This window comes from Myxine glutinosa, chromosome 5 (genome assembly GCF_964187855.1).
Source record: "Myxine glutinosa chromosome 5, kmMyxGlut1.1, whole genome shotgun sequence".
Lineage (NCBI taxonomy): Eukaryota > Metazoa > Chordata > Myxini > Myxiniformes > Myxinidae > Myxine > Myxine glutinosa.
The window spans coordinates 98432329-98502119 of record NC_136265.1 but is presented as its reverse complement, the minus strand read 5'-3'; the positions used below and the strand labels follow the sequence as shown (position 1 = coordinate 98502119).

General features: G+C 44.7%; 3 protein-coding genes across 7 annotated transcripts; all 3 read right to left on the bottom strand.

The window, feature by feature from the left end:
- Positions 1-31873: 31873 nt before the first annotated feature.
- Positions 31874-50926, bottom strand: LOC137427319 (uncharacterized). Of its 3 annotated transcripts, none has more exons than XM_068116732.2 (4): positions 50455-50926; positions 47845-48060; positions 36520-36630; positions 31874-34050 (listed from the first exon to the last, which is right to left on the bottom strand). In XM_068116732.2, the coding sequence occupies exons 2-4, from the start codon at positions 48047-48049 to the stop codon at positions 32183-32185; spliced, it is 2184 nt and encodes a 727-aa protein (XP_067972833.1). In that variant the 5' UTR covers positions 48050-48060; positions 50455-50926; the 3' UTR covers positions 31874-32182. The 3 variants fall into 3 exon arrangements, with proteins under 3 accessions (XP_067972833.1, XP_067972834.1, XP_067972835.1); XM_068116733.2 differs by having other exon boundaries at positions 31874-34073; positions 50455-50572; XM_068116734.2 differs by having other exon boundaries at positions 47845-48004; positions 50455-50558.
- A 1370-nt stretch (positions 50927-52296) lies between these two features.
- Positions 52297-69402, bottom strand: LOC137427322 (uncharacterized). 3 transcript variants are annotated; one of them, XM_078778392.1, is made up of 6 exons: positions 69251-69402; positions 68179-68370; positions 64774-64884; positions 62255-62428; positions 54806-54962; positions 52297-54693 (listed from the first exon to the last, which is right to left on the bottom strand). In XM_078778392.1, exons 2-6 carry the CDS (start codon positions 68357-68359, stop codon positions 54414-54416), a joined length of 903 nt encoding a protein of 300 aa, XP_078634518.1. In that variant the 5' UTR covers positions 68360-68370; positions 69251-69402; the 3' UTR covers positions 52297-54413. The 3 variants fall into 3 exon arrangements, with proteins under 3 accessions (XP_078634518.1, XP_078634517.1, XP_078634519.1); XM_078778391.1 differs by having other exon boundaries at positions 68179-68441; positions 69183-69363; XM_078778393.1 differs by lacking the exon at positions 69251-69402 and adding an exon at positions 69183-69242.
- Positions 60934-62248, bottom strand: LOC137427321 (uncharacterized). The gene has a single exon (XM_068116739.2). It carries the CDS (start codon positions 62121-62123, stop codon positions 61065-61067), a length of 1059 nt encoding a protein of 352 aa, XP_067972840.2. The 5' UTR covers positions 62124-62248; the 3' UTR covers positions 60934-61064.
- Positions 69403-69791: the final 389 nt, after the last annotated feature.

The window sequence follows — 69791 nt, the reverse complement described above, 5'->3', positions numbered from 1 at the left end:
TACCAATTATTCAGATTAATATTGTTTTGTCCCTCCCCCCCCAAAAGTTTTCCATTGATACAGCAAATTGTCCATTTCATGAAGATTAAAATTTACAATCTTGATCAAAGCTCGGGTCAACAGGATGAAAAGTGACGATTTTTCAGATGAAAAATGATGATTTTAGAAGTTTGACCTTGAGTTGACCTTTGACCTTTTGACCTCATAAGTAGGTGGTTTCCCAATTCAGTGAGGCAATGTACAAATGCTGTTCAATTTTCAAGTCAATCGGCTGAAAATTGATGGTTTTTCAGATGAAAAGTGATGATTTTGGAAGTTTGACCTTGCGTTGACCTTTGACCTCAAAAATTGTATGTTCCCCAATTTAGTGACTCGATATGCAAATGCTGTTCAATTTTCAAGTCAATCGGTTGAGAATTGATGGCTTTTTGGATGAAAATTGATCTTTTAAAATTTGACCTCGAGTTGACCTTTGACCTTTTGACCTCAAAAATAGTTCATTCCCCAATTTATTGACTCAATATACAAATGTTATTCAATTTTCCAGTCAATCGGATTTAAAATGGCGATTTTAGAAATTTGACCTCAGGATGACCTTTGACCTCAAAATCAATAGGCTTCTCAATTGGGACGACTGAGACAACTTGGTGGTGTCGTCACGATCGGTTTAGAATTGTGACCTGTAGGCCGGTGACAAACAGACAAACAAACAGACAGACAGAGAACCACAAACGCAACCGACCAATATACTTGAAAAATCTTCGATTTTGTAAGTAACAAACACACAAACAGGAGCGATCAACATACTAGTCCTAAAAAATTTTTTTTGCCAAGTAACAAACTGACTCAAATGCAATACCTCTCCTCTGGCGAGGGTAATAACGCACAAGGAAAGGATCACCATAAAATAAATCACAGTCAAAATTACCACAAAAAGCTTATCCCTGTTAACTCTTAACCCCTTCTGCAATCTTACTTCGCACTAACATACATGACATGGGTCCAGCAAAATCACACCGAGGAAATTAGATGGAAAGAAGATAAGAAGGGGCAGAATTGAGTTCAGGGTTTAGGTTCGGCCCTTGGCTTACTTGGGCACCGTCCCTGATACAGGTAGGAGGGGTGGGGGGGCATTGAAGGGGGAATGGTCAGTATGGTGGTGCAGTGCAGGCGTTTGCGGTGTTGTGCGGAGAGGAAAGACGTGTGCTGCTTGTCTATATGTCCGGCCTTGCCAAGGGGGACGCAAGTTGTTGATTACTCTGTTTCACTCTGGATGTTGATCACTCTTTAGCTCTGTGGTCACCAGGCTCTTTGTGCGTCAAGAGAGACAAATTAAAAGTGTTAATTATGAAGGGGTTAGCAAGCCTCGTCCTTCACCAGAGGTCTCCACTTGTCTGCCTGCCTCGCATCTCGGACCCACTGAACAGCGCTTGAAGCTTAGCACAGCCTGGACCTCCTCATACCGTGCACCTCGGTTCGGCGAGCGCAACGGGTCTCGGTCCAGCGCAACGGGTCTCGGTCCAGCGCAACGGGTCTCGGTCCAGCGCAACGGGTCTCGGTCCAGCGCAACGGGTCTCGGTCCAGCGCAACGGGTCTCGGTCCAGAACAAGGGGTCTCGGTCCAGAACAAGGGGTCTCGGTGCAGAGCAAGGGGTCTCGGTCCAGAGCAAGGGGTCTCGGTACAGCCAACGTGAATCTTTCCGGTGGCAGGCAGGTTCTCCTCCCCTCTTGGCAACAGATCTCCAGTTTAGTCGGAAGGTGCCCGACGGCGCCCACGTTCCGCCCTTTATCCCGCTTGAGCGGGGCTGAGTCTGGTGGGATTCGAGTTCAGATCGTCATCTCTGATCCCACACAGGGCGTTTGGTTTGGGGCGCTTTCTGGAGCACCACCTTCTTCCCCTTTCCCTTATTCCTGGAAATGCCCTGCATACTTCCCATGACTCCCTTTCGTGATTGCCACCATTCCCACCTGCCAGCATTCCCGCCAAAGTATATTCAAATGCTACAACGTTCTTCCCTTGTGGTGAGTGGTTCATGTGAGGTGCAGGCATTTCATAAATGTGTCTGTGTGTGGTGTAAAATATGGGCAACCAAGGAAACTGTGAATGGTGAATTTATAGGGAGTAGGAGAACGGCACTCGGTAGAGAGCATACCTCCGCCAAGTTGAACAGTTTATGTATTGTATCCCACTGATGGGCCAGATCTGGATTCAGACCTGAACCAAAATCGAATCGGCTTGTTCTTGTCACCAAAGCAACTCGTCCACCAAGTTTACTCATAAGTCGTCCATAACTTTTTTAAACATCATGTTATATATCGATTTTCATCCGATCTCTCAGCGGTGAAGAATCACTTAAAAATTAAATAACTCTCGTATCTGGATCCATAATCAGATCTTCACCAAAATTGAATCAAATAGTCCTCGTCACACAACCAACCGGTCTACCAAGTTTCGTCCAAATCCATCCACAACTTTTTGAGATATCCTGCTATGTATCGTTTTTGGCCCGATCTCCCAATGGTGAAGAATCACTTAAAAAATAAATAATTCTCATATCCGAATCCCTATCCAGATCTTCACCAAAATTGAATCGAATAGTCCTTGTCAGACACCCAACCGATCCGACAGGTTTCGTCCAAATCCATCCACAACTTTTTGAGATATCCTGCTATGTATCGTTTTTGGCCCGATCTCCCAATGGTGAAGAATCACTTAAAAAATAAATAGTTCTCATATCCGAATCCATATTCAGATCTTCACCAAAATTGAATCGAACAGTCCTTGTCAGACACCCAACCGATCCGACAGGTTTCGTCCAAATCCATCCACAACGTTTTGAGATATCCTGCTATGTATCGTTTTTGGCCCCATCTCCCAATGGCGAAGAATCACTTTAAATATTCTACTAGCCGGATCCGAATCCGGATCTTCACCAAAATCGAATAATTCCGTCCTTGTCACATACGCTAAATATCTGCCAAATTTTGTTTGAATGCGTCCACAACATCTTGAGATATATTGTTCACAGACGGACAAACAGACAGGGGTGAAAACAACCTCCATCCACCTTCGGTGGCGGAGGTAATAAGGATCGCTAATGTCTCAAATGTGTCTGGAGAGGTGAAGGAACCGACTTGAAGCTGTCTAAATCTTTCTGCAAAGAGAAGCCAAATGAAAGACAGTACTGTCTAAAATGTGCAATGGTTACCAACCTATATAGTCTGTGGATTTTGGGTTATGGGAGGTGGTCATGGTGGCAGCGCAATGGAAGGAGGAAGAAGAACCTCTCTATCCTCAATCTGAAGACCCTCAATCAGTCTTTGGGTTGCATGATCCGACGTTTAATGATAGCATCAGGTCGATGTGCAATCCCAACTTCAAACGGGGCCAGCAGGCGAGCAGGAGCTACCGATACGTTTGTCATGTATGGAATCTGAGTGGTATTAGATGCCTTCCTGTAGGGGAAGTATACGGTTGTCTGCAGTTTCTCAAATTTCCGGGAAACCAAAACATCCAAAAATGCAATTTGTTGATTCGCTTCTTCTTCCATTGTGAATTGGATATCGGGAAAGACAGCATTGAGTTGTTCTTTAAACGTGCTTATCATGTCCCGTTGCATGATGACAAAACTGTCAATTGTTCGTTTCGACATGACCAGAATTCAGGAAACTTTACGTAGGTGAAACGTAACGTAGGTGAAACGTAACGCAGGTGAAACGTAACGTAGGTGAAATGTAACGTCGGTGAATCGTAACGTAAGTGAAACGTAACGTAGGTGAAACGTAACGTAGGTGAAACGTAACGTCGGTGAAACGTAACGTAGGTGAAACGTAACGTCGGTGAAACGTAATGTAGGTGAAACGTAACGTAGGTGAAACGTAACGTAGGTGAAATGTAACGTCGGTGAATCGTAACGTAAGTGAAACGTAACGTAGGTGAAACGTAACGTAGGTGAAACGTAACGTCGGTGAAACGTAACGTAGGTGAAACGTAACGTAGGTGAAACGTAACGTAGGTGAAAGGTAACGTAGGTGAAACGTAACGTAGGTGAAACGTAACGTAGGTGAAACGTAACGAAGGTGAAACGTAACGTAGGTGAAACGTAACGTCGGTGAAACGTAACGTCGGTGAAACGTAACGTAGGTGAAACGTAACGTAGGTGAAACGTAACGTAGGTGAAACGTAACGTAGGTGAAACGTAACGTAGGTGAAACGTAACGTAGGTGAAACGTAACGTAGGTGAAACGTAACGTAGGTGAAACGTAACGTAGGTGAAACGTAACGTAGGTGAAACGTAACGTAGGTGAAACGTAACGTCGGTGAAACGTAACGTAGGTGAAACGTAACGGAGGTGAAACGTAACGTAGGTGAAACGTAACGTAGGTGAAACGTAACGTAGGTGAAACGTAACGTAGGTGAAACGTAACGCAGGTGAAACGTAACGTAGGTGAAACGTAACATAGGTGAAACGTAACATAGGTGAAACGTAGGTGAAGCTTAGGTGAAACGCAGGTGAAACCTATGTGAAACTTAGCTGAAACGCAGGTGAAACTTAGCTGAAACGCAGGTGAAACTTAGCTGAAACACAGGTGAAACTTAGCTGAAACTTCGCTGAAACGCAGGTGAAACTTAGCTGAAACGCAGGTGAAACTTAGCTGAAACGCAGGTGAAACTTAGCTGAAACGCAGGTGAAAGTTAAGTGAAATTTAAGTGATACTTAAGGAAAACAAAGTAAAGCATAAGTAAAACTGCAGCATAACACAAGCTTCTTGGTCCTCCAGAAGTTGTTTGACTTTGTGAATATTTTGTCTTGTCCATGACTACAGTAGCTCTGTCCTTGTCAGCTGGCAAGGTGACAATATTTGGATCCGCTTTGGGTACAGATGGCACTGGCTCCGTTTGAAGTTAAAGTTTGATGAGGCTTGTGTACAATGAGAAGAGTTCACGGCATTAAAGAAAAAATCTAAGAGGGGGTTGCTCCCCCCAAAATAGATATTTGCTTTCTTCTCAGAAACCACACACACAATTTCGATTAAACCGGACAACAACGTCCTGTTCATCACCCGTGATGCAACAACATTTTTTCACGGCATTAAAAAAAATCCGGGTAGAAGGCGGTTAACGGCCTCCCCAAAAGGGAAATTTGCTATTCCCTCTGAAACTAGACACTATTTTGACCACAACTTTCATCACCTGTGATGTACCAAAGTTTGTTCACAACATAAACCAAAAAAATTTGAGGTCTAATGGGAGAGGGGGGGGGGGGGTGTTTTCCCCCAAAATATGCATTTTCTCTCTCCTCCAAAACTACACACACAATTTTGATGAAATTTGACTACAACCTTCATCACCTCTGATGCACCGAAGTCTATGGGTTGTGGCAGAGGGCAGGGGGAGTATATATAGAATGAGAGAGCTGGTGCAGGGCCACATCCCCATATCCCCCCTTGCCCCCGAACCGAAACTGACGCATCACAAAAACAGGAAGTGACTCAACGCAAACCGGAAGTGACCAATTAATTATTTAATTTTCAGATTTCACGATTTTCAAAAAAATTGCTTTTCAAAAAATTCCGATTTACCATTTTTCCCGATTTTGATGATTTTTCTCGATTGACTCAAAATTTCCAGTTTCTAACATAATTAAATAATTATAACAACCAATTTTTTAACCACACGGGTAAAAAATTATTTTGCGAATATTGTAATATTACAAGTTTGTAAACATTTGTGAATATTGTTGCGAATATGGCATTTGGCCTCCATATCCGCTTGTAAATATTCCCCTATTTCCCCAATACTCCCCAACTATCCCCAATCCCCCATTCCCTAGTCCCATTGTCTGTAAACAACACTCTGTAGAACCGACCTTCCCCTTTTTCCCCCATTAAATGTCGTGCCCAGGTCCACCGCATCTCACGTAGACAACTTTCGGACATCTTGCTAGTTATTCTTAGTCTATGTCAGTTAAGGAATCGTTTCCATTAATTCTGACTCTTCGTTGCACCAGAATGTGATTATATGGCACCAGTAGTGAGTTTAGGACCTTCCCATACCTCCCCGCATCTCTTCCCCATGAAGAAGCTACAACAACAACAACTACAACAGCAGAGGGGGGCGGCGCGGCGACGGCGCGGGGAGTGTGCGTCCTCACACCGGCTCGGTTAGCCGCCATGACCATGCGCTCCGACGGGGTTACCACGAAGGGGCTGGCTGTCAGCTCCTCGTCAAGGGCGGAGCCTGGTAACCCCCCCCCCCCGCACCCAATAAGAAGGGCGGACCGATTCCATCTGGGGCGGAGCTAACGAGCCGAGGGCGTGTCACTCCCCGCCGGATATACGAAGCGACTCACCGGACGTGACGTCAGATGCGCCTGAACTACGGAGAGCAGAGGAAGCCACCGCCACCCCCAGCGCGACGATACCTCCCCGCATCTTTGGACCGGACCGAACCGGGTCGATTCTGCCCTGAGCCCAGGTGCACCTGGAGCCATCGACTGCCTGCCTTTCCTTGCCATCAATCCCCGTGTGAGTCAGCCTTGTCCCGTTTATCTGTCGTCTGTTGGGGTTAATATAAGTGTGTCTAAGTGCCTGTTTTTCTATGATGTCCCTCTTGTAGTTGTAATCTAACCTTCCGCCTTAATATAACCTCCTCCGGAGGTCTTGAGAACTGAACCCTTGGTGTCGTGTCATTTTAATCCAGCCGTGTGTCTTTTCCTTCATTGATCTAGCGTAGCGCGACTAGTCAACGTTCGAGCATAATCGGGTAAACTGTGCAGACGTGGTCATACCAAACCGCTCGGTAAACTAACATCCACAACCGCGTCTGTAACAATATTTATGACTGCGAATGTGAGTTCCTACAGCGGGTATGCAAAAACCCAAGCTTACCAAAGGTAATGCAATCCATCGCTATATAGGAACCCACACCCATATATATTACGAATCATTCGTTTATGTGTTTTTTCAAATATTTGTTTAACAACATCATCATTAACTTTCAATCGAATGAATAACCCATGCTCACCAACCATGATCTGAGAAACCTCGATTGCACAAATAACCTTACAGTTTACCCCCATCAAATCTTGAGGATTGATACAATAATCATCAATATTATTACCAGAAACATTATCCTTATAAAATGTTGTTGTAATCTCTATTCGAGAATCATTTTCATCAGTTGTCATAAGCATTGGGTACATAGTGTTAGCACAATCCCCCATAGACGCCCTCTCATCACACTTACGCCAAAATATATTTACTATGTTAAGAGGATATTTAAATTTGGTTTCTCTTAATACATGGGTCTTAACCAATGAAAGAATCGCTTCAAATATTTTCATAGTTTTCCTTTCCTCGGTTGATGTAGATGATCGTGAATTGAATATAGTAATTGGGAAAGAAAATGATCTAATAATTTTATTATTACCCACACCAACAGGTCGGCTTGGTTTAATACCCCAAGACAATACCTCTGGTGTTTCAATATATAGTTTTGTAATGTTTTCATTCGAATGTTTATATTTAATTGATATCTTACAAGATTCAACCCCCCTGTTTTTGGAATATTTAGGTGTTCCAAAAATTATGTTTTTAATATCAAAATTATCATAACTCAGTGCCATTTTATATATATATTGTTGCGGTTCTGAGAAAGTGTACATATTTGATTAATAAAGGTTAAAGGTTTTGCCCCCATAGTTAGTCCACATGCAACACGTAGGTCACCTTAGAACGTTAGTTATTTCATAGTATATGTGAGATAAGGCCATTTCCAATAGTGATACCTGCGTTGTGTAAAAGAAATAAATAAAAGTAGGCCCCGTTAATTTTGCAGCCCACCCTCAAATCGACCTCATTGCGCACCCTCCAGTCTGCGCCCCATTCCCCATCCAGTCTGCGCCCCATTCCCCATTGCGCCCATCCAGTCTGCGCCCCATTGCCCCTCGCATTAGGATACTCAAACCAGCCCAAAATGCCACGAGGTAAGGCCTGGAAAAGGGGCGGAGCGCGAGGTCGGGGGTGTGGCTACGTCAAGCAGACATCAAGGGCGGAGCCGGTAAGACCCCAACAACCAACCAGGGCTCAGTGGGCATGGCCTAAGGGGTGTGGTCAGTGCGCATCGGGGACATTCCAGAGGGTTCGTTGGGCGGCGCTATATAATCGCGCACGCAAAGCCCTTCAAGAGGACTGATGAGTGAGGGCTTTGTAAGAGGACTTATGCGGTTTATGAGCACTTGAGGATATTCGCGCATTACAAAGGACTGGGGAGTATATGCGCTTTACAAAGGACTTGCACGATTGCGCTTTGATCAAGAGGACTGTCACGTTTGGCATCGATTGCAAGAACTCGTTGGGGGTTTGGCTTTGGGCTTGCTGGGAGCGCATATAAAGCGCAGGTATTTCTATGACGTGCGTGGCCGTGAGCTGCACAGTAACCGCCAGCCTAGCCACCTTACCCTTCGCCAATAATTGTCCGATCTGCGCCAACGACACGCGGAGAGCTTGCCTGCCGTCTACCATCTTCTTCGTGGTATGAGTCGGGGACCGGAGCGAGCTGTGGACATCTTCCCTGGACCATCAACCCTACCCATCTACATCCCCGTGTGAGTGTGTGTGTGTGCGGGCCCGTCTGTCCTGGGATAAGTTAAGACTGTTATTAAGGCTGCCCTGCGTATTCTGTACTTCTCCTTCTTCCTGTGTAAATAATTAATAAATCAATTGTTCTTCCTTTTTTCCTCTTGATTCGACCGTTTTAGTGATTTCTCCATTGGGTAAACGTGGCACGATTAGGAACCGCTCAAATCGGGTTAGTTCCTGTTAACGGCCCGAATCGCGGCTCGCTGTCGCTCGGCGTGTCCACTAAAACCGTGGTTCGGGTGGGGTTATTTCCTTGCTTCCCGGGAGGCGCTGGTAATTAGGTAATAGGACTAATTCGGCCTACCACCCTATTCAGCGCTGACCGGAAGGAACGCAATAGCCCCGGATCGCGTCGGCTAGACAAAAGACAAGGGGATTAATCCCCCCTTGGTAAGGGGAAAGGCTGACGTTTGAGATCCGCAACAATGTTTTTTAAAATCATCGTATATAACAAAAAAATGTGATTTTTATATTTCTTATATACAAAGAGATGAATTCATATAATAAGATGAAGTTTCTTAAAAAGAACAACAAAGTCACAACATATTGTGATGTTTGTGACAATGATTATAAACACAACTATATAAAACATTTTCACACCAACAAACACAAAGCTAAACTTTCACAGATGTTGGCTCCACTTGAACGAGAAACAAAATATTGTAGCGTTTGTGATAAGTCAGTCTTGAAGGCGAGTTTTCCCTCTCATCTTAAATCACACAAACACACACTCAAACTTTTACATATGATAGCTCCGCCTGAATGAGAAACAAAATATTGTCGCGTTTGTGATAAGACCATCTTGAAGGGGAGCTTTCCCACCCATCTTAAATCACAAAAACACATAAAGTTGAGGGGATACACTATCAAGGACACTGATAATGCATTTAGGAACCATATTAGAATAAGGAGGTTTGGTTTAACATCCCCAGAACCAAAATCAATAGCTGAGGCGATTGAAACAGTCAAACCTGCCATTGAAAGATATGTAAAGAATACGTTGGCTGAGATTAAACCCCTTAAATTTTATATGGGAGTAAAAATGGAATTGAAAAAAATCTATTCCTGAAAAAGAGGATCTTGTTTAAAAAACTCTATATGAGAACAAAACCTTACTTTATCACATCACTCCAGGGGTTCTTAATAACAGACGTTTATGATAAACTTTTAGAACAAGAAGAGGAAGAGAATGAAGATGATAAGAAGTATGGATATGAACTTACTAAAATATTGTTGCGGAGATGAGGACTGTATTTTTTTTGATTGTGTGCTGTATTATTATTATTATTGTTTATTCTGCGCCCCCCTACCTCCGGAGCTGTGTAAAGGTGAAAGGGCATCCCATAATTAGTCCACAAGCATACACGTCAGCCAAATAATAGAATACCCCTGTTTGATAGTTATCTCTTATTCTGTGTTTTAGAGTAAGGCTGTGTCTCCCATTAATTGAAGTACTCCATTGCACCAGTGAAAGAGAATAGATCCCCTTTCATTCCCATCCCCAAAATCTCCATTTCCAATTACATCCCCTCTCGTGATTGCCAACCCTCGATTGCCAATTACCTCCCCTCCAAAACCACCATTGGCCACGAGGCTCGGGTCGGGGAAGAAAGGCGTGCCCGCCCATCGTCATCAAGGGCGGAGCTAGAGGGCCGTGCCGACCAATCAGGGCCGAGGTGAGCACACCGATGGGCATGTCCTGAAGGCCGGCGGCTTGATCGCTGGAGGCGCTATAAAGGCGCGCGCGCAAGAAGCGTTGAAGGAGTGAGAGGGAGTCAGTAGAGTCAGAGTGAGTCGTGAGTTGGTCGTCAGAGGAGGGTCAGGGGTTGCGTTGGTTGCGGTGGTAAGAAGTCGGTGGTGAGAAGTGGTGGCGTCGAGTGGTCAGTGGTTGCGTTGGTTGACGTTGAGTTGTCGATGGTGAGGAGACACCAGGGCCAAGAGAGAGAAGGTTCCAGGTCAATTACCAGCAGTTGCGCCAGAGACGGCAGATGCGCCCTGAGGTGAGCCAGAGAAGCAGCTTTGGCTCCACAAGCAGCGTTGACTCCACCAGGCAGCTTCAACCCGTTACCCCGCGGGGACCAGATAGCGGTGGCATCGGTGGCCGTCGAGGTCCAGCCGACGTCCCGTGCGGGATCAAGCCCGAACCATCTGCCCCAGCTGAACCTTCCCATTCCTCCTTCCAGCATTCATTCCTTTCCTCCACCCGTCTTGTGTACGTGAGTTTGTTCTGTGTGTCTTGTCCCTGGGTTAATTAAGTCTGTATAAGCTAATAATTGCACTGTGTCTCTGATTCTTCTGTATATTATTTTATTATCTTTCCTTCTCCTTGGTTACTTTGAGCATGTAAATAGTAGGAATAAATTTAGTAGTATTTCCAACCTTTTTGTCTTCTTCTTCTTCACATCCGTGTCGCCTTTGTCTTTTCCCTATTGAATAGCTGCGGTGCGATCCGGCCAACGTTTGGGTGGAATCGGGTTCTAATCGGGGAATAACTGTTCGGTCGCGGAGCCTTCGCTCGGCAAAGTAACATCTAAACCGCGATCAGTAACAATATTATACATCGATATTCACGTTTTAAAATCAGACCCCCTAAAAGCTTCTTCTTACATTGATTTACCAAGAGAGATAAAACTTTAAAAGGCGGTCATTAATATTCAAAACAAAGATAAAAAATGTTTCCTATGGGGTGTTCTTGCACACTTACATCCTCCTGAATGGAATGCTGAAAGGGCATCACATTATGAGAAATTTGAAAATGAGTTAAATGTTGCCAGGTTACCATTTCCAATGCTATTGAAAGATATTCCTAAATTTGAGAAAATGAATAATCTATCTGTTAATGTTTATGGACTAACGGATAAAAACAATGTTTATCCTTTGCAAATTTCTGATAACTATAAAAATAAAGAAACTCATATTAATCTGCTCCTCTTTAACTCAGGTGGAAATTCACATTACGCTTACATCAAAAAATTAGGAAAATGACTTTCTTCCCAAGTAAACATCGTGGTAAAAAACACATCTGTGATCGATGCCTCAACTTCTTTAATAGTCAAGAAAGATTAGATAAACACTTAGAATTCTGTGTTAAACATAAATCCACCGTAATTAATATGCCGATAGAAGGTTCAAACATAACATTCAAATATTTCACGAAAGCTATAAAACATCCGTTTGTGATATATGCCGACTTTGAATGTATTCTTGAAAAGATAGATGGCACTTCTTTAAAATCTAAAATAATAGCCAAAAGAAGACCTAAAATAAAATCCAAAATAAAATTATCACACACAAATAAATATCAAAAACTTACTCCTTGTGGGTTCAATTATTATGTCAAATTATATTATCCGTTGGTGACAAATAAAACAAACTATAACTTTTTAGAGGAGAAAATGCGGCTTCTGAGTTTGTAAAACAAATAGAAAAGGAGTGTGTTCGCTTAAGAGCGATAATGAGAGGCTCCAAAAAGCCGATGAACCCCCTAACAAAAGAAGAAGAAACAGAATTTAACCAACCAAATTGTACCTGTCATATCTGTGGGAAGAAAATTGACGGGAAGGAAGATACTGGAGGACCAAAGGTTAGAGACCATTGTCATCTCACTGGGAAATATAGGGGTCTGGCTCATAATGAATGTAATCTTTATGGTCTGGCTCATAATAAAACCCCCAATTTCATTCCGGGTTTTTTTCACAACGCGAATTTTGATACACATCTATTTATTAATGAACTGGCAAAGACAAATCGGATCATTTCGGCAATTCCTACCACGGACCAGAACTACATCTCCTTCACAAAAACAATACGTACAAAAATAGGATATGATTATAAAAACGGCAAAGATATATATGATACGACTCACATCAGGTTTCTGGACTCATTTAAATTTTTGTCAAGCCCATTATCTACCTTGGCATCAAATGTTAAAAACTTTCCGTGTCTTTCGGAGTATATATCAGATCAAAAAGAACTTAAACTCTTATCACAAAAAGGGATATATCCATATGATTACATGGATTCATTTGAGAGATTTAAAGAAACACAACTTCCCCAAAAAGAGTGTTTCTATAATGAGTTAAATAAATGTCATATAACCGATAAAGAATATTGTTGTGGTTTTGGAATAAAGGTTAATTCCCCCTCGTAGGTAGACGCACCACAACATGAAGCCTCGCGATAGTTCAGTTATTTCTTAGTGAATGTAAGCGTAGTCCTTTCCTGTGTTTAGTTTTGCGTTGAGCAGGCCCGTGAGTAGGCCGGTTCTTTTGGCGATAGCATGCCACGTGGCAGGCCTGAACAAGTCTGGCGAGGCCGAAGGGAGGCGCTGCAGGAGGGAGTGGTCGGTAAGCACGAGCCGCCAATCAGGGCTCGAGGGGAGTGGCTAACCACGACGATGAGAGGTGGGGTTTTGGAACATTCGAGTAGGGCCGGGGCGGAGCCATATAACCCGCTCCGAGCCCCCCCCCCCCACCCCCACCTCAGTACTCAGACGAGTTCTGAGTCAGAGTCGTGTGCACGTCAGTCAGAGCCGGAGAGTATCGTGAGTTCAAGTGCTGAGTTACAGTTCCCTGTGAGACGAGTTCAAGTTCCCTGAGAGAGTGAGTGAGTTGAGTTGAGTTGAGCTTCAGCACGCATGAGAACGCGCCACAGAACGAGTGCCTTGAATTGTGGTGATCAAGATTGTACACGAACTTTCCCCGAGCCCCGTGCTGTATTAATCGCGCGCTCGAGAGGACGACTTTGATTAGGATGATTAGGATTTGGATGTTTTTCAAAATATAATTTATCTTCCGTTGAAAATTTTGATGGAATTAAAAATTCCCCGCTCGATGTTAACATAACCTCCCCTCTTTCCCAAGTAAATACAAGACCTATTTCTCCAAACGCCAACTCTTGGAAGGTTTTCTTTTTATCTTGATCACTCGTGTTAAAACTACATTCTAGAAAAAACGGTAGGATGCTCATTTATTAATTAGTCTATATTTATTATATAATTTTTCCAATTATTTGTTGAACAACTTCACATGGGTGATCTTCAATTGTTTGTTGAACAACTTCACATAGGTGAATTCTGATGGATATAAGTTCATCATCGAAAGAAATCAGCCGATTATCTTGATCTGTTATCCTAAAATTTACTTTAGAAATGGTTTTTCCTGAGACGGGTAAATAGGTGAGATTCTTTGGTTTCATATTGAATTTATAACCTATTGGGGTTGAGTAAGCGCTGAATGAAAATATCGTATTTGTTTTCACCCCATCGTTATAAGCACCATCAACCAAATCACAGTGAATTAATATTGAATTTATACCTGAGGATATATCAACGACGTTATCACTGACAAACGTATTTTAGCTTCAAGCTTTTTTGCGGTGAAACCTAACATCTCTCGGAATGAATTAGTACTCGTGAAATCAATTTTATAATTATTTTTAAGTTTAATGGTTGATTTTGATGTGTGTTTTTGAATACCTACTTCAATATTTTTTGGTTCATCACCTGCTTCTTTCATAAGGCGTCCAATTTCAGAAGCTAATGTAGGAATCTCGTAAGCACCGGGTGTAACTTCTATAGTTTTATATCCACTTCCCGGATTATAACTAAACTTGTTATTTTCTTCTGTGATATTAAACAAGGTATTATAGGTTTCCATAGACAACAAGCGTTACGCCTAGGTCCCCCGTCGGTGAAGTGATGCGAGTTGACAAAGTGGAAGACGCAAGGCGGCCATCTTGGATTTCGACGTGGTGACCCAATTTTCAATAGCGTTCTTCCTTATGCGTAGATACACCTACACACCAGATTAGAAGTTAGTAGTTCGTTTATATTTCAAGATATTTCGCTCACAAGGTTCAGATATATATATGGTGGCGGCCATCTTGGATTTTGACGTGGCGACCCAATTTGCAATAGCCTACATACCAGATACACCTACACACCAGATTAGAAGTTAGTAGTTCGTTTATATTTCAAGATATTTCGCTCACAAGGTTCAGATATATATATGGTGGCGGCCATCTTGGATTTTGACGTGGCGACCCAATTTGCAATAGCCTTCTTCCTTATGCGTAGGTACACCCACACACCAGATTAGAAGTTGGTACTTCGCTTATTTTTCAACATATTTCCCGCTCAAGGTTCAGACATACATGGCGGCGGCCATCTTGGATTTTGACGTGGCGACCCAATTTTCAATAGCGTTCTTCCTTATGCCTAGATACACCCACACACCAGATTAGAAGTTAGTAGTTCGTTTATTTCTCAGGCTATTTCGCTCACAGGTTTCAGACATATATATATATATATGGTGGCGGCCATCTTGGATTTTGACGTGGCAACCCAATTTTCCATAGCGTTCTTCCTTATGCCGATACACCCACACACCAGATTAGAAGTTGGTACTTCGCTTATTTTTCAAGATATTCCGCTCATAAGGTTCAGACATACATGGCGGCGGCCATCTTGGATTTTGACGTGGCGACCCAATTTTCAATAGCGTTCTTCCTTATGCCGAGATACACCCACACACCGGATTAGAAGTTGGTACTTCGCTTATTTTTCAAGATATTCCGCTCACAAGGTTCAGACATATATGGCGGTGGCCATATTGGATTTTGACGTAGCGACGCAATTTTCAATAGGGTTCTTCCTTATGCCTAGATACACCCACACACCAGATTAGAAGTTGGCAGTTCGTTTCTTTTTCCAAGATATCACGCTCACAAGGTTTAGATATGGTGACAGCCATCTTGGATTCTGACGTGGCGAACTCATTTTCAATAGGGTTCTTCGATATGCCTAGTTGCACCCACACACACCAAATTAGAATTCGGTCCTTCGCTTACGCACGCACGGACGGATGGACGGACGCACAAACCAGTCCCCCTTTCACTCCGCGGTGCGACGGGGGACAATAACGCCGCTTCATATTGTTGCGGATATGGGATTTGGCCTCCATATCCGCTTGTAAATATTCCCCTATTTCCCCAATACTCCCCAACTATCCCCAATCCCCCATTCCCTAGTCCCATTGTCTGTAAACAACACTCTGTAGAACCGACCTTCCCCTTCTTCCCCCATTAAATGTCGTGCCCAGGTCCACCGCATCTCACGTAGACAACTTTCGGACATCTTGCTAGTTATTCTTAGTCTATGTCAGTTAAGGACTCGTTTCCATTAATTCTGACTCTTCGTTGCACCAGAATGTGATTGTATGGCACCAGTAGTGAGTTTAGGACCTCCCCATACCTCCTCCCATCTTCCCCATGAAACCACAACAACAACAACAACTACAACCACAGCGGGAGCGGCGCGGCCGCGGTGCGGGGAGTGTGCGTCCTCACACCGGCTTGGTTAGCCGCCATTGCCATGTGCGCCCACGGGGTTACCACGAAGGGGCTGGCTGTCAGCTCCTCATCAAGGGCGGAGCCCGGTAACCCCCGCACCCAATAAGAAGCAACGGGCCGATGCCATCTGGGGCGGAGCTAACGAGCCGAGGGCGTGTCACTCCCCGCCGGATATACGCAGCGACTTACCGGACGTGACGTCAGATGCGCCTCAGCCACGAAGAAGAACCAGACGCCACCTCCGAGCGCTGTGACCTCCCTGCATCTACTGGACCGTACTGTACCCTGTCCCTGAGCCAAGAGTGCACCTTGAGCCATCGACTACCTGCCTTTCCCTGCCATCAATCCCCGTGTGAGTCAGTTTTGTCCTGTTTATCTGTTGTCTGTCGGGCCTACTATAAAACCGTAATTAAGTGCCCACCTTTCTATGCTGTCTCTCTTGTCTTTGTAATCTAACCTTCCGCAATATTATAACCTCCTCCGGAGGTCTTGAGAACCGTACCCCTGGTGTCGTGTGATTTTAAACCCAGCCGTTGTGTCCTTTCCATCATTGATTTAGCATAGCGCGACTTAGTCAACGTTCGAGTGTAATTGGGTAACTTGTGCGAACACGGCGGCCATTCCGCTCGGCCCAGCATAACATCTTAATAAGTCGTGTCCGTAACAATTGGTGTCGAGGTGGAATTCGGACCTGGGACTAAATTTGTTAGGCCCAAATTTTGGAACACCAATTGTACCATTAGGGTAACAATTGGTGTTGGAAAGTAGAATTCGATCCGGAGCGCGTTTCCCGCGCTCGAAATTATAACGGCGAAATTTGATTTTGTTTTACGAAAATAAAAACCCGAATTTTGAAAGTCGCGCTATGGCAGACCAAGTCGACTGGGTTCCGGTAGAGGAGAGTGAGGCAGGGTCGGTCCAGGACCAAATTGAGGGACGTGAGGAGAGCGAAGCAGCGAGGGTAGCAGACGCACAAAATGGCGCCTCGCTGGTCACGGCGACCGCGCCCGCGACCGTGGCAGCGCCCCTGGTGGATTCGAACCTTTTTATGTTGCAAATGAGGGCCCTTATGGAACAAATGGGTGAGCGATTGGAGGGCCAAATGGGGGTAATGGGGAACCGGATGGATGCTCAGGGTGAGCGATTAGAGGGCCAAATGGGGGTAATGAGGGACGAAGCGAGGGGTACTGGTGAGGGGTTAGACAACGGGATAAAAGAGGTAAAGAATGGGTTAACGGGGGTGGAAAACAGAATGGCTGCCCAGGAGAATCAGTTAGAGGGGGTGAAAAATGGGTTAATGGGGTTAGAAAACAGTATGGAAGGCAAATTGAGGGACATGAGGGACCAAGCGGAAAGGGAAGTTAAACAAATGGAGCAGCGGATAGAGGGGGTCAGAATGGGGGTAGAAACCAAACTGGATGCTCACAGGGAGGAAATGGAGCAGATGAGGGTGGCATCTGGGCAGGAGATGCAAGTGATGGGAGAGGAGATCAGAAGAGGTGTGAGTGAGGAGGTCGGAGGAGTGCGCGAGGAGGTGAGGCACTGTAAGGAGCACATGGAGAAGGAGGTGAGAAAGGGGACTGTAAAGTTACAAGGGGGCATAGAGGACCTGACGCAGGAAGTAGAACAGCTGACGGAGGGACAAAAAGGACTAACGGAGCAGGTTCAAAGGAACACTGCGGTATTAGGAGGGTTAAAAGTGACACAGAAAGAACTAAAAGATGACTTGATAGCGACAAAGAGGGAATGTCAGATGGTACGTGAGGGACTGACAACGAGGTTGGACGAGGTGATAGAGGTAATGGAGACGAAGGACCGGCAGGTGAGGACGCACATGGAAACGGTCAAGGTAGCCTTAGAGGATGAGCTTGAGGAGACGTACCGGGAAATAAAGGAGGTGAAGCAGAAATTAGAAGAAGTGGAAGAAGGGGTGAGCGAAATTAAGAAGCGACGGAGAGGGGATAAGAAAGAGATAAAAGAGGAGATAAAAGAATTGGTCCAAAGTCTGTGTTTGGATCGTGATGATGTGCTCATTAACCGGATGAGGGATTCGCAGGTGATGGAGGAGAAGCGAAGAGGAAGAGGACCCGGTGTAAGTGGTGACCAATATGGTCGTGCGTATGATGCGCCAGGGGATTTAACAAGCTTGGGGGTCGAGATGGACCCGGGTGTTCGTGAGAGGCCATTGGTGAAGTGTGCGACAGGTCTGGTGTGCGAAAAAGGAGGTGTGCGAGAAAGTCCGACTCTGGGGTGTGTGAGGAAAAAGTGCGTGCCAAGGAGTAGTGAGGGTGCTGGCGAGAGTGAGTCGGTCGTAGCGCGTGTGCGAGGGAGCACATGGAAGCGCGGTGTGGTAAGTGTTACAGAGGGTGTGACGGGAGAGTGTGCGCAGGAGTGTGCGCGAGAAAGGTGTGTGACGGACAGGTGCATGGGGAAAGAGTGCGCTGTCAAAGGCAAGGAAGAATGCACACCTGTGGTGAGTGTTACAGAGGGTGTAACGGGAGAGTGTGCGCGAGAAAGGTGTGTGACGGACAGGTGCATGAGGAAAGAGTGCGCTGTCAAGAGTAAGGGTGAGTGCGCTGTCAAGAATGGAGGTGAGAGTAGTGAGAGTGACAAGGAGAGTGAGTTGGTTGTGACAGGTGAGCGAGGATGTACACCTGGGATGGAAGGATGCACACCTGGAATGGTAGAGCGTGAGTGGGAATGCACGCTGGAGTTGGTGGTGAGGCACGTGGTTGGGTGTGCGAATGAGAGCACACCTGTGATTGTCACAGAGGAGGTGACAGAGGAGGGGGCGCGAAGAGGTGTGTTGGTGAGGTGTGCGACCAACGAATGTGTGCCAAAGTGTTCGGTGGTCAGGTGTGTGACCAAGGCTGTGAGTGGAATGGGTGTACCTGGGTGTGTAAGGAAAGGTACGAGGAGCATGGAAACGGCTGGATGTGTGAGCAAGGAACGGGCTGCGGGGTGTAAGCGTCCAGGTGAAGCATCGACGGTAACCGGTTTAGAGGTTAGAGCGACTTTTAGCCGAATCGGGCCCTCGGTGCGTGCTGGGCCTCGCTTTGAACGGCCGCGTCCGTGCTCCACGAGGCGGAGCGGGCAGCCCGATAGAAAGGGTCGTCATGGCGACCACTTTTTGGTGAGGCATTCCGGCAGGCCGAGATCGAGCCATGGGATGGCTCCGTGCCGAGATGGTGCGTGGGATCTCGGCCCGGGTAAACCTCCTTCCCTGCACCGAATGCGGGATGTATCCAGCCGCTGGCACCAAACAACCCGCATTCATTGCTCGGCTTTACGAAGCCGAGCTTTAGAAGTGAATTGGCGCACCGAGAGGCACTAGTGAGAAGACTGATGATGAGGATAGTGTTTTGGCCCCAAAATTAGAAAAAAGTGAAATTTGATGATTGGCAAAGGATTGGCCGTAATGATTGGCAGATGATGAGCAGTGATTGGCAAAATTTTTGATTTGTTGAAATTTGATGTGCAAAATTGGTAGTGAGCGATGGGCCCGGTGGGTAAGGCTGGCATCCCTGCCGCCCTTCCCATGTGGGGCAAATGCGCAATAGCTTATGGGGTGTATGGCAGTGAAAACTAGCCCGGGTGGGTTAGGATATTGGTAGGGATCTAGCGAAGATGACATTAGGTAACGTTAAGGTTAGTTAGTGACTGATACCTGTAGTGGGGACGCAGGTAGATTAGTATGGATGATAATGACGTGGGAGCGCAATAGTTTAAAGGGACGACTGGGAAGCGCAAGTTTCAGAGGGGAGTAGTTAGATGAGATGATGCCGTGTGTGTGAGAATTGAACAGGTGTGAGAACTGGACAGGTGTGTGGAGCAGTGTATGAGTAGTGAGTGTTGTGGATCAGCGCGAATGCGCTTGGGGAGAGAAGGGTGCAGGCGGCACCAAGAGTGAGAGCACAGGTGTGCAAGTACAGGTGTGTGGAGAGAGTTGGAGTAAGTGGTACGGAGTGGTGTGCATGAAGGTGTGGATGGGGGAAGAGTGGACCCCTTTCACGAGTACCCGGGGCGGGTAGTGTAAGTGTTAGGTAGAGGGTATAGGTAAATTGTGGTTGGATATTGGCATTTGTGGTGCGGTTGCAGAATAGTATTGTGGATGGGTGCATTAGTGTTGTGGAAATGGCTGGGCGTGTAGCCTGTTAGTGTGTGTAGTTGGTTGGGCACTCCACCACTGTGAGGATGTCGGCCAGGTGAGGCCGCAGGTGGGCTCTGGGAGCCGTTAGTGTCAGTGGGGCCCGAGGATCCGGAGGACGGACCCGGGTAGCCCAGTGCCAGAGAGGGCACCGAGTGGGGAGAGCGCCAGAGGGCCTCCCCCAGGTAGTTAGGTTAGGGTAAGGAGCAGGTAAGCTCGGAGGCAACTGCAGTGGTGGAGGTGTGCAGGTGGGTAGACCCGCTGGGAGAGGTACACGCCACAGCCCAGAAATTGGGCGAGGGCACCGGGAGATGAATCGGGGGAGTGAGACCCCAAATTGAAAAGCACCACAGTTTGCTCAATGGGAATTGGTTTTTAGAACCCATAGTGTAAGAGGGCCAATGGTTTGGCAGGAGAAAGACCCCGGGTAATGTAAAGTTGTTAAAGTCATTTAGGAAATAGTTAGGATTGATGAACCTGTCGCACCATACGCAGCCACTTACCTGTGGTGATGATGACTCCACACCTGTGTTTTCTTTGTTCTGTGTGCAGGAAATGAGAATTGCTGTGTGGATTGGTGAGACGCATCACGACGTGGATGAGACATTGGGGTGATTCCATCTCTCCCTCCTTAGGAGGGACTGATGATGAATTGGTAATGGCAAATTTTGATGTTCAGTTGGAGATGGCAAATTTTGACGAGAGTTGAAAATGGCAAATTTGATTGGTTAGGAGGGAGAGAAGACGAATTTGGTTTATGGGAGGAACGGGGAAGACAGTAGGGACGTTTGTTGATTGGTAAAGTAGATGTTTATGGGTAGTGTTGTGTTTTGTGGATGCAGTAAGGGGTAAGGGAGGGGCCATGTAGGTTACCTGGTGGGGGGGGGGGGGGTGTACGGTAGGAACGTACCTGTCTCACCTGGTTCCCATGTGCCCCCAGTGTGCATTACCTTGTGTTGCGTGCACTTTTGCGCCCTTACCACCTTACTCACTTGTCTGCTTCTTTTGTCTCCCACCTCCGAGGATCTGGCTTTGGGGCAGAGAGAGAGGAGAGAGAGGTGCTGGCTCCGCAGTTGTGGGCCTGCACTTTCGCTGCTTGCTGCCTGGATCGATACACCATATGGACCGCAATTTTGGTGGCCACCCACAATGGACCGCAGTTCTTTTGCGGCCAAGCACCACCCGTGGATGGACCTATGGGTCAACGTGGCACCTATGCCATACAGGTGAACCACTTATAGTTGGCCCCCTGACGGCCACAATAAAGAAATGGACGCGGTTGGCGCCTTTCTTTATTTTTGAAAGAAGTAAGAAGGCCAAGTGCACCACACGAAGGCAAGACCAGCGGCAGAACATCGGCCGGCTGCGACACCACACCATGATCATTAAACATTTTATTGGTGCACCGGATGGTGCTGACTGTGTGATGGGGTGGTGCTTTTGGTGCTTGGAAGGGGTGCTCTGCACATTATTAAAGGCCGTAAGGCCACAGAGCACTCGTGGGTTGGTGTATCGATGCTGGCATGCGTGCTCTCTCTATGCATAACATCTGCATGTGTTCCTCCAAAAACAGGTCCTGGATCGTAGTGTAAATATCAGCGTAGTCTTGTGTAAATAATGCTCCCTACCGGCTGTATGTTTAGTTTGCGAATTCTTTCCGCGATTCGGTTATCCTGTGGGTGTGTTTCTGTGAGGAGAAGGGTGCAACGTCGCAGGGGGACATATTTACTCATTTGTGAATATCTGTAAAACTGTCGCACTCAGGGTAGAGTTAATAGTAGAGGGAACTACATCTGAGTGCCACACTAAAATAGGTAAAAATGTATCGGGTCGGGACGCCCCGAGGGTAGAGAAGGGTGCAATGTTGCGGATATGGGATTTGGCCTCCATATCCGCTTGTAAATATTCCCCTATTTCCCCAATACTCCCCAACTATCCCCAATCCCCCATTCCCTAGTCCCATTGTCTGTAAACAACACTCTGTAGAACCGACCTTCCCCTTCTTCCCCCATTAAATGTCGTGCCCAGGTCCACCGCATCTCACGTAGACAACTTTCGGACATCTTGCTAGTTATTCTTAGTCTATGTCAGTTAAGGACTCGTTTCCATTAATTCTGACTCTTCGTTGCACCAGAATGTGATTGTATGGCACCAGTAGTGAGTTTAGGACCTCCCCATACCTCCTCCCATCTTCCCCATGAAACCACAACAACAACAACAACTACAACCACAGCGGGGGCGGCGCGGCCGCGGTGCGGGGAGTGTGCGTCCTCACACCGGCTTGGTTAGCCGCCATTGCCATGTGCGCCCACAGGGTTACCACGAAGGGGCTGGCTGTCAGCTCCTCGTCAAGGGCGGAGCCCGGTAACCCCCGCACCCAATAAGAAGCAACGGGCCGATGCCATCTGGGGCGGAGCTAACGAGCCGAGGGCGTGTCACTCCCCGCCGGATATACGCAGCGACTTACCGGACGTGACGTCAGATGCGCCTCAGCCACGAAGAAGAACCAGACGCCACCTCCGAGCGCTGTGACCTCCCTGCATCTACTGGACCGTACTGTACCCTGTCCCTGAGCCAAGAGTGCACCTTGAGCCATCGACTACCTGCCTTTCCCTGCCATCAATCCCCGTGTGAGTCAGTTTTGTCCTGTTTATCTGTCGTCTGTCGGGGCTACTATAAGACCGTAATTAAGTGCCCACCTTTCTATGCTGTCTCTCTTGTCTTTGTAATCTAACCTTCCGCAATATTATAACCTCCTCCGGAGGTCTTGAGAACCGTACCCCTGGTGTCGTGTGATTTTAAACCCAGCCGTTGTGTCCTTTCCATCATTGATTTAGCATAGCGCGACTTAGTCAACGTTCGAGTGTAATCGGGTAACTTGTGCGAACACGGCGGCCATTCCGCTCGGCCCAGCATAACATCTTAATAAGTCGTGTCCGTAACAATATTATTTTGTGGGATCAAGTTGTAGCGGGTACGGGAATGATTTTGTAAAATCGCTCTTTCTAAAATTGAAATTGTGTTGTATCTCTCATTTTATTAGACGTGAGATAAAAGATCTTTGTATTGACATTCATTAATTATTTTCCTATTCATCAATTGATCTAGAATGGCTGACGTTTCATTAAAACAATTGTTGTTTCCCACTTCCTTACTACGCAACAGCAGTAATAATCTGTTAACTAATTGTGATGAGTCACTTGGAAGAAAACTAACCCCCAAGCCTGAAGTCAAACCAAGTTTACGTAAAGCATTAAAAATATATTTTTCCTTCTCATTCTTCTTACCTTTACTAACAACAGAACCACCATAATCAAGCGCACTTAGTAAATCAATATATACCCTATCTTCCACATTTTCCATATCAAGTGGTTCCTCAAAATATTCTGAATCGGCATACCCCGCTTTTGTGAGAAGAAACATTAATCTGGGAGTTAATCTAATAGGAGGTCTGGCAGAAGTTAAAGGGCCTATCTCATTGGCCTGGAGACTAGGTGGCGACCTGGTGGCGACTCGAGTCTCCACTGGTTGCGGAGACGTCTCCGCGACGTCTCCTGGAGACTAGCCGGGTCTCCGGGAAGTCGCGGGAAATTCAAACATGTTCGATTTTTCGGCGACGTCGAGGAGACTAATTTTGTCCGCGACTGGGGAGACGTCTCCGCGACCTGCTGGAGACCAAGGAGACTGAGGAGAGGTTGTGGCGACGATGCGGCGACGTCTCCGCGACGCTGCTTGACCCACTTTAGAGACCACGTGACTGAGCGCGTGCTGGCATCATCGAGACGCCTTCACTCCTGGTCCAAGTCAGGTACAGGATCCGGTCAAGGTCTTCATCATTTGGTACTTGTTCCTGCTACTGCTGCTGTTCCTTGTACTGCCTTGGAAGAGGCCCCACCATCTTGTCTTTCCAGGGGACAGCTCCAACTCCAGAGTAGTACTGTCCTTCCACCATGCCACCCAAGGGCAGTGGGGGCCGGAAGGGCAAGAAGAAAGAGGATGAAGCAGTTGTAGCAGCTTCAGCGCAGTTTGTGGATGCTGAGGCAGCAGTTGATGCTAGAGAAGATGAGGAACATGGTTCCAGCGGTGATCCGACTAGAAAACAATATGATTGGAAAGAGGGGCATCAAGAGGCAATGGCTGACTTCTGGGAGGATCATCCGGAATTTTACGATAAATTGTATGCAAGATACAAAGATAACCAATACAAGAAAGCAGCGGTTGAAACCTTCCTTGTTGATATGCAGAACATCTTCGAGGAGATCAAGAAGCCCCTACCTACATGTGAGTGTATATTTAAATTGCATTGAATTTATATTTAATTGCATTAAAATAAATACATGCAAAAATATGTAAAAAATGTAGCGAAAGGAGTAGTGATGAATATCATCGCCCTGGCGTAGACGTCGCAGTGGCGTCGCCTTGGTGAGAGCGCAAGCCATTTTTTGGTCTCCCGAGTCGCCGCGACTGATTAGTCGCGGCAGTCGCGGCGACGTCTCCACCAATGAGATAGGCCCTTAAGAATGTCAAGCTATCATTAACTAACCGTACCGTTTCGTTAACAAGGTAAAACTCATTTCCTTGTTCTTTATAAATGAGACCCGTTTTGGTTTTTATACCTGGTACATATTCGCTGTTTAGTAGAGCGTCCACAACATATTTAGGATGGTCATTTATCTCTCCAAGTTGTTGGCGTGCTTCTTGTGTTTCTATAACTCCTAGCTCTTGATCCGCTAGTTCCTCCAACTCTCACAACCCCTGATGTTGTTTGGGAGTATATGTTATCGCGGGAACTTGATCTGATAGGGTAATCAAATCATGCGTCTCTTGATGTTGTTTGGGGATATATGTTATCGCGGGAAGTTGAAACGAAACCGCCTTTTGGTCTGCAGATTTTAAGAGGTTTAAAAAACTTCTCTTGTTTTCTTTCAAATACGTCTTCACCCGTTAGCTTTTGTCTCCATTTATTCTTTATCTCATCCTGTTGTTTAACAACTTTTGAAAGTAATTGGTTATATTCCTTAAATTTTCTTGCTCGTTCTTCAGCATCCATTTTATTTAACCGAGAAAATTATTGGTTATTTTTTATATCTTCATCTTATATCATCTTCATCATCATCTTCTTTAACATCTTCTTTAACAACGATATATTTATATTTTTCAGTTGTATGTTTCATAGAGCCCTCAAATTCCTTTTTACTACATAATGTAGAACAATTATCTCTGCAAAAATTATTTATATCTATTGCATTTAGTTTGAACAAAATAAAAGTATTAGCATTGTTTCTTATTGAGCGGCGAGGGAGTTGAAAGTATGACTGACTGAGATAAATACAATTACAGGAAGAATGTCGTCCCCTTGTATAGTTAACTGTCCATAACCGTTTGGTTTCTCTCATTAACACAATCGTCAAAGATAACGAGGTTCTTTTTTGTTTCATCTAAATCTTGGGGTAAAGGTATATCATCCATATTATCGCTGAGAATACAAGTTATAGGTGATGAGGGTTTTAATTTATTTTTACCCTTTTGTGGAGTATCACAAATTTGTTGTATTAGGTCTTCAATGTCATACTTATTTAGTTTGTGTTGACGTTTAAATAACTCGACTGTAGCTTCTTTTTTTAAACATCCCTGGTGTTGGGCTAGCGGCTAGGGTTCCAGCTTAGGATCCTAGGATCCTGGGTTCGAATCCCGGTCGATCGCTGAATTAACGCCAGGGGGGTTGACTCAGCCTGTCATCCTTCCGAGGTCGGCTAATTGAGTACCAGTTCACTGGTAATTCCCTGTTTGTCGTAAAAGGCGACAAAAAGGGTTGGCGGCAGGAATGGCATCCGGCCGTAAAACATTGCTTCAAAAAGGGGACCAACAAAAACAACAACAACCACGGTGCCCAAAAAAGGCCAACCCCCGCTTTGCGGGGAAAAATGGCCTCGAAAGGTTTTTTTTTTTTTATAGCTTCTTTTTTAAACCCCACATTAAAACCCTGTGATAGTAGTTGATACTCTGGTTGAAAACTTGACTTTGTGAAAATTATTAAATTTTCATAGTCTAAAAATTTTGGAATAAGGAGCATCTTTAAAAGCAAACAGGTTTTCCCACATCCACTTGAATCAACTATTAGACATCTTAATGAATTTGGGAGGTTCTTATTATTATTAAATTTTATCTTACTTTCCCAAACGGGTAAAAAATCATTCATTTTATATACATATTTGAAAATATTTACCGTTTAATCATCCATCCTGTGTGGTATCCCTATTTACATTGTGTATATTGTGTTCGTGGACAGGTAACATTGTGTTCGTGGACATCTCTCTGACCATCCTCAGGGAGCCTGCTCAGCGTCGACGAGTCTGGCATTTCACTCAGGCCAACTGGCATGGTCTTCAAGCAGCCATCAATCATCTGGACTGGTCTCCCATCTCTACCACCTCTGACATCAACTCATCCTGGGAATTCTTCCAAAGTAAATTGCTCTCTCTCATGCACAGATTTATCCCATCTCGTCTTCAGTTGTCATACCCTTCCTCCCGTCCATGGTACACGGAATCTTGTGGTGAGGCTGTTGCCCAGAAACAACTTGCCTTCGTCTCCTGGAAAGCAAATCCAACGGAAGGAAATCTCATTTCCTTTCACAAAGCCCGAAACAAGTGTGTGTCCACCCTCAGGAGAGCCAGGAAACAATATCTCTCTGTTCTCAAGACCGAACTCTCTTATCTGTCTCCCTCTTCCAAATCCTGGTGGCATCTGGTCAAATCCGTTTCTGGTGTTTGTTCCCCCTCCATCCCCTCCCTTACCTCAAACGGCTACACAGCTGACTCCGCACGTGAAAAAGCTGAATGCCTCAACTCTGTGTTTGCCTCTAAATCTTGTGTCCCAAACCCATCCCTCTCTGTACCCACCATACCCAGTCATACCCTGCTGCTCCTGGACTCCGTGTCCTTTCCTCCTGACAAGGTGGAAAAGTTTCTGTCAACCCTCGACTCTGATTCTGCAACTGGACCCGACGGCATCAGCCCACGGGTCCTAAAATCCTGCTCTGCTGCTCTATCTCACCCTCTCTCTGTTCTCTTCACCCTCTCTTTTGCTCAAGGTCAACTGCCATCTGCTTGGAAATCAGCCAACATCACCGCTTTGCACAAAAAAGGTGCAAAAACAGATCCTAGCAACTACAGACCAATCAGCCTTCTCCCAATTATCAGCAAAGTCATGGAATCCATCATTGCTTCGGATATGAAATCTGTCCTCTTCTCCAATGGCTTGATCTCTGATCATCAATTTGGTTTCAGACCAGGTCACTCTACTCTGGACATGCTGCTTCTGCTGTCTCAACAATGGATGGAGGTCCTGAATGCCAAACAGGAAATTAGAGCTGTCTCCCTCGACATATCACGTGCTTTCGACACGGTCTGGCACCCCGCTCTGCTCACCAAACTCTCCTCCTTTGGTATCCATGGAAATCTCCACGCATGGCTGGCGGACTTCCTCTCTAGTCGTCGTCAACGTGTGGCCCTGAATGGGTTTCTCTCATCTCCTCTTCCTGTTCAGGCTGGAGTTCCCCAAGGCAGTGTTCTGGGCCCCGTGCTTTTTCTGGTCTTCATCAATGATCTCTCTGACTCTCTCGAAAATCCTCTCTATCTCTTTGCTGATGACTCCACTCTCTGCTGCTCCATTCCTCTTCCCTCAGATCGGCAGTCTGCTGCCTCCTCACTCTCTGAAGACCTGGACAAAATCACAGACTGGTCAAACAAGTGGAACATGTCTTTCAATCCTGACAAATCTCACACTCTTACTATGTCTCTCCGAAAAGATCGACTGGACAACCCTCCCATCTACTTTCTCAACAATCCTCTCCAAGAAGTTCTGTCGCTCAAGATTTTGGGTCTCACTATCTGCCATGATCTTTCTTGGGAAAACCACATTTCCAAGCTGGCCTCCAAAGCCAGTCGCTGACTGGGCATCCTCCGTCGTGCGAAGTCCTTCCTCGGCACACCTGAGCTCCTCACCACATACAAGGCTTTCATCCGCAGCTCAATGGAATACTGTTCTCCCCTATGGGCCGGTGCTCCTGCCTCACACCTAGCTCGGCTTCACGCTGTTGAAACCAAAGCTTTCAGAATTATTGGAATCTCCCGCGATGAAGCTATCTCTGAGGGCCTTTCACTCACTCACCGCAGGCAGGTAGGTGGTCTTTCTGTCTTCTACCGACTCCTCTCTGGCCTTGCACCCCCAGCTCTCTCTGTGCTCTGTCCCCCAAATATTCCTACAGGTCGCACAAGATCTGCCAGCAACCCTCTGATGGTTAAACTGCCGAAATCTCGGCTCTCTGCTCACCCACACTCTTTCATTCCTCTTTTCTCCCGCCTCTGGAACAAACTCCCTCACTCCCTTCAATCCCACTCCTCCCTCCAGGTCTTTAAAACAGCTGTTCACCACCATCTCTTATCTTCCCCCATCCAAAACCTTGATCTTTTCTACCCCCGCTAATTCACCCCAGATCCACCTTGTTTGAAATTCCAACTTCTTTCCTGGAAGTCCTGGCAGTGTCCATATGTTTTATACCTCTCCCACCACCCCCTTCCCATGCCCCCCCCCCCCCCCAAAGCCCTCGCCCTCTCTCAGATCTCTCGATGTCTCCATGTCTCTCGGTCCCTGCTCTCAAATGTTGTGTTTGTGTCCTTCCCCCTCTCTCCCCATCTTGTCTACCGCTCCCGATGTTATATGTTTTTGTGTCGGTTTGTCTTTCTGTGTGATTAATGTTCGCTCTTTCACGAGCCTCGATCTTGTATACAAAAAAAAAAAAAAAAAAAAAAAAAAATACATATTAGAAGTGCCTCAACCAAGCGTCTGATTGAGTTAAATATATTTTGAATTGTTTTGAAAATGGATGAACCCATTTTATATACTGAAATAAAAAATTTGGAAAAATCGGAATTTTTTAAAAATCATTAAAAAAAAATTTAATTTCATAATCTTATATATAAATGACAATATCTATTATTACCCAAATATTATGTATATAAAATAAAAATAATAACCACCTGTGGAGGCCATTTTTCCCCACAAAGCGGGGGTTGGCCATTTTCGGGAACCGTGGTTGTTGTTGTTTTTTTGGTCCCCTTTTTGAAGCAATGTTTTTACGGCCGGATGCCCTTCCTGACGCCAACCTTTTTTGCCACCTTTAACGACAAACAGGGAATTACCAGTGAACTGGTACTCAATGGTCATGAACTCAACTCAATGGTTTCACACTCGCGCTCCGATGTGCCCTCTCGCACTCGCGCCACCACCAACTCACTCTCCGGGTCACTCTCACCCTCGCACGTACACTCCGTCGTGCATTCCCGCTCACACTCGGTTTCACTCCCACACTTTATAACACACCCACTCACCGACGCACACCTTTTCCTCACACGCGTGCCATTTTTACTCACACGGGACCCTTCACCAACGCCCGGGTGCCATATTGACCCCAATCGCGCGACAATTCCCTTCGCGCCAAACCCCCTCTTACAAAATCTCCTGGCACCACACACAGCCCGTCTCACACAGCCCGAAACCATCGAGTATCATTATGTATCATGACCTCATTCTCCATTATGAATCTTTGTACACCATAGCTAAATGATAACATTGACCTTGTTATTTACCGTTATTTTCCATGTTGTTGCGCGTGCGATTGTGTGAAGGATAATGGTAATTACATTACCGAGCACTGTGAATCCGTAACCCTACCCGAATGCTGTGAACAACCCAATACTTGTATGAAGCATGTTAATATTATAGGTGTAAATAGCAACATTAGTGTTAATATGGTAGATGGTATTGATATTGATTATTGTCGTGAGTGTTGTTGTACATAATAATGTGTTTAAATAAGATTTGCTTCATTAACCCAAAATTGAGAAAATCGTGAAAATCGGGAAAAATGGTAAATCGGAATTTTTTGAAAATCGTGAAATCTGAAAATTAAATAATTAATTGGTCACTTTCGGTTTGCGGTGAGTCACTTCCTGTTTTTGTGATGGTCAGTTTCGGTTTGGGGGCAAGGAGGGGATATGGGGATATGGCCCTGCACCAGCTCTCTCATTCTATATCTACTAGGGGGTTTCCCCAGAATAGTTTTTTTTTGTTTGTTTGTTTAAAGTCTTATGATTACGTTGGCATGATCCTACATGCTGCCCCGTCTTCTAGCGACCATTGACATTGGTTTAAATACCACGATACCGTTTTAAATACCTTCAGTATGAAGTAGTATACTGCTTTATTCTACCAGGTAAGCACTCAGGGTTACTGCCCCTATTTTTTTTTTTAGAACTTTGATTATATTTCTCTTTTCGTTTTTTGTGGTCGCTGGAGTGTTTGAACACTCGACTGCAATGAATTTGGTGGAAATCCGATAAATTTTGACTGTCTTATAGTCTTTAAGAGAGTCGTATGTATTCCCGCCGTTTACCACGTTGGTGATTTCCTTTACCTGAAGCCAAATGTCTTAAGAGACCCATACTCCCATTGTTTACCCCCTGCTTCTTTGGATTTATTCACTAACCATTAAACCTTGAGGGTCGTAGTTACTCCCACCATTTACCCAGGCTTGTGAATTCCTTCACTAACCTGAAGACAAATACCTTGAGAGTCATAGTTACTGCCGTTGTTTACCCGCGCTTCTTTGAATTTCTTGACTAACACCTTAAAAGAATCATAGTTACTGCTGTTGTTTACGAGCACTTTTTTTATTTCTTCACAAACCCGAAGCCTAATAGCTTAAGGTTTTAACATAGGAAATGGTGATGATGGTCATTTTTCCTTCAATGCTTCGATCGGCCTCATGGGTTTATTTTAACTTTGATTTCGGTGCGTTTTCCATTTTTGGTGGTCGCAGGAGTGTCACAAGCTTCCCCAGGGTACTAAAATGTGGGGGTTTGACACCATGAAAGGACATGAAGAAGGATTTGCTGTCATGTGCACACAATCTCAGCAAAATGGACATCTTAAGATTCCCAAACAGGATAGCAGTGACAGACTAGATAGCGGTTTGTGGGTTTGTGGGTTAAAAAAAGTTTTTGGTTGTTGTCACGTTGGAAAAATCAGCTATATGTGCAAGAGTTTTGGGGGTTTTGGGGTCCAGTCCAGTTGTAGATCAGAGTCAAGGGATGCCAGAAATTTCACCGTCTCAGGTGCAAAACCACAGAGTCCATTAGCAGTTGGGTGCAATTGGTTATGGCGAGTACAGAGATTGAGGGGTTGGGACAACTTGGAGAAATAACTGCAATTGCATGCTTATCCAAACGTCAATTTCCTCACCATTCTTGGGATCATTGCTCACCCCAAGTCCACAATATAACAACACTACCAGCACATGACAGGCTACATTTTGAGAAAGGTATCATGGAATAATCAACTTGCATGACCTAAATTCAAATGCGACAGCATGCTCCAAAATGCACCGCTCCACACTGGCTGTGCATCAGTGACAGCTGTTATCAGATTTGTTCCTTCAATAATGAAACCAGATACGCTTCTTACACTCAGTTTCTGCCGCATTTCTGCACTTTTTCTTCTCTTCCATTCGATTAGTACGATCTATAATCTTTGGGGTATCCTGTCGCCTTTCAATCGATACAATTTGGGTGGTGGGAAGGAGGGGACGGGGGAAATCAAGAGTATAAAGGCAACAAAAAACCACTAAAATCTTCATTTCAAGATATTTATTCAAGAAAAAAAAAACCTATGATTAGGTGTTAAGTGAAGCCATATTTATTCATTAAACCAAATATGAATTTCTCATTCTGTGGAGCATTACGTGCGTTTGAGCTCTCATGATGTAATGAATGATTTTACACAAATTTAGCATTTACATGGGCATTCTCCTTGTTTGGAATGTTATTTCTCCCTATTGTGAATTTTTATGTTTCCAAGTTGGATGACCGAATAAAATGCTTTTCACACAATGTACATTTCTATGAGCGTTCTCCATCATGAATTCACATGTGCATTTTGAGATGGTATGACCAATGAAAAGATTTTCCGACAATGTACATTTCTATGGAAGTTCTCCATCATGAATTCTCATGTGCGTTTTAAGGTTGGATGAATGACGAAAAGATTTTCCACAACTTGCGCATTCGTATGGTCGTTCTCCAGTATGAGTTCTCAGGTGTGTTTTAAGGGTGGATGACTGATTAAAGGATTTTCCACAAATTGTGCATTTGTATGAGCATTCTCCATTGTGAATCGTCACATGGGTTTTAAGGTTGGATGAATGACTAAATGATTTCCCACAAATTGTGCATTTGTACGGGCGTTCTCCATTGTGAATTCTCATGTGTATTTTAAGGATGGATGGATAAATGAAAGATTTTCCACAAGTTGTACATTTGTATGGGCGTTCTCCATTGTGAATTATCACATGCTTTTTAAGAGTGGATGACTGACTAAAAGATTTTCCACAAATTGTACATTTGTATGGGCGTTCTCCATTGTGAATCATCATGTGTGTTTTAAGGATGGTCGATTGATTGAAAGATTTTCCACAAATTGTGCATTTGTATGGTCGTTCTCCCGTGTGAGTTCTAATGTGTATTGTAAGGGTGGATGACTGATTAAAAGATTTTCCACAAATTGTGCATTTGTATGAGCATTCTCCATTGTGAATTGTCACATGCGATTTAAGGTTTGATGAATGACTAAATGACTTTCCACAAATTGTACAGTTGTACGGGCGCTCTCCATTGTGAATTCTCATGTGTATTTTAAGGATGGATGGATAAATGAAAGATTTTTCACAAATTGTGCATTGGTATGGGCGTTCTCCGTTGTGAATTATCACATGCTTTTTAAGTGTGGATGACTGACTGAAAGATTTTCCACAAATTGTACATTCGTATGGGCGTTCTCCATTGTGAATTGTCACATGCTTTTTAAGGATGGATGGCTGACTAAAAGATTTTCCACAAATTGTACATTTGTAGGGGCGTTTTCCATTGTGAAGTGTCGCATGCGTTCTAAGGGTGGATGGCTGACTAAAAGATTTTTCACAAATTGTGCATTTGTAGGGACGTTCTCCATTGTGAATTGTCAAATGTGCTTTAAGGGTGGATGACCGAATAAAAGATTTTTCACAAACTGTGCATTTGTATGGGTGCTCACCACTGTGTATCATCATGTGTCTTTTAAGGTTGTCTGACTGATTAAAAGATTTCCCACAACTTGAGCATTTGTACGGGCGCTCTCCACTGTGAATAGTCATGTGTTTTCTCAGGCTCTCCGACCGACTAAAAGATTTTTCACAAACTGTGCATTTAAATGGGCGCTCTCCACTGTGATTCATCATGTGATTTCTCAGGTTCGTTGATACACGAAAAGCTTGTCCACAAACTGTGCATATAAATGGGCGTTCTCCACTGTGAATCATCATGTGATTTCTCAGTTTTGACATTACACGAAAAGATTTTCCACAAACTGTGCATATACATGGGCGTTCTCCATTGTGAATCATCAGGTGTTTTCTCAGGGTCCACGATACACGAAAAGATTTTCCACAAACTGTGCATATAAATGGGCGTTCCGCACTGTGAGTTTTTAAGTGCTTTTTCAAGTTTGACGGCTGACTAAAAGATTTTTCACAGACTGTGCATTTATATGACTGTTCTGCGTTGTGAAACTTTTCATGGATTTCAAGGTTGTATGAGCGACTGTAAGATTTTCCACATGTTTTGCATTTGTATGGACATTCACCTTTCTTTCCTTTGTAGGTCTTGCGAAAATTATTCTGTTCGAACATTCCATTATTATGTGTGTCTTGGTTGTAAAAAATCCCCTTGTTGGTTTCATTCGGCGAGTCCTGCGGGCGTGTGTCTGCGGTGTTCATAAAAGTAGATTCAGTCTCCCTTGTAAATTCAGTGGATCCACCTGTAAATACAACATCACATGACCTGTGAAAAAATAATCAGATTCTTTTCAATACCAGTAACATCATTCTGACAACCATACCAAAGTTTAACATGCACATATGTATTTGTTCTACTGCAGAAACGTAAAAATAGGAAAGCCGGTGCTGAAGCTCAACTGGATCAAGAGCAAGAGTCATTCAAACTCCCACAAATCTCCTCAGACCCTGCTACTCTTAATGCCGTGAACAAACTTTGGTACATCATGGGCGATGAAGGTTGTGATCAAGTTGAATTGAATCGTGTGTTTCGTACCACGTACATCCAGCAGATACTTGGGCAGGTGAGGGGGCAGAGCATGGAGAGGGCAGAGGGTGCAAGCCAGGAAATGAGGTGGAAGAAGACAGAGATCAGCAACCTGTCAGTGATGGTGAAGTCATCGGCCCATAAATTCAGTTTCGTCGCGAGGGATTGAAATGATCTTGAAAGCGCTTGTTTCTACGGTGTCAAGCTGAGTAAGATGTGAGGCAGGGCTGCCAGCCCAGAGGGGGGGGGGGGGGGGGGAGTAAACGGCTCCATCAAACTGCAGAAAAGCTTTGTCTGAGCACAGGAGCTCAAGTGTGCCAAGGAAGGACATAGCATGACGGAGGATGCCTAGTTGGCATTTGACTTTGCAGGCCAACTTTTATATATGACTTTCCCAAGAGATATCATGGCTGAAAGTGAGGCCCAAGAGTTTGAATGACTGAAACTCTTCGATACGGTTGCTGAGAAAGTCGATAGGAGGGTTTGCGGAATGTTGTGTATCCATGTCATTGCTCATTAATAAGGTTGCTCAGTGGGTACAGGGCCGAGCAAAACAGAAGGATGTCTCCCTGGAAGATCCTGCGACGTATCTTCAGTCTTGGTATTTTCATCTTTCCTTCCAAGTGTTGCAGCATCAATGTGTTGTTTGTTGGTGGTCTATTGTTCCATATCATCTTCTTTTACATCCCTTCTGTTCTGCCTCCAGGCCTCCTTTTTGTGTCCGGTGGTGGTACATTCTTTCTGCAACGATTCCTGTCAGAAGTTTGTACATGACATGTCCACAACCAAAATTCAATTGTGACAGCCTGCTCCGAAATGCACCGCTCCACACTGGAAGTGCATAAGAGTGACAACTGTTATCAGATTTATTCCTTCAGTAATCATGCCAAAGACTAGTGCGGAATCATGAACTGATATCCTGTGACTCTTGCATACATTTCCCTCTTACGTAAATAATTTGGTGTGGCTATAGCCACTATAAGTCACTTTATTCAAACAGGCATTTTCATGACATTTCAATATCTTGTTGAAAATATTTTTCCTTTTTTCACATCTTGGTAGGTCTGACTTCAAAAGTGTACCTTCCATTAAAGAGGGTTCACCAATATTGGGAAATCATTGGTTGCAGCCAACCACATGGCTTTCCCCACAGGAAAAGGTGGTTACACCAAATACTGACCTAAGGGGCTGGATTCTTTGGTAAACAGTGAATTTTGATTTGTACAAATTTTTGCAGGTATTCCTGGCATGTAACCTCCTTGTACTAAAATGATTTTTTAAATTATAAAAACAAACAAAAAAACACACAAAAACACAAAAAACAAAGAAAAACAAAAAGAAACACAAAAACACGCATGCACGCACACACACGCACGCACACACACAGACACACACACAGACACACACACACACACACACACACACACACACACACACACACACACACACACACACACACACACACACACACACACACACACACACACACACACACACACACACACACGATACTTTGAGGCCTGGTAGATCTCCGTTCTGTTTCATCTCCTGAAACCCACCCACGTGTGAAGATAGCAACCAACGACAACAATTTGCATGCACACACATACAGACATAAACAAACACATATAGATGTGCAAGCACACACACGGTTAACGGGATATCATACAGCCGAAGATGGATGAATTGTACTCTGCCCGGGATTCGAGCAGGGAGTTCACCACTATCTCATGCCGTCCACTTCCCCAACCACAATATTATCGGCACACATCAACCTCACCCAACCCAACCCCCTTATCAGATTAGTTTCCTCCTTTCCTCTCTCTCCTGTTTTCCTGTTCCTTCTTTCCTTGCTTTTGTTCAACTGTGACCCACTGCCATAATCAATTTGGTGCCTTTTTTTCTCTTTATCACCGCAGTTTTCCACGAGCCAAGACCATATATAAACATGTAAAATAAATAAATAAAAGGTATGCAATTAAAGCTCCATCAGAATTGACAATAATACAAATTGAGGATAACAGGATCACAACAAGGCATATTGTTGTTGGTTAAAATATTTCACCTAATGTTGAAGGGGATAATGGATGTTTGAGAAATTGATACACCGTAATAGTTATTTATTTAAATAATTAAATCAAAACATAGGGTCCGAGGCAAAATGTATATATGCATTGTCAGAAACCTTCATGGGGATGGTTCTTGAAGAAATAATCTTCATAGTCATTTGGTTCTGGTTGATCCAGGTAGACATCATTGTCGTGCTCAGTTTTCACTTCCACTTTCACAAATAAATCTGGAAAAAGTAATTTTTATGAAATGCAGGCATCTTGTGTCACGTGCATAGCTGATTCCATAGTCTTAAAATAGGTAAGTAAAGATTGCATTAGAACCATTGATTCTCAATGTTACGAATGATATGCTTTCGAACCAACCACATCTCCAGTGGGAATTTCACCACCACCAAAAATCACCACCAACAAAATAGAAAAGGCTAGAAAATTGTGGTCTCCCCAACCTGCATTATTTGTTAAGTTATATACAGTTCGAACCAACATGTGACAATAGTTCCGATCCATTCAGCTGGTCGCAATTATGTCTTCGGGTCCGTCCTTCTGTCCTAAACCTCGTTTTTCTCAGCAACCAAATGCCCGATTGAGACAAAACTTTCAGGGTAGGAGTGACACCCATGCAGAATGTTTTTGTTTAGGATAATTGTGACGTCATAGGTCACAGGGTATAGCAGCCATCTTGGCTGAAAAGCAAATAAGCAAAAAATTATTTCTCGGGAATTTTTGAAATGGAAACATTTGAAACTTGGCACATTGTCAAGTACTCCCAATGGGGAACAAAAGCATTATAATGATGACATCATAAGTGAAGTGGTATACCAGCCAAAAATGTTTAAATCGAATTCCTGATCTTAAAAATCTGAAATTGCATGCACATGATCTATGACCGATTTGTATTGAAATATTATATTTATGACATCATAGGTCACATGGTTTGGCAACCATATTGGATTGATGGAAAATAGTAAATAATTATATCTCTGAAACCGCTCACCATATCGATGCGAAATTTTACAAATATCTAACAGCACTGTTGCATATAGTTTGAAAATGATGATGTCATTATTTGTGACGTGATTTGGCAGCCATCTTGGATAGAAAAACGAACCTTATCCAATCAACACGAAACTTCACAAGCGTGATCCCCTATCCATACATATGCAGAGTGATGGCATCTAACCGATGTGGGACTATGCAAAGGCATATTGGCGACACAGTCACATTGTTCTAGTATGTATGTATATATATATATATATATTGGTCTCGAAAGTCAACCCTCATGGAAATAGAAATGACAGAGTGTGGCTGAATAACAGATTGACGCATGCAGAGAATGGAATGAACAGGCCAAAACTATGTCACAATAGGGTCATTCCATGTCAAATCATCAAAGAATCTGCCGTCATCTCTCAGATTTTTGTAAAACTTTGGGAACCAATTGGGACCCATGAAAAACGGCAAGAACTCAAATATTTTTGCTAACAGCCTCTTAATTAGTGAGATACAGACTAACGAACTTTGGACTAATTAGCGCGACGTCGCGAATTCAAATGGCCATATATCTAAAAGTATAACACCTAGAGAGCTGGTTTTGGTGTCATTTTAAAGGTATTTTCATGCCCTATGAATTTGTCTGGGCAACATTTTCCTACCTCCAACCACAAAAAAGTTATCACAAAATATAAACTTCAATTGTGAATCCCCCAAAAATGTATCCTTCAAATTTCCTCAAATTCATCCTAGAGGTACCTTATGATGTCCAGAAGCTTCCACATAAATTTTGTGATGGGCACTCCAATACTTTCTGAGATATGAGCAATAATGTACATGTACGTATGGCATATAGGTTCGAAAATCAGCATTTGTAATGTATTATACAATCAATAAGTGAGTTCAAGTACACAGTGTTCACTAACCTGACTTTGGCTTTCAATTTCCTCTTCAATGCAGCAACAGCAGCACTTGTTTCTTTCTTGGAAATACAATATGTCCTTCCAGTTGCAGTGGTTGGTTCAACAGTAATAAGCACATCCTGGTAGTCAATAGTGAGAGGGTCTGATGGTTCCGGAAATGTATATGATGGGGATGGTCCATGTGGATGGAGGAACTTAACATCCACCTCATGCCTCTCTGGGGTATGTTCCATGACACATGCAACCCACCAGTGACCATCATAATCCACAGTTACACCTCCACCATCATTGTCCTCACTACTGCTAATAGCGCTGCTGGTCACTGGTAATGGTATTTCACTCTGAGTCTCTACCACATCTGGTTGTCTTTTTGCCAGTTTCTTACGACACTGGGTACAGATTTTCTGTGCACTTTGCAGTTTGAGGCTTGGATGAGCGGCTATGGCTTTTTGGCTAGCAGCTCTCAAGCCAGACGACTTTGGTTTTTCATGAGCTCCAAAGGGATTGCAGCAGGATTTCTGCTTCAAGATGAACTTTTCCTTGGCAGTCGTCATTTTTCTGCAGCTGCTTCAGAAGTGAACTGCCAATTTCTGTTGGTGGCAGGCCTAAGCATTACACTAAGCCAACTTGGACTTTCCCTGGGGATCTTAGACTGTGAAAGCTGCATCACCTCGAATTACCCACATGGGAAATCCCAGTTGGAATTCCCCAGATGAGAATTCCCCTCAGGCCCAGTTGAAAATGAAAGTATATGATACTTCAAAGCAATTGATGGTTGTTCCCTGTGTTCCCTGTCATGGCTAGGTTAGAATGATTGTATAATACATTACAAATGCTGATTTTCGAACCTATATGCCATACGTACATGTACATTATTGCTCATATCTCAGAAACTATTGGAGTGCCCATCACAAACCTTATGTGGAAGCTTCTTGACATCATAAGGTACCTCTGGGATGAATTTGAGGAAATTTGAAAGATACATTTTTTTTGGATTCACGATTGAAGTTTATATTTTGTGATAACTTTTTTGTGATTGGAGGTAGGAAAATGTTGCCCAGACAAATTTATAGGGCATGAAAATACCTTTAAAATGACACCAAAACCAGCTCTCTAGGTGTTATACTTTTAGAGATATGACCATTTGAATTCGCGACGTCGCGCTAATTAGTCCAAAGTTCGTTAACCTGTATCTCACTAATTAAGAGGCTGTTAGCAAAAATATTTGAGTTCTAGCTGTTTTTCATGGGTCCCAATTGGTTCCCAAAGTTTTACAAAAATCTGAGAGATGACGGCAGATTCTTTGATGATTTGACATGGAATGACCCAATACCATAGGACAGGCGGCGTGGAAAGGAGCAAAAGTCAGCAATAGGAGAAAAGCTCAGGAGTGGGTACAAAGAAAAAGAATGTGTTGAGGTTTAGGCATATGGTTGCTGAGAAAAACGAGGTTTAGTACGGAAGGACGGAAGGACAACCCGAAAGCAACTGATGAGCAATTGTATCGTTTGGGTTGAAGGACTGGTCTGGCAAGATAGTTCGGATGTGAGGATCGGCAATCTGCGGCTCCAGAGCCTGATCAATCAAATCCCCTTCATTTTCACTTTCAATATTCAGAAAAATATTTGTCAGTCTTGCGAAAGGATAAAATAATAATTGATAACTTTGGTAATGATAAACTTGAGTGGCAAGACACAGCCAACTAGTGGCAGGACACAGCCAACTAGTGGCAGGACACAGCCAACTAGTGGCAGGACACAGCCAACTAGTGGCAGGACACAGCCAACTAGTGGCAGGACACAGCCAACTAGTGGCAGGACACAGCCAACTAGTGGCAGGACACAGCCAACTAGTGGCAGGACACAGCCAACTAGTGGCAGGACACAGCCAACTAGTGGCAGGACACAGCCAACTAGTGGCAGGACACAGCCAACTCGTGGCAGGACACAGCCAACTCGTGGCAGGACACAGCCAACTCGTGGCAGGACACAGCCAACTCGTGGCAGGACACAGCCAACTCGTGGCAGGACACAGCCAACTCGTGGCAGGACACAGCCAACTCGTGGCAGGACACAGCCAACTCGTGGCAGGACACAGCCAACTCGTGGCAGGACACAGCCAACTCGTGGCAGGACACAGCCAACTCGTGGCAGGACACAGCCAACTCGTGGCAGGACACAGCCAACTCGTGGCAGGACACAGCCAACTCGTGGCAGGACACAGCCAACTCGTGGCAGGACACAGCCAACTCGTGGCAGGACACAGCCAACTCGTGGCAGGACACAGCCAACTCGTGGCAGGACACAGCCAACTCGTGGCAGGACACAGCCAACTCGTGGCAGGACACAGCCAACTCGTGGCAGGACACAGCCAACTCGTGGCAGGACACAGCCAACTCGTGGCAGGACACAGCCAACTCGTGGCAGGACACAGCCAACTCGTGGCAGGACACAGCCAACTAGTGGCAGGACACAGCCAACTAGTGGCAGGACACAGCCAACTAGTGGCAGGACACAGCCAACTAGTGGCAGGACACAGCCAACTAGTGGCAGGACACAGCCAACTAGTGGCAGGACACAGCCAACTAGTGGCAGGACACAGCCAACTAGTGGCAGGACACAGCCAACTAGTGGCAGGACACAGCCAACTAGTGGCAGGACACAGCCAACTAGTGGCAGGACACAGCCAACTAGTGGCAGGACACAGCCAACTAGTGGCAGGACACAGCCAACTCGTGGCAGGACACAGCCAACTCGTGGCAGGACACAGCCAACTCGTGGCAGGACACAGCCAACTCGTGGCAGGACACAGCCAACTCGTGGCAGGACACAGCCAACTCGTGGCAGGACACAGCCAACTCGTGGCAGGACACAGCCAACTCGTGGCAGGACACAGCCAACTCGTGGCAGGACACAGCCAACTCGTGGCAGGACACAGCCAACTCGTGGCAGGACACAGCCAACTCGTGGCAGGACACAGCCAACTCGTGGCAGGACACAGCCAACTCGTGGCAGGACACAGCCAACTCGTGGCAGGACACAGCCAACTCGTGGCAGGACACAGCCAACTCGTGGCAGGACACAGCCAACTCGTGGCAGGACACAGCCAACTCGTGGCAGGACACAGCCAACTCGTGGCAGGACACAGCCAACTCGTGGCAGGACACAGCCAACTCGTGGCAGGACACAGCCAACTCGTGGCAGGACACAGCCAACTCGTGGCAGGACACAGCCAACTCGTGGCAGGACACAGCCAACTAGTGGCAGGACACAGCCAACTAGTGGCAGGACACAGCCAACTAGTGGCAGGACACAGCCAACTAGTGGCAGGACACAGCCAACTAGTGGCAGGACACAGCCAACTAGTGGCAGGACACAGCCAACTAGTGGCAGGACACAGCCAACTAGTGGCAGGACACAGCCAACTAGTGGCAGGACACAGCCAACTAGTGGCAGGACACAGCCAACTAGTGGCAGGACACAGCCAACTAGTGGCAGGACACAGCCAACTAGTGGCAGGACACAGCCAACTAGTGGCAGGACACAGCCAACTAGTGGCAGGACACAGCCAACTAGTGGCAGGACACAGCCAACTAGTGGCAGGACACAGCCAACTAGTGGCAGGACACAGCCAACTAGTGGCAGGACACAGCCAACTAGTGGCAGGACACAGCCAACTCGTGGCAGGACACAGCCAACTCGTGGCAGGACACAGCCAACTCGTGGCAGGACACAGCCAACTCGTGGCAGGACACAGCCAACTCGTGGCAGGACACAGCCAACTCGTGGCAGGACACAGCCAACTCGTGGCAGGACACAGCCAACTCGTGGCAGGACACAGCCAACTCGTGGCAGGACACAGCCAACTCGTGGCAGGACACAGCCAACTCGTGGCAGGACACAGCCAACTCGTGGCAGGACACAGCCAACTCGTGGCAGGACACAGCCAACTCGTGGCAGGACACAGCCAACTCGTGGCAGGACACAGCCAACTCGTGGCAGGACACAGCCAACTCGTGGCAGGACACAGCCAACTCGTGGCAGGACACAGCCAACTCGTGGCAGGACACAGCCAACTCGTGGCAGGACACAGCCAACTCGTGGCAGGACACAGCCAACTCGTGGCAGGACACAGCCAACTCGTGGCAGGACACAGCCAACTCGTGGCAGGACACAGCCAACTCGTGGCAGGACACAGCCAACTCGTGGCAGGACACAGCCAACTCGTGGCAGGACACAGCCAACTCGTGGCAGGACACAGCCAACTCGTGGCAGGACACAGCCAACTCGTGGCAGGACACAGCCAACTCGTGGCAGGACACAGCCAACTCGTGGCAGGACACAGCCAACTAGTGGCAGGACACAGCCAACTAGTGGCAGGACACAGCCAACTAGTGGCAGGACACAGCCAACTAGTGGCAGGACACAGCCAACTAGTGGCAGGACACAGCCAACTAGTGGCAGGACACAGCCAACTAGTGGCAGGACACAGCCAACTAGTGGCAGGACACAGCCAACTAGTGGCAGGACACAGCCAACTAGTGGCAGGACACAGCCAACTAGTGGCAGGACACAGCCAACTAGTGGCAGGACACAGCCAACTAGTGGCAGGACACAGCCAACTAGTGGCAGGACACAGCCAACTAGTGGCAGGACACAGCCAACTAGTGGCAGGACACAGCCAACTAGTGGCAGGACACAGCCAACTAGTGGCAGGACACAGCCAACTAGTGGCAGGACACAGCCAACTAGTGGCAGGACACAGCCAACTAGTGGCAGGACACAGCCAACTAGTGGCAGGACACAGCCAACTAGTGGCAGGACACAGCCAACTCGTGGCAGGACACAGCCAACTCGTGGCAGGACACAGCCAACTCGTGGCAGGACACAGCCAACTCGTGGCAGGACACAGCCAACTCGTGGCAGGACACAGCCAACTCGTGGCAGGACACAGCCAACTCGTGGCAGGACACAGCCAACTCGTGGCAGGACACAGCCAACTCGTGGCAGGACACAGCCAACTCGTGGCAGGACACAGCCAACTCGTGGCAGGACACAGCCAACTCGTGGCAGGACACAGGCAACGGGTGGCAGGACAGAGCCAACGGGTGGCAGGACAGAGCCAACGGGTGGCAGGACAGAGCCAACGGGTGGCAGGACAGAGCCAACGGGTGGCAGGACAGAGCCAACGGGTGGCAGGACAGAGCCAATGGGTGGCAGGACAGAGCCAACGGGTGGCAGGACAGAGCCAACCGGTGGCAGGACAGAGCCAACGAGTGGTCGCACAGAGCCGAGTGGTCAGACAGAACCCACGAGTGGTCGGACAGAAACAACGAATGGTGGTAAAATACATTCCAAACATTTTAAAGTTATTCCGTTTTGTTTAATAATCACAACAGCATTTGTGAGTAAGAGCACAATTTGCATTCTCAGAATTTATCTTTACCTGTAATGCGGTTTTATTTCAATTTGTTAAGAATGCTGGTTGGAGTAAGAATTTCCCTGTTTCTAACTTATCTATATACAGTATATATAAAACACAGTTTGTTTGTGTGTTACCTATGGATTCCTAAAGGGAGAGGCTCACGTACTTGATTTTTGGCATAGACATGGCCATTGGGCCTAGGAAGGACATGGCCTACCTAAAAATGACCTCCGATGACGAGATCCATATTTTTTATTCATATTTAACTGAGCGCATTTCAGCGAGGAACATTATACACTGAATCTCAGCCTGTGCTGCAACGTCATTGTTGACTCGCCGTCCCCTCCCCCCCTACCCTTCCTCCTCCCCCCTCTCCCTTCCCCATCCTCCCCTCCCCTCCCTTCCCCCTCCCCCCTCCCCTCACGGCAATGCCGAGTACTTCTGCTAGTTTTATATAACTAGTGGCAGGAAACAGCTGTAAGGGAGGCATTAAAAGAGAGGCTGAGTAGGGTAGAGGATGATGTGGTTGAGCTTGAAAGTGGTTGGATGTCAATGAAAGCTAGTCTGTTGGGAGCCGTTGGTGAGGTATGTGGATGGACAAAAGGACCACCGAAGCACTCGGAAACATGGTGGTGGGATGATGAAGTTGGAAAGAGGATTGACGAGAAGAGGAAGAGGTTCAAGGAGTGGCAGAAGGCGAAGGGTACGGGAGCAGAAACAGCAGAGCATGAAAGTTATAAGGCAGCCAAGAAGGCTGCAAAGAAAGAGGTAGCAAAGGCGAAGGAGGCATGTAGGAAAATGTTCGGATAACGCTTGGATTCGGAAGAGGTTCAGAGAGCGGTATTCAGGATTGCAAATCAGATAGCGAAAGAGAGGTGTGATGTGATGGGGGTGAGTTGCTTGAAGGATGAAGTGGGACAAATCGTTGTGGACCCAGATGGAATTAAAGGAAGATGGAAGAGATATATGGAAATGCTGTTGAATACAGATTTTTTTTTTCTCCTTTTTTTTTTTGTATACTGAATCGAGGCTCGTGAAAGAGCTAACATTTATTTCACAAACAAATCAACCAGACAAACAAAATCTACAAAAAGAGGGAGCGGAAGACAAGATGGGGAGAGAAGGGGAAGCACACAACCACAACATTTGAGAGCAGGGAGAAGTGTGGGAGGGAGAGGGCTTGGGGGCAGGAGGCGTGGGAAGGGGAGGGGGGGGGGGGGTGGGGGGGGGGGTATAAAACACAAGGGGACCGAAATTAGCGGGGGTAGAAAAGATCAAGGTTTTGGATGGGGGAGGATAAGAGATGGTGGTGATGGTGAGAATGAATGGGATGGCAACATAGAGAGTAACCCAGTTTTAGGACCGGCAGAGAAGATAACTGAGAAGGAAGTTGAGGAAGCGATAGAAGCAATGAAGAGTAGAAAAGCAGGAGGGCCGACGGGAGTTGTGGGAGATATGTTGAAGGCAGCAGGAAGTTGGGGTGTGAAGAGAATGACAGAGATCTGTAATCTGGCGATGAAAGAAGGCCGCATTCCAGTGGATTGGGAACCGAGTACCCTCGTCCCTCTATACAAGGGGAAAGGTGACCCTCGATAGAGTGTGGCGCGTACCGAGCAATAAAGTTATTGGAGCATGGAATGAAGGTATTGGAAAGGGTGATGGAGAGGAGGATAAGGAAGAAAGTGAAGATCGACGAAATGCAGTTTGGATTTATGCCAGGAAGAGGAACGACAGACGCGCTTTTTATTGTGAGGCAGTTGCAGGAGAAGTACATGGAGAAGAGGAAGAAGTTGTTTCTTGGGTTTGTTGATCTGGAGAAAGCATTCGATAGGGTTCCACACAAAGTATTGACATGGGCAATGAGGAAGTTAGGAGTGGAGGAATGGTTGATCAGAGTAGTGATGGCAATGTACAAAAGAGCGCGCACAGCTGTAAGGACGAAGGACGGGAACAGTGGTGAGTTTGAGGTGAAGGTGGGAGTGCATCAGAGGTCGGTACTAAGTCCACTACTATTTGTAGCTGTGATGGAGGTGCTGGCTCAGAACGTAAAGGAGGGTTTACCGTGGGAGTTGCTGTATGCAGATGATCTGGTGATGATTGCGGAAAGTATGGATGGACTGAAGGAAAAGATGAACACGTGGAAGGAATGTATGGAGACAAAAGGTCTGAAGGTGAATATCGGAAAGACGAAGGTGATGGCAAGTGGTAAAGTATGTGGTGAGGTGGAAAGAACTGGGAAGTGGCCCTGTGCTGTGTGCAGGAAGAGTGTCGGAGTGAACTCCATTCAATGTACAATGTGCGCTGAGTGGGTTCATCAAAAATGTAGTGGTCTGAGAGGGTCATTAACCAGTGTGGCAGCTACATTCAAGTGTAAGGTGTGCACAGAGGGAGCTGCACATGGAGGAAATGTTGAGTTGGATCTTGGAGACGGCGTGAAGCTGGAAGGTGTGAAAACATTTTGTTACCTCGGAAACATGCTGAATGGAAAAGGTGGATCAGACTCGGCAACGGTTGCTCGAGTGAGATGTGCATGGAAGAAGTTTCGGGAACTGAGTGGCGTGCTGACGAGGAGGGGAGTGTCGTTGAAGCTGAAGGGAAAGGTGTATGCTGCATGTGTGAGAAGTGTTATGATTTATGGGAGCGAGACATGGGTAATGAACGTAGAGCAGCAACGAAGGTTGGAAAGGGTGGAAATGCGAATGGTTCAGTGGATGTGCGGAGTGTCGTTGAGAGAGAGGAAGACAAATGATGAATTGCGAAAGATGATGGGAATAGAGCCTGTGATTGATGCTGTGAAGAGGAACAGGTTGAGATGGTTTGGTCATGTGTTGAGGAAGGATGAAAGTGACTGGTTGAGAAGAGTGATGGAAATGAATGTAGAAGGAAGTAGAGGACGTGGAAGACCGAGAAAGACTTGGCTAAAGATGGTGGAAGAAGAAATGCGGGCAAGGGGGTTAACAAGGAGTGATGCAGAAAATAGGGCAAGATGGAGAAGATCGTCATGGGGACCGCAAGGCTAACCCCCACTCTAGCAGGGAAAATGGCCTTAAAATGCATGTTGTTGTTGTTGTTGTTGTTGTGTATTCAGTCGAAAGTCAGACATGGACAGCCGGTTCCTGAATGACGGGCAAAAACAGCGATTGGGAAACGATGAACCAATAAATTCCACATTCTTAAGCCACCCCCAGTCGAACGTCAGACATGGACAGCCGGTTTGTGAAGGACTTAGTCAAAAAACATACAGCGCCTGAATGGTTGTACACCCAGTCAATGGCAAATCTGCATTACGGCGAATCTGCATTATGGCGAATCCGCGAATGTCACGGTTTGAAAGTAGAAACCCTCTCGTCATTTCCTCATTTATATTTAAACTCAACATCTCTATTTTCATTCCAAACAGCATTCCAATCATAAATTAATAATATAACACAATTCTATGTTAAATCACGATTGCATGGAGATATTATCAAACCAGCCTAACGTAGTCCCCTGTTCACCTACGGAGTCGGGAGCAGGTCCGTATTGAGTCGACATCAAAATCAAAATTTTATTGAGCAATTTATGAAACCTCCAACATCCACAGGGACCCAAAAACGTTCCACAGAAGGTTTGGCAGGGCTAGCCCCAAAACTGAGGGAGTAGTTTCGGGATGGACGGACAGACAGACACTCCTGTTTCATAATATAGATATTTTTTTCAAAGGGGCTTGAAGTTCAATCACGAAAACATTTAATTATCCAATAATGAAGGTCAGGAAACATGAGATGAAATCCAACATTTAAACACCCACTACGAAAAACATTTTTGGCTTTGGTAAACCCACTCATAACAGAGTTCATTTTTGATGAAAGCATTCCCTATTCTCGAGAGGCATTGCCACGACATGATTGAACTGCGAACATTCCAGCAAGCACTGAACTGTAGGAGACTGCCAATCTGTGCCAAAAGGTGCAAGCGGCTGGAGAAAGGTTTGGAGTATAAAACGTCTGCCTGTCATCTTCTTTCACCTCACAACACTTTACAGTTCAGGAACAAGTTGGAACAACTCGGGAATAAACAAACACAGATCCCAACAGAAGTGATGCAGATCACACAACTCACCATTCGTCTGGTCGCTTTGCTCCTCTTCCAGGTCGCTTTGCTCCTCTTCGAGACCAAAGGAGTTCTTATCCTCTATTTTTATCTGCACAACCTCAGAAGATTCTTCCAGCTCCTCAACCTTTATTCCACACCCAAGCACAGTCGGCTGTTCCGATTCCGGCTGCACATGACAGCAATCATTCTCACAGCAAACTTGAGAGTACATGGTGGGTGAACCTATAGAAAGGTAGTAAACATACCACTTCCTGATGTTTGCTCCACCTGAGTACCTTGATCCCACACAGAACCTACATGTGAAATACCTCCGTACGTACGTGAGTCCGAATCTCTAGGCAAATCAGTTGCAACACCTTAAACGTTCACCACACCAATATGCACAATGACACCCCCAAAAATAAATTGTTCATATTGCAGGTTATAAAGACAATACTGTAATTGTATTACATGTTGAAGTAAATTTTGATTTCGCGAAATAAAAAACAAACAAATGTTTAAATACTTAACATTAAATGAAAGGGTTGCTGCAACTGTATGGGTAAAAGAAAAAGCAGGAAGGAGAACTGTGGATATGGCGAGGAATAATATAGAAGAAGAGGTGTCCGCGAAGACCCAAAACGCCGCGAAGACCCAAAGACCCAAAACGCCCCAAAGACCCAAAACGCCCCAAAGACCCAAAACGACCAACAGACCCAAAACGCGCCCCACAGACCCAAAACGCGCCCCACAGACCCAAAACGCGCCCCACAGACCCAAAACGCGCCCCACAGACCGAAAACGGGCCCCACAGACCCAAAACGCGCCCCACAGACCCAAAACGCGCCCCACAGACCCAAAACGCGCCCCACAGACCCAAAACGCGCCCCACAGACCCAAAACGCGCCCCACAGACCCAAAACGCACCCCACAGACCCAAAACGCGCCCCACAGACCCAAAACGCGCCCCAGACCCAAAACGCGCCCCAGACCCAAAACGCGCCCCACAGACCCAAAACGCGCCCCAGACCCAAAACTCGCCCCACAGACCCAAAACTCGCCCCACAGACCCAAAACTCGCCCCACAGACCCAAAACGCACCCCACAGACCCAAAACGCGCCCCACAGACCCAAAACGCGCCCCACAGACCCAAAACGCGCCCCACAGACCCAAAACGCGCCCCACAGACCCAAAACGCGCCCCACAGACGCAAAACGCGCCCCACAGACCCAAAACGCGCCCCACAGACCCAAAACGCGCCCCACAGACCCAAAACGCGCCCCACAGACCCAAAACGCGCCCCACAGACCCAAAACGCGCCCCACAGACCCAAAACGCGCCCCACAGACCCAAAACGCGCCCCACAGACCCAAAACGCGCCCCACAGACCCAAAACGCGCCCCACAGACCCAAAACGCGCCCCACAGACCCAAAACGCACCCCACAGACCCAAAACGCCCCACAGACCCAAAACGCCCCACAGACTCAAAACACCCCAAAGACCCAAAACACCCCAAAGACCCAAAACACCCTAAAGGCCCAGAGGATCTAAAAGACCCTGAAGACCCAAAATACCATGAAGACTCAAAATACCCTTAAAGGGCCCAGAGGATCTAAAAGACCCTGAAGATCCAAATGGCCCTAAAAACCAAAATGGCCCGAAAGACCCAAAACACCCCGAAGACCCCAACGACCCAAAATACCCTGAAGAACCAAAACACCATGAAGACCCAAAAGACCCCGAAGACCCAAAACACAATGAACACGCAAAAGACCGCAAAGACCCAAAACACACTGAAGACCCCAAACTCAAAGACTCAAAATACCCTTAAACTTAAAGGCCCAGTGGATCCAAAAGACCCTGAAGACAAAAATGGCTCCGAAGACCCAAAACACCCTTAAACTAAAGACTCCAAACCAAAGAACCAAAATACCCCAAAGGAACCAAAAGACCCAAAATACCCTGAAGGCCCAAAAGACCCCATTTTGGCCGCTCTCCCCCACCATTTCCCCTCTCCCCCCCCCCCCCCCCCCCCACAATCCCCAATCCACCATCACCACTACCCCCACACACCATCCCTCACTCCCCTGAGAAAGCAGACATGGTCAAAGATGCCGACCCCTCTGAAACGACGTGCGTTGAGCCGCGCAGAACGTGCTGAGTCACGCTCGTATACATGATGGAGTAGTTGGTGGTTGCATTATGTTAAAAGCTAAATAACTCAAGTAAATCAAGAATTCGTTAGCTTATTACATTGGGCCCTTCATTGAAATATTTACAGCTATATTTATTTAAAATATACATACAGAAAGGTATGAAAGGTTATTAGCGTGAAAAAGAGGCGGGAGAGGCTCGTGTTACTGTTAGCATTGAGGACTTCATAACAAAACAGCGTCTCCCATTTGTCAAACGACGAACCTTCGTTCCAAAGGGGAGATAATGTAAATATAATCAACTATCACTATGTCATCGTCTGTACCAGGAGCTTTATTCCGACGATGTATGAATGCGTAGGCCTATATGTATAATATAAACTCGAAATATGTATAAACCCGAAATGTGTATAATATAAACCCGAAATGTGTATAATATAAACCCGAAATATGTATAAACCCGACATCTCCACAACACTTACCTTCCTTACAACTCGCTGTGTGAACTTTCGTTTTCTTTGTGCGTGGCACTTTGACGCGGGTCGCGGAAGCGCGCTTGAACTACACGATTCTTCTTCTTCATCGACGACACGTTACCTCAGTCGATTTCCTCTGGATCGTTATCTCACCCGCACGACCGTGTGTTACCACAGCATCGTTTCCACTTCATAATGTCGCTAAAATCATTCCAAAGAATGTATCATTCCAGACAAAATAAAAATCATTCAACGCTGAAAACAAGGCGGAAAAAGAAGGTTCGACAAGCCGAGCTAGAAGATGCACCCCCATTAGTATTTTGAGGGTTCAACATTTCTGAAGGGTTGTTGTTGTTGTTTATTGTTACTTGCCTGGTTGGTAAGAGGACCAGATGCCTTTCTCTGGGTTGTCCCTCGTTTCTGCTGTTGAAATGTCCACCCACTGTTAGTCACTCCAACTCTGCAAATGCCAATATATATATATATATATATATATATCTGTGCAGTGTCTGTGTTGTCCTGTGTTGTCACTGAACTACTCCCTCAAACTTTTGTGAAATCCTACCAAACTTGTGGTATGCACATACCTCTCACGTGTGTATGTCCTAAGGGTATTTTATTTGAAAAATTTTGATTTTTATTATTATTCTTTTTAATATATTTTTTGAATTTTTTTTTTCCACTTAAATCTTCAACTTCAATTGTTTATGAAATGTAATATCAGGTATATTCCAAATACATTTGTGCAAAATAATTGTTTGTATTATGATTGGTGTAAACCATGACAAAACAGCAACTCGTTCGCTCGAGGGATATGGCAGCTGTGATGTGAGCAGCGCAGTTTGATATAGACCGGAGGTGTTTGATATAGACCGGAGGTGTTTGATATAGACCGGAGGTGTTTGATATAGACCGGAGGTGGGCAATGCGTCGCGAACGTGTTTTTCGTGACAGAGTTCACCCATTGGAAATTTACAATGACCTTCAGCTTTATCAAAGGTGTCGTTCGGATCGACAGACAATACTGGATCTTGCTGACAAGATCGAAATAAAATATAAAATAAATAATAAATAATAAAATAATAAAATAATATAATAATAAAATAATAAAATTAATATAATAATAAAATAATAAAATAAATAATACACTTATCCAACCAAGATATTTTAGTTTTGTATTTTTAATTAATTTTCTGAAACTTGTAGAATTTGTTTTTCACTTGGAAATTGTGGGTTATGATGTGTAAATAAAGGTGGAAAAAGTCTGATTTCATCAATTTTTTCCAGCCTATAAGGCAACAAAGGTGAAAATTTTGAAAGGGGGTGTGGACTTTCAATAGGCACTGTATACATTTTATACTTGGAAGGAGATATTCAAATGAGAACTAGAACAGCACTCAGAAGAGAGCATACCTCTGCCAGGTTGAACGGTTTACGTTTTGTGTTCACTGATAGGTCGGATCTAGATCCGGACCTGAACCAAAATCGAATCGCCTTGTTCTTGTCACCAATCCTACTCATCCACCAGGTTTTGTCATAATCCGTCGAAACGTTTTGAAATACTTTGCCATCAACCAAAACCACGCTCTTCCAACTGAACTGAAACTACTCGCAGCCTTACGTTGTTATGCGACCGGATCATTCCAACAGGTGACAGGCGATACAGTTCATATATCTCAACCAAGCTCATGCCGTATCATTTCACAGGTAACGATACTCACCACAGAAGGCGAAATTATTGCAAATGCGAAATTATTGCAATTTGTGCCATTCTCCACAATATTGCAATAAATAGAGGATTACCTGATTTTGACGAGGAACCCTCGAGTTACAACCACAACCAGATGATGACGATGAAGAGAATGTGGTTGTATTGCCGGACAGATGCATTGGGATGGAAGTTCGGAATCAAATAGTCAACAACCATTTTGGATAAACAGTGAGTATTATAGGTTGCACGAAATGAATCGAACACAAACTACAGACTTGGCATTTAATATGGAATATTTTTTTTTTCTTGACTTGGGTTTACTTTCTTAACTCAGTATATCAATCTGGTGAGTTTCTTTTACACTTTGGTGATTTATTTGTTAAAAGAACCATGTCACTGATTGTCTGTCGCAGCAAGAAGTCAACAACAGGATTATATCACAGGTGGCGTGGCAAAATGTACGGACAGGTGCATTTGATGATTGGCTTCACAGTCGGGTATACAAGGGTTGTTGCGTTCTGTATTAGTGGAAAACAACTGCTGCACGTCTCCAAAAGTTATTGCCGCTTCCTCTGGAGATGGTCCGTCAACTCGACAATGCTGTTTGTCATGGAGTGGTGGCTTTACGAAATTACGGCATGAAACAGCGTGCTATTGCTCGGCAGTATGGCATCACTCAAGGTCAGGTGTCAAAGATCCTGAAACGAAATGCACAGAGGGGTGTCCCTACTCCAATACCGAGGACAGGACGTCCCCACAGAAGCACAAGGAGGGATGATCGCCAGCTGCACCGGTTAGTCCGCAATGGCCGTACCAAGTCAGCTAATCAGCTGAGGGCTGAGTGGCAGCAACTGACAAATGTGCCTGTATCCAGAAGGCGAGTCAACCAATGAATAGTTCAAGCAGGCTATCGTGCCAGGCATCCCCTGAGAAAGCCACGCGTGGCCAGACAACACCGCCAGCGCCGATTGCAGTGGGCCAGAGAGCACCATCAATGGCATCCAGGACACTGGAATCACATGATCTTCAGTGACGAGTCTAGATTTCTGGTCTATCGTCAAGATGGCCGCATCCGAGTGCGCAGACAAGTGCATGAAGCCTACAACAAAGATTGTATAGTGCCAAGAGTCCAAGCTGGAGGTGGTGGGGTGACCGTTTGGGCTGCTTTTCATGCAGGAGGCAAAACTGACCTGGTTGTTCTGAATGGAAACCTGAACCAGTTCAAGTACAGGACCATTCTGGAAGAAACATTGCTTCCATTTGCTCGTGCAGTCTTTCGAGGAAACTTTGTCTTCCAAGATGACAATGCACGGCCTCATCGTGCTCGCATGATCCAACACTTTCTTGCTGACCGTGGTGTAGAGCATATGGAGTGGCCTGCCATGTCTCCGGATATGAATCCGATAGAGAACTTGTGGGCAGAATTAACGCGTCAAATCGACAACTTGGACCAGCAGCCTGCCTCTGTGCGTGAATTGCAGCAGGCCATTGTCACTGCATGGCAAGCGATTCCTGTCCAAACCTTGGCAAATCTCATGAACAGCATGCCTCAACGTGGACGTGCTCTCCTGAATGCTCGTGGGGGTTACACGAAGTACTGAACTGTAATTTTACTGTCCGTAATCCCAGTCGTAATTTAACTTTTGTTTTTGTTAAAAAAAAATTTGGCTAATGTGCAAAATAAAGAGATACTTCTGGAAAACGTACACAAGTTTAACACAGTACTGTCCATGAATTGAGTTCGATATCAGTTTACATCACTTTCAAGGATCAATTTATTTGTTTCGAAATGTCAAATGTGTTTTTTTTTATTTTTTAAAGGTCACATTAACAAAATCTAGAATAATTTCAACATAATTCCAATGAACGTTTGGTAATAAGACATCTTGAAAAGTAAGTTCACCCCCACAAAAAAATATTCCATATTAAATGCCAAGTCTGTATATAGGTCCTTTATAGATTTTATTCCCTTATACTGATATCCCTTATACTGGTAGGGCGACTTCCGGACGACTTGGTAACCCCCGCTCTAGCAGGGAAAATGGCCTTTTAAAATGCATGTTGTGTTGTTGTGTGTATACTGATATCTTCTGATCACTGCAAGTTCATCAATTTGTATGGTGTACAGCCACATGCTGAATCACTTGGCTAGTTGTCGGACATGTCTTGCCTTTGGTGAAGCTTTTCCCTTTTTATTTTCAGCACGTCGATTTCAATTGCTAACGTTTCCTTCTCCATGGTTAGCTTTTCAATTTCAAGTTTCGCCCTTTGCTTCTCCAAGCACAAGAGTTCTTTTTTGCATTTCGATAAGTCCATTATTTTCATCTAACATTTGCTTCTTGGTTCTCTCAGCAGGGACGACCGCAGGGGGGCATGGATTTGGTAATGTTGAAGTAGGGCGACTTCCGGACGACTTGGTAAAATTGAACACTGCTACTGATGGGGGTGGGGATGGACCACGGACTTCACTATCAATTTCATTCATCGGAATGGGATCGGTGTTCAAGGAAGTTTCATTTGTTGTGCAGGATGAACTGTAAGGAAAGACAATTATGTGTGACAGAGACGTTCGAAGCATTGCTTACATTTAGACATGATAACAACGCACTGAACATTCATTATGCAATGTGATTCGGTTGTGTCTACCTTGAACTTGATGACGTAGATTTCTCCTTCGCATTTTCTCCCATTAGTTCACTATCGACTCCTCCTTCTATGCCATGTATGGTGGAGTCATCCTCGCCCAAAATTGCGGCAATCTTCTGTGACAACGGCGAAGGTTCCTTGGGTGCAGGCCCACCACCTATAACAGAAATGTCATTTTTGAAGTTGACATGCATTGTCATCATTTTTATTTTTATTTTCAATTGTAAATTTAAAAATCTACTGTTTCCATATAGGCATTGAGTTCAAATTTGAATCGGTAAAGGCATACATATGTAAAAATACTGAAATTACCTGTCTTTGATAATTCCTTCTTGTCGTGCCAATATTCCTCCTTCATTATACTGCCCTGGTGTTGTGCTAGTTGGGCTAAACCCTGGTGTTGGCTTAGCGGCTAGGGTGCCGGCTTAGGATCCTAGGATCCTGGGTTCGAATCCTGGTCGATCGCTGAATTAACGCCAGGGGGGTTGACTCAGCCTGTTCATCCTTCCGAGGTCGGCTAATTGAATACCAGTTCACTGGTAATTCCCTGTTTGTCGTTAAAGGCGGCAAAAATGGTTGGCGTCAGGAAGGGCATCCAGCCGTAAAACATTGCTTCAAAAAGGGGACCAAAAAACAACAACAACCACGGTTCCTGAAAAAGGCCAACCCCCGCTTTGCGGGGAAAAAAGGCCTCTAAAGGTGGTTATTTATATTTTTATATATTATACTGCACAGTATAATGAACTGCACAGTATACTATTTGTAGCTGTGATGGAGGTGCTGGCTCAGAACGTAAAGGAGGGTTTACCGTGGGAGTTGTTGTATGCAGATGATCTGGTGTTGATTGCAGAAAGTATGTATGGACTGAAGGAGAAGATGAACAAGTGGAAGGAATGTATGGAGACAAAAGGTCTGAAGGTGAATATCGGAAAGACGAAGGTGATGGCAAGTGGTAAAGCATGTGGTGAGGTGGAAAGAACTGGGAAGTGGCCATGTGCTATGTGCAGGAAGGGTGTCGGAGTGAATTCCATTCAATGTACAATGTGCGCTGAGTGGGTTCATCAAAAATGTAGTGGTTTGAGAGGGTCATTAACCAGTGTGGCAGCTACATTCAAATGTAAGGTGTGCACAGAGGGAGCTGCAGATGGAGGAAATGTTGAGTTGGATCTTGGAGATGGCGTGAAGCTGGAAGGTGTGAAAACATTTTTTTACCTTGGAGACATGCTGAATGGAGAAGGTGGATCAGACTCGGCAACGGTTGCTCGAGTGAGATGTGCATGGAAGAAGTTTCGGGAACTGAGTGGCGTGCTGACGAGGAGGGGAGTGTCGTTGAAGCTGAAGGGAGAGGTGTATGCTGCATGTGTGAGAAGTGTTATGATTTATGGGAGCGAGACATGGGTAATGAACGTAGAGGAGCAATGAAGGCTGGAAAGGGTGGAAATGCGAATGGTTCGGTGGATGTGTGGAGTATCGTTGAGAGAGAGGAAGACAAATGATGAATTGCGAAAGATGATGGGAATAGAGCCTGTGATGGATGCTGTGAAGAGAAACAGGTTGAGATGGTTTGGTCATGTGTTGAGGAAGGATGAAAGTGACTGGTTGAAAAGAGTGATGGAAATGAATGTAGAAGGAAGTAGAGGATGGGGAAGACCGAGAAAGACTTGGCTAAAGATGGTCGAAGAAGAAATGCGGGCAAGGGGGTTAACAAGGGGAGATGCAGAAAATAGGGCAAAATGGAGAACATTGTCATGGGGACCGCAAGGCGAACCCCCGCTCTTGCAGGGAAAATGGCCTTAAAATGCCTGTTGTTGTTGTATTATACTGCACAGGTTTTGCCACTTTTTTTGCACCTCTGCCAATGTCCGTGCCACTGCATTACGACTATTCAGGGCCGTCAACATTCTCTCCCAAGCCAAGTGTTTTTTTGGGGACGAAACGGTTGGCCCAAATTTATGGAGAATCACCGACATTTCTCTCTCATACATATCCACCAATCGGAGTTTCTCAATCTCGGAGAAATTCAGTTTTCTCTTCCTCTTGTCCATGTTGAGTGTGACAAGACGCTCTTCATACACGGCATTTATAGCAATTCAACAATGACTTGGCCTTGCATCTCAGTAATAACTGTCGTTGGTCTGTCGCCAAACCACAGAAAATGAACATAAACGGCAATGAAATGTGACATCCAGCCATGGAAACCACTTGAGACAATCTTCATAACTTTAAGCGGGGCACTTAGCTAAGCAGGGTACTTAAGAGTGTTTATGAATTTCAAGATAACAACCCCACTAAGAAAAGTGGGGTACTTAGCAGTTAAGTAGTCGTAAATTAAGAAGTTATATGAATACCGACGCTGAATACTTATGTAAATGTGATATTTCAGGTTTTTCTTTTTAATAAATTTGCAAAACTTTTCAAAATCCTGTTTTCTCTTTGTCATTATGGGGTATCGAGTGTAGATTGATGAGGGAAAAAATTGAATTTAATCGATTTCAGCAAAAGGCTGCAACATAACAAAATGTGAAAAAGTGAAGGGGTCTGAATACTTTCTGAATGCACTGCACATATACATATACATTTACATATACAGTCAAGTGAAAACGTAAGTACACCCCATGTAAAGTTTTGACTTTTTCAACATATTTCAACATACAGCTATTTGATCTTCATTTCAACAATATGGATAGATAAAGGTGATATAATATAACAAATATCATGAAACATTTACATTTTGTAGTCCATTGTATAATTTAAATGAACATAAATGCAAATTTCGCATGTGGAAAAAGTAAGTACACCCTTGGCTCTAATAGGTGGTATTGCCCCCTTTGGCAGAAACAACCTCAAGTAGGCGTTTCTTATAACTGTCTACCAGTCTCTGACATCGATTGGGGGAAATTTTTTGCCCACTCCTCCATGCAGGATTCTTTCAGCTGTGCGATGTTTGAGGGGTTTCTTGCATGCACAGCTCGTTTCAAATCCACCCACAACATCTCGATGGGATTTAGATCTGGGCTTTGACTTGGCCATTCTAGAACCCTTCATTTCTTTCTTTTCAGCCATTCCTTGGTGAATTTACTGGTATGTTTAGGGTCATTGTCATGTTGCAAGGTCCACCTTCGGTTGAGCTTCAACTTTCCGACAAATGGCCTCACATTATCCTCAAGCACCCTCTGGTACAATGAAGAATTCATAGTGGATTCTATGATGGTGAACTGCCTAGGCCCTGATGCAGCAAAGCTGCCCCAAACCATAATATTTCCACCACCATGCTTTACAGTTGGTATCAGGTTCTTGTGGTCAAATGCTGTCTTTGGTTTTCGCCAAACATGTCTTCTGGTACTGTGGCCAAAGAGCTCTACCTTTGACTCATCTGTCCAGAGCACATTGTTCCAGAAGTGCTGGTCTTTGCCTAGGTGTTCATTGGCAAACTTTAGTCTTGCCCTGATGTTCTTTCTGGACAGCAAAGGTTTCCTCCTGGCACACCTCCCATGTGGATCAAATTTGTGCAGCCTCTTTCTAATGGTAGACTCGTGCACTTTGACATGAACAGTGGCAAGAGCTACCTGTAGGTCCCGTGATGACATTCTGGGGTTCTTCGAGACTTCTCTCAGCATCTTGCGGTCTGCTCTCGGGCTGAACTTGCTGGGGCGGCCTGGCCTGAACAAGCTGGCAGTTGTTTGGAATCTTCTCCACTTGTAGATGATCTTCCGGACAGTCAAATGATTGATTTCAAATTGTTTGGAGATCTTTTTAAATCCCTTCCCAGACTCGTAGGCATCTATAACCTTCTTTCTGAAGGCCTCAGAGAGCTCTTTTGATCTAGGCATGGTGACGCCACACACTTCAACAACAAAGAGCAAACCAAACTAAATGTCTGAGATTTAAATAAGACAGGTTCCTCCAAGATCCTCTCTAACGATGTTCTAATCATTTGCACCTGAGCTGGTGCACCTGATTCTAATTATAGGTATTTGAAGTAGTGATAAATGTAGGGGTGTACTTACTTTTTCCACATGCGAAATTTGCATTTATGTTTATTTGAATTATACAATGGACTACAAAATGTAAATGTTTCATGATATTTGTTATATTATATCACCTTTATCTATCAATATTGTTGAAATGAAGATCAAATAGCTGTATGTTGAAAAAGTCAAAACTTTACATGGGGTGTACTTACTTTTTCACGTGACTGTACATATAGCCTAATGGCTAGGGCAGCGGGCTTGGGATCCTAATGTCCTGAGTTTGAATCCCGTTCAGCTGTTGAATTAATACCAGGTGAGATTGACTCAGCCTGTCATCCTTCTGAGGTCGGCGATTTGATTTCTGTCTGTTTTTCATTTTTGGTGGTTGTGGGAGTGGTGGCATGAACCCTCCCCAGGGTAGGGAAATAAAGGAGTTTGACACCATGAATGGACATGAAGGGCAATTTGTTGTCATGTGCACACAAACTCTGCAAAATGGACATCTCAGGATTCCCAAACTGGATAAACAGTGACAGACTTCGTGGGTATGATGTGGTGTGGTGGCATGCTTCTCAAACATCAATTTCCTCAACATTCTTGGGATCATTGCTCACCCTAAGTCCACAATATTATAAGGCTACCAACACATGACAGGCTCCATTTGAGAAAGGCATCATGGAATAATCAACGTCCATGACCTCAATTCAAATGTGACAGCATGCTCCAAAATGCACCGCTCCACACTGAATGTGCATCAGTGACAGCTGTTATCAGATTTGTTCCTTCAGCAGCAACAACAACAACAACAACAACAACATGCATTTTAAGGCCATTTTCCCTGATAGAGCGGGGGTTAGGCCTTGCGGTCCCCATGACAATGTTCTCCATCTTGCCCGATTTTCTGCATCTCTCCTTGTTAACCCCCTTGCCCGCATTTCTTCTTCCACCATCTTTGGCCAGGTCTTTCTCGGTCTTCCCCGTCCTCTACTTCCTTCTACATTCATTTCCATCACTCTTCTCAACCAGTCACTTTCATCCTTCCTCAACACATGACCAAACCATCTCAACCTGTTCCTCTTCACAACATCAATCACAGGCTCCATTCCCATCATTTTTCGCAATTCATCATTTTTCTTCCTCTCTCTCAACAACACTCCATACATCCATCGAACCATTCGCATTTCCACCCTTTCCAACCTTCGTTGCTGCTCTACGTTCATTACCCATGTCTCGCTCCCATAAATCATAACACTTCTCACACATGCAGCATACACCTTTCCCTTCAGCTTCAACGACACTCCCCTCCTCATCAGCACGCCACTCAGTTCCCGAAACTTCTTCCATGCACATCTCACTCTAGCAACCGTTGCCGAGTCTGATCCACCTTCTCCATTCAGTATGTCTCCGAGGTAGCAAAATGTTGTCACACCTTCCAGCTTCACGCCGTTTCCAAGATCCAACTCAACATTTCCTCCATCTGCAGCTCCCTCTGTGCACACCTTACACTTGAATGTAGCTGCCACACTGGTTAATGACCCGCTCAGACCACTACATTTTTGATGAACCCACTCAGCACACATTGTACATTGAATGGAGTTCACTCCGACTCCCTTCCTGCACACAGCACATGGCCACTTCCCAGTTCTTTCCACCTCACCACATGCTTTACCACATGCCATCACCTTCGTCTTTCCGATATTCACCTTCAGACCTTTTGTCTCCATACATTCCTTCCACGTGTTCATCTTTTCCTTCAGTCCATCCATACTTTCCGCAATCAACACCAGATCATCTGCATACAACTTCAGCAATGTTCCTTCAGCAATCAAACCAAAGACTTCTGCTCTGTACTACCCTTAGTTTCTGGCACATTTCTGTATTTTCTTCTCTTCTATTAGATTAGTACGATCTATAATCTTCGGGGCGATCCTGTCACCTTTCAATCGATACAATTTGGGATGGTGCGAGGGAGGGGACGGGGGAAATCGAGAGTATAAAAACAACAAAAAAACACAAAAATCTTGATTTGAAGATATTTATTCAAGGAAAAAAACCTATGATTAGGTGTTAAGTGAAGCCATATTTATTCATTCAACCAAAAAAGAATTTCTGATTCTGTGGACCTTTAAGTGTGTTTTGCGTTCACGTGATGGAATGAATGATTTTCCACAAATTTTGCATTTATATGGGCATTCTCCTTGTTTGGAATGTTCTTTCACCCCATTGTGAATTATATTTGTTTCCAAGTTGGATGACCGAAAAAAAAGCTTTTCACACAATGTACATTTCTATGGGCCTTCTCCTTTATGAGTTCTCATGTGCGTTTTGAGGTTGGATGACTGACGAAATGATTTTTCACAAATTGTGCATTTGTATGGGTGTTCTCCATTGTGGATTCTCATGTGTGTTTTAAGGGTGGATAACTGTCTAAAAGATTTTCCACAAATGATGCATTTGTATGGACGTTGGCCATTGTGAATTGTCACATGCGTATTAAGGTTGGATGACTGACTAAAGGATTTTCCACAAATTGTGCATTTGTATGGGCGTTCTCCATTGTGAATTGCCACATGCTTTTTAAGGGTGGATGATTGACTGCAAGATTTTCCACAAATTGTGCATTTGTATGGGCGTTCGCCACTGTGAATTGCCACATGCTTTTTAAGGGTGGATGATTGACTGTAAGATTTTTCACAAATTGTGCATTTGTAGGGACGTTCTCCATTGTGCATTGTCAAATGTGCTTTAAGGGTGGATGACCGACTGAAAGATTTTTCACAAACTGTGCATTTGTATGGGTGCTCACCACTGTGTATCATCATGTGTCTTTTAAGGTTGTCTGACTGATTGAAAGATTTCCCACAACTTGAGCATTCGTACGGGCGCTCTCCACTGTGAATCATCCTGTGTTTTCTCAGGCTCTCCGACCGACTAAAAGATTTCCCACAAACTGTGCATTTAAATGGGCGCTCTCCACTATGAATCATCATGTGATTTCTCAGGATCGACAATACACGAAATGATTTTCCACAAACGGTGCATTTAAAAGGGCGGTCCCCATTGTGAATCATCATGTGTTTTCTCAAGCTCGACGACACACTAAAATATTTTCCACAAACTGTGCATTTGTACGGGCGTTCTCCATTGTGAATTGTCAGGTGTATTTTAAAGCTGGATGAATGAATGAAGGATTTTCCACAATTTGTGCATTTGTACGGGCGCTCATCATTATGTATTCTTACGTGTGATTTCAGGCGAGATGACTGATTGAAAGTTTTTCCACAACTTGAGCATTTGTATGGGCATTCTCCACTGTGAATTAATATGTGTTTTTTAAAGCTTGACATCTGACTAAAAGATTTTTCACAGACTGTGCATTTATATGACTGTTCTCCGTTATGAAACCTTGTGTGGATTTCAAGGATGTATGACCGATTGAAACATTTTCCACATGTTTTGCATTTGTATGGACGTTCACCTTTATTTCCTTTGTCGGTCTTGTAAAAATTATTCTCTTCAAGCATTTCATGATTCGGTGTGTCTTGTTTGTAAAAAGTCCTCTTTTTTGTTTCAGTTGGCAAATGCTGCAGGCGTGTGTCTGCACCGTTAATACCAGCAAGTTCAGTCGCCCTTGTGGATTCAGTGGATTCACCTGTAAATACAACATCACATGTTTTGTGCAAAAATAACATGCACATATGTATTTGTTCCTTTGCAGAAACGTAAAAAATTAACCACCACAATTAACCAACCACAGGATGACCTGACATTCAACCTCGTCCTCTACATTTCCTCAACATCATGACTGTTAAATATTTGAATGAAAAAATAGTGATAAACAGAGAGCGAGAATCCAACTGGTTGTTGTTTGGTTCATTAGTGATTTTTCTCTACCTCTTAATCGTATAAAGTTGCCAAATTAGAGACCAAAACAAGCAGCCGAAGCAAAAGAAAATTTCAGGCTATGCATTTACACGTGGGGTCATTTCTATGTTAACTGTTGTTGGCATTGCACGTGGTACATGCTTGAAAGCAAGCCAAACGACTCTTATACTGCACTGGACTTTTCAGCAATAAAAAACTCATACTGTCCACTCATTCCTCATTTAATCAATTTATTTATATACAAGCATGCTCTGCCTCCGGGGAGGACTAGTCTTCAAAATTGAGATTTAAATTACAGCGCCTTCACAAAGTATTCACACCCCTTAACTTTTTTCACATTTTCTTGTGTTACAGCCTGAATTTAAAATGGACTAGCAGGATTACCCGGCTTTGCCGGGAGGGGGGGGGGGAGGGGAAGCATATCTGGTTACCAGGTCACCGATTTTCAACCACAAATTATTTTTGAGGTCATCATAGGTCAACAACTTATTTTAGGGATTTTGAAAGTATCGTGCCATGCACAACATATTTCTTGTCTGTCTGTCTGTCTGCACCGAATATTTATGATAAATAAAGAGTCCGCTCTGCAACCGTTGGTCCGATCGACAGGAAATCTTCACCAGAGGTGCAACTCCACCTGTAGATTTTTTTTTAATGATAATTATGACTTCAAGGTCACGTGGTTCGGCCGCCATCTTGGAAAAACCAAAAAATTTACACCTCCATATCTCCGAAAGCACTGCATAGAGAAAATTGAGACACGGCTCATTGGAAAGAACTCTCCACGCGGAATAACATATGTTAATGATGATGTCACAGATGCCTCCATTATAACATCATAATTCGACAAGTAAAAAACATCATCAGATCAAGATGAAATTTTTTTGAACGTCATCTAGTGATAAATTGGTGGAGAAAAACATAATAATGATGATGCCATCGGTCATGTGGTTGGACCGCCATATTTGTTTTAACACAAAAGCCTTTAAAACCATTAAAGACACGTCCTGGCGAGGGTCTGCAATCTCTGATTGCTCTTTCTTGTCAATCCTGTAAAGTAATTAATTTTTGGTTTACATTTTGAAATAGTTATGGACCGTTATATATATTTTTATTGTTATGAATTATAATACAATCACAGAATATACATTGTTTATAGGCATTTTCTGTTATTGATGTGGCATGGCAGCCACATTGGTTTCAAGGGAAATATTGAAAAAATATTTCTCTGCAACCGCTTAGCCTGACGATGTGAGATTTCACAAACCCACAAACACACACTATGTGGACACTTTGATGCATGGTAGATCTCCTTTCCGCTTCATCACCTGAAACTCACCCCATGTGGAGAAAGCAGCCAACAACAGCAATTTGCATGCACACACATACAGACATAAGCACACACACATATATATGTGCGCAAGCACACACTCTCATCTACATGCACACACACACGGACGTGGGTACATGCACACACGGAGATGCACTGTTCAACCTTCTAAAACCTGCATATAGAGATAACTTCTAAAAGTGTGTCATTGGTTAACGTGGTGTCATACAGCCGAGGATGGATGAATTGTACACTGCGAGGGGTTCGAGCAGGGAGTTCACCACTACCTCATGCAGTCCACTTCCCCAACCACAATATCTGCACACATCAACCTCACCCAACCCAACCCCCTTATCAGATTACTGTTTCCTCCTTTCCTATCTCTCCTCTTTTCCTAGTGCTTCTTTCCTTGCTTTTGTTCAACTGTGACCTCACTGCCCCACTGTGAATTTGTTGCCTTTTTCCGTCACCTCACTTTTCCACGAGCCAAGATCATATATAAATATATAAAATAAATCAATAAAAGGTATGCAATTAAAGCTCCATCAGAATTGACAATAGTACAAATTCAGGATAAGAGGATTACAATAAGGCATATTGTTGTTAGTTAAAATATTTAATCAAATGATAAACGGGATAATGGATGTTTGAGAAATTGATACACCGTAATAATTATTTCTTTAAACAATTAAATCAAAACAGTGAGGTTTTTTTTTTCTCTTTCAACACAAGAGTTCATTATTAAACTGTACAAATTAAAATGTATGGACATTGACAGAAACCTTCATGGGGATGGTTCTTGAAGAAAGAATCTTCAGCATCATTTGGTTCTGGTCGATCCAGGTGGACATCAATGTCGTGCTCAGCTTTCACTTCCACTTTCAGAAATAAATCTGGAAAAAGTAACTTTTATGAAATGTAGGCAGTCTTGTGTCACATGCATAGCTGGTTCCAAACTCTTAAAATAGATAAATGAACATTGCAGTAAAACAATCGATTTGAGGTCTTCCTTGGAGAGAAAATACAACATTTCCCCACGGGAATAGCATCGTGTGAAAATGACGATATCAAAGCATTACGTTCTGTACAAACTGCCTCAATGTTACGAGACGCTTACTACCCGACCACAACTTCAGTGCGAATTTCAACCGCCACCCAAAATTACAACCAACAGAATAGAGAAGGAAATAAAAATTGTTGTCTCCCCAACCTGCATTATTTGTCAAGTTACATACAGTTCCGATTCAACATGTGAGAAGCTTTTTGTCTCGAAAGTCAACCCTCATGGAAATATAAATGACAGAGTGTGGCAGGATAACAGATTGACGAATGCAGAGAATGCAATGAACAGGCGAAAGATATGTCACGTGACCATATGATAGGGGGCGTGGAAAGGAGCAAAAGAGTCAGCAAGAGGAGAAAAGCTCAGGAGTGGGTCCAGAAAAAGAATGTGTTTATGAGCGATTGTATCGTTTGGGTTGAAGGACTGGTCTGGCAAGATAGGTCGGATGCGAGGGTCGGAAATCTGCGGCTCCAGATCCACATCAATCAAATCCCCTTTTTTCTCACTTTGAATTTTCAGAAAAATATTTGTGAGTGTTGTGAAAGGACAAAATAATACTTGATAACTTTGGCAATGATTAAACAGAGGAAAATACATCCGATTACAGGCAAATTCTGTAAGCACTACTTACACATTGTGTTGCACATATGGTCCAGCAAGCGGTCATTTCGGCCATATTGGTGATAATAGTGCAACCTCAACCTCCAGCCTCAGTTTACAATTTGAACCCCCTTCTATGAAACTAGTGACGCTCTGATCCTCGCTAGGCAGGTAAAAAGAATCACAACAATGAACGATTTATATCTAAAAAACAAACGAGATGTTGTTTTGATAACTCCCCTCTTAAAGAGTGGGCATGTGACATTGTGACATCATCAGGACGAGATTCTCTAATTGCAGGAAATGGCAAATTTTCCTTTTAATATGGAATTATTCACGCAGAATAAGATGTGTGTGTAAAGTTTGTCGTAAAGTTTGTTGCCTATAACTTGTATTGTTAAAATATCTCCCCAGCCAGTGTCCAACAATTTCGGTCCCGAATCAAGGTGTCCAAAGCTTCAGGAAAAGCATAGCACTCGATTGTTTGGCCATGCCACCTTACAATAATACAAACTATCTAATTCACTGATCTCAATAGACTTTCCTTCGTCCTCCGCTTGTACCCCAATATGGCCACGGGGTCATGTGCGCACAACGAGTGACTGGACCAGAGCCAACGAGTGGTGATAGAATACATTCCAAACATTTTTTAGTTATGCTGTTTGGCATTTATTAATCTCGACAACATTTGTAATCAAGAGTATCATTTCGATTCTCTGAATTTATCCTTACGTGGAATACAATTATATTTCAATCTGTTAAGAATGTCATGTGGAGTGACAATTTTCCTGTTTCTAACCTATTTTAGAAAAATGTGTTTCTGAAAAGAGCTGGAAGTTTAATCGACAAAACATTTAAAAATCCAATAATGAAGGTCAGGAAACATTTGATAAAATGCAACATTTAACAACCCATTGCGAAAAGCATTTTGGCTTTGTAAAACCACTGAAGGAGTGCTAATTTCTGATGAAAGCATTTCCCATTCTCGAGGGGCATTGGCACCACATGACCGAACCTCTAACATCCCACTGAACACTAAACTGTACGAGATTTTTCTCTCATCTCCCCTTCCTGTTCAGGCTGGAGTTCCCCAAGGCAGTGTTCTGGGTCTTCATCAATGATCTCTCTGACTCTGGAAAAAACCTCTCCATCTCTTTGCCGATGACTCCACTCTCTGCTGCTCCATATCTCAACCCTCAGATCGGCAGGCAGCAGATTCTTCACTCTCACCAGACCTGGACAAAATCACAAACTGGTCAAACAAGTGGAACATGTCTTTGAATACTGAGAAATCTCACATTCTCACTTTGTCTCTCTGAAAAGAAACCCTCCCATCTACTTTCTCAACAATCCCCTCAAAGAAGTTCCGTTACTCAAGCTTTTGGGTCTCACTATCTGACATGATCTTTCCTGGGAAACCCACATTTCCAAGCTGGCCTCCAAAGCCAGTCGCCACCTGGGCATCCTCCGTTGTGCAAAGTCCTTTCTGGGCTCTTCTGAGCTCCTCACCACATACAAAGCTTTCATCCGCAGCTCAATGGAATACTGCTCTTCCCTCTGGGCTGGTGCTCCTGCCTCACACCTAGCTCGGCTTCACGCGGTTGAAACCAAAGCATTCAGAATCATTGGAATCTACCACGATGAAAGCTGATTTTGAGGGCCTTTCTCTTTCTTTCTTTCTTTCTTTCTTTCTCGCTCTCTCTCTCTCTCTCTCTCTCTCTATCTCTATCTCTCTATCTCTCTCTCTCTCACCGCAGGCAGGTTGGTGGTCTTTCTGTCTTCTACAGACTCCTCTCTGGCCCTGCTCCCCCTGCTCTGCCTGTGCTCTGCCCCCCAAATATTCCTCCAGCACTCAAGATCTGCGAGACACCCTCTTCTGGCGAAACTGCCAAAATCAAGACTCTTTGCTCACCTTCACTCTTTCATTCCTCTTTTTCCCTGGCTCTGGAAAAAACTCCCACACTCTTCAATCCCACTCCTCCCTCCAGGTCTTTAAAACAGCTGTTCACCACCATCTCTTATCTTCCCCCATCCAAAACCTTGATCTTTACTACCCCCGTTAATACACCCCAAATCCACCTCTTTCAGTGTCCAACTTCTTTCCTGATATTGTTCATTTGCTTTATACCGTGTACCCACCCTCCCTCTCCCCTCCCCCCAGCCATCTCCCTTCCACAGATCTACTGACATCCCTGTTCTCTACTGTTGGTGTGCTTGTATGCTTTCCCTCTCTCTCCCTCTTGTCTCCCGCTCCCTTCATTGTATGTTATATGTGTCCGTGCATGTTTTCGTGTTTAATGTGTTAGCTCTTACACGAGCCTCGACTCTGTATGCAAAAAAAATCAAAAAAAATCACAATCTGTACCAAAGGGTACAAGCACCTCGAGAAAAGTTTGGAGTATCAAACGTCTGCCTGTCATCTTCTTTCACTTCACAACACTTTACAGTTCAGGAACAAATTGGAACAACGCAGAGCGGAACAAACACAGATCCCATTAGAAGTGATGGAGATCACACAACTCACCATTTGTCTGGTCGCTTTGCTCCTCTTCCAGACCAAGGGAGTTCACATCCTCTATTTTTATCTGCAGAACCTCCGAAGAGTCCAGCTCCTCAACCTTCATTTTACACCTGAGCACAGTCGGCTGTTCCGATTCCGGCGGCACACGACAAGAATACTTCTCACAGCCAACTTGAGAGTACATTGTGGGTAAACCTATAGAAAGGTAGTAAACATACCACTTCCTGATGTTTACTCCACCTGAGTTCCTTGATCCCACACAGAACCTACATGTGAAATACCTCCGTACGTACGTACGTGAGTCCGAATCTCTTGGCAAATCAGTTGCAGCACCTTAAACGTTCACCACACCAATACGCACCATGACACCCCCAAAAATAAATTGTTCATATTGCAGGTTATAAAGACAATACTGTAATTGTATGACGTGTAAATTTTGATTTTGCTGCATAAAAAAACAAACAAATGTTTAAATACTTAACATTAAATGAAAGGGTTGCTGCACCTGTGTGGGTTAAAGAAAAAAGCATTAAGGAGAACTGTGGATACGGCGAGGTATGATATGGAAGAAGAGGTGTTCAACAAGTTGGAAGAAGATGACCTATAAATTGGTTTGAGGCAGGGATGAGGGTAGGAAGAACATGAAGGGGGTAGGGTGGTTAAGAGGGGGCAGAATTGAAGGTGTGGGCTGTTAAGCTGTTGAATATTTCAAAGAGCTATTGAACCAAGGAGGACGTAGCGGCGAGCTGGAGCTATCATGTGATGTGGCGGGAAAAGTGGAATTGGTGGAGATCACGAAGGAGAAGGTGCGGATATCATTGAGGACGAAGAGCACCAGTCATTGATGAGGTGTTACAGAGATGATAATTGCAGCGGGAGAAGTCGGAGTCAGTTGGACGAAGGGGCTGTTGAATGTATGTTCAAGAGGGGGTTAAATTCCGGAGGATTGGAGGACAGGGACAATTCTGCCGATATGGAAGGAGAAGAAGGATGTTCAGGAAAAATACCGGGGCATTAAACAGCGTCAAAAATACTCGTCGAGACTTCTTCCTCTTCATCGGTTACATAATATTACCTCGGTCGATTTCCTCTCGGTCGTTATCTCACCCGCACGACCGTGTATTACCATAGCATCGTTTGCACTTCAGAATGTTGCAAAAATCATTCCAAAGAATAAATCATTCAACGCTGAAAATAAGGCGGAAAAAGGTTAGACAAGTCGAGCTAGAAGATGCACCCCCATTGGTATTTTGGGAGTTCAACATTTCTGAAGCGTTGTTAGGGTCAGGACACACACAAGTGGGAAACTCGTCAGGACACACACAAGACTACTGGAAATGCAGACGTGAAAGGAAACAATTTATTTGCTCAGACAAATGGGGATTGGCTGTTACTGAAACGAACATACACATCATGGTGGCGAGACACAGAGCAAGCCCGAGACCTCCCATTCGAATTATTGTATCGTCAAAAAAGTAGTCTGTACTTTTTATCATTCAGCGTTGAAAAAAAAAACTATCATATCAAAAAAAACTATCGTATAAAAAAAACAACTATCATCAAAAAAAACACCTATCATATAAAAAAAACTATCATATCAAAAAAATAACTATCAA

What these genes read in the sequence shown, in the direction of transcription:
- LOC137427321 (XM_068116739.2), bottom strand. Translation starts at nt 62,123, where the DNA reads ATGTCAAGCTTTAAAAAACACATATTAATTCACAGTGGAGAATGCCCA.
- LOC137427322 (XM_078778391.1), bottom strand. An exon ending in GCAAAGCGACCAGACAAATG is followed by an intron (nt 64,885 to 68,178) that starts GTGAGTTGTGTG and finishes TACTTTTTCCAG; the next exon opens with ATTTATTTCTGAAAGTGGAA. An exon ending in GACCGACAAAGGAAATAAAG is followed by an intron (nt 54,963 to 62,254) that starts GTGAACGTCCAT and finishes TTTCTGTTATAG; the next exon opens with GTGGTGGGCCTGCACCCAAG.
- LOC137427319 (XM_068116732.2), bottom strand. Translation starts at nt 48,049, where the DNA reads ATGTACTCTCAAGTTTGCTGTGAGAATGATTGCTGTCATGTGCAGCCG. An exon ending in GCAAAGCGACCAGACGAATG is followed by an intron (nt 36,631 to 47,844) that starts GTGAGTTGTGTG and finishes TACTTTTTCCAG; the next exon opens with ATTTATTTGTGAAAGTGGAA. An exon ending in CAAGAACCATCCCCATGAAG is followed by an intron (nt 34,051 to 36,519) that starts GTTTCTGACAAT and finishes TTGTATTTACAG; the next exon opens with GTGGATCCACTGAATTTACA.